Source organism: Triticum urartu, chromosome 2A (assembly GCF_056163025.1).
Source record: "Triticum urartu cultivar PI428250 chromosome 2A, HENAU_Tu73, whole genome shotgun sequence".
Taxonomy (NCBI): domain Eukaryota; kingdom Viridiplantae; phylum Streptophyta; class Magnoliopsida; order Poales; family Poaceae; genus Triticum; species Triticum urartu.
The window spans coordinates 736,665,674-736,737,762 of record NC_141874.1 but is presented as its reverse complement, the minus strand read 5'-3'; the positions used below and the strand labels follow the sequence as shown (position 1 = coordinate 736,737,762).

At 46.0% G+C, this 72,089-nt stretch overlaps 2 pseudogenes; one reads left to right on the top strand and one right to left on the bottom strand.

The window, feature by feature from the left end:
- Nucleotides 1–40,552: 40,552 nt before the first annotated feature.
- On the bottom strand, nt 40,553–42,271 carry LOC125538269 (exocyst complex component EXO70A1-like; annotated as a pseudogene).
- Nucleotides 42,272–53,868: 11,597 nt separating this feature from the next.
- On the top strand, nt 53,869–55,168 carry LOC147987420 (uncharacterized; annotated as a pseudogene).
- Nucleotides 55,169–72,089: the final 16,921 nt, after the last annotated feature.

The window sequence follows — 72,089 nt, the reverse complement described above, 5'->3', positions numbered from 1 at the left end:
ACGGCGGCGAGAGTGGAGAGCTGGATTTGGGGGGAGTGGCCGTGGGGAAGGACGAACCCCGTGGTTAAGTCAGAAGTAGCAGTAGCGCGTTCCAGAAAGCGCACTACTGCTAGGTTAGCTACAACGCGTTCTGGGATACACGCTACTGCTACTCCTTTTCCCCCTTTTTCATTTAGTTTTCTTCACATTTTATTTTTTTTTCCTTTCACCTTATTATATTTCTTTCATTTTCAATTACTTTCTATTTGCTTTCCATTTAATTTTATATCCTTTAGTAGTAGCGAGTTTAGATTAAAACGCGCTACTACAAAGAAAGTAGCGGTAGCGTGGTTCGATATAGGTCGCTACTACTATGTGTAGCCTATCGTCTAAGCCGTGGGAATTTTAGTAGTAACGTGTTTAGAACAAGACGCGCTACTCCTAAAACTTTATCTGCAACGCGGTTTGCACAGGCGCACTACTTCTACTTAGCACCAGCGTGCTTCTTTGACCCGCGCTACTGCTAAAGTTCTGTGTATAAGATTTTCCCTAGTAGTGCATGAAAATATCATGCTAGCTATCTTACGATCATGCAAAGCAATATGACAATGAATGCTCAAGTCATGTATATGATGATGATGGAAGTTGCATGGCAATATATCTCCGAATGGCTATGGAAATGCCATGATAGGTAGGTATGGTGGCTGTTTTGAGGAAGGTATATGGTGGGTTTATGGTACCGGCGAAAGTTGCGCGGTACTAGAGAGGCTAGCAATGGTGGAAGGGTGAGAGTGCGTATAATCCATGGACTCAACATTAGTCATAAAGAACTCACATACTTATTGCAAAAATCTATTAGTCATCGAAACAAAGTCCTATGCGCATGCTTCTAGGGGGATATATTGGTAGGAAAAGACCATCGCTCGTCCCCGACCGCCACTCATAAGGAAGACAATCAATAAATAAATCATGCTCCGACTTCATCACATAACGGTTCACCATATGTGCATGCTACGGGAATCACAAACCTCAACACAAGTATTTCTACAATCCACAACTACCCACTAGCATGACTCTAATATCACCATCTTTATATCGCAAAACTATTGCAAGGAATCAAACATATCATATTCAGCGATCTACAAGTTTTATGTAGGATTTTATGACTAACCATGTGAATGACCAGTTCCTGTTATCTCTCTAAATAGATATAAGTGAAGCAAGAGAGTTTAATTCTTTCTACAAAAGATATGCCCACGCTCTAACAAATATAAGTGAAGCAAAATAGCATTCTACAAATGGAGGTTGTCTAAGTAAAGAGAAACAGGCAATCCAAACTTCAAATGATATAAGTGAAGCACATGAAGCATTCTATAAAGCCATACTCAAAAGATATAAGTGAAGTGCAAAGAGAATTCTATAAATCAACCAAGGACCATCTCATACCATTGTGGTGCATAAAATAAAAATGAAAACTAAATGCAAAAGACGCTCCAAGATTTGCACATATCGCATGAACGAAACGAATCCGAAAACATACCGATACTTGTTGAAGAAAGAGGGGATGCCTTCCGGGGCATCCCCAAGCTTAGACGCTTGAGTATCCTTGAATATTTACTTGGGGTGCCTCGGGCATCCCCAAGCTTGAGCTCTTGCCTCTCTTCCTTCTTCTCACATCAAGACCTTCTCGATCATCGAACACTTCATCCACACAAAACTTCAACAGAAAACTCGGTAAGATCCGTTAGTATAATAAAGCAAATCACTACTCTAAGTACTGTTGCAAACCAATTCATATTTTGTTTTTTCATCGTTTCTACTGTAATATAACTTTTTCATGGCTTAATCCACTGATATAAATTTATAGTTTCATCAAAACAAGCAAAGTATGCATCAAAAACAGAAGCTGTCTAAAACAGAATAGTATGTAATAATCTGAACATTCACCATACTTCTGATAGTTGAACAATTCTGCCAAAATTAGTAAAAAATAAAATTTTTATATAAAGACATTGCAAAATGAATCAGAACCATTTGACATTTCAGTAAAAAATTAAAAATCGCGCACTACAGCCAAAGTTTCTGTCCTCCACCGCACAAACCAACAAGCATTGTAAACATCCTAAAGGCAAACCTTGGCACATTATTTTTATAATAAAATGGAATTGTACAAGGGGATAATTTTTTTTTGAAAAGTTCCTGTAATCAAGATTCACAAAGTTGCTGTGAGCATGAACAAAGTTCAAGGAGCTCTCCCACTTCAACAATGCTTGTCTTTCTCACTTTCACTTTCCTTTTTGAAAAAGTTTTGGGTTCCCCTCTTTATTTTTGTTGTTTTTAAACTATATGAAAGCACTCAACGGAAATAAATGACTCTCTAAAACTTCCAGGTTGTTTCCCTGGCAGCGCTTTCTTTAAGCCATTAAGCTAGGCATATAGTGCTTAAGTAATGGATCCACCCGGATCCCAAGGTATATCAAAGCCAATTTTAATTAACAATGATTTGTAATTTAGTAGTGATCACAAAGCAACATATATGATGTAATGACGAAGTCTAAATCTCTTCCTATGCATCGGCATGTCATAAAAGAACAATTCATGCATACATAGTAAAGGCCAATGCATAGTATAAACAGTTTCTTGAAATTTTATCATATTGGAAACATAGAGAGGTGGAGATATAGTTCCTCTCTCATAATAATTGAAAGTAGGAGCAGCAAGCACATGCATATTATATCTATTAAAATCATCATGTGTAGTATTAAAAGGCAACCCATCAATATAATCCTTAATAAGTGCAAACTTCTCCGATATAGTATAGTCGGGAGAATTCAAAAAGATAATAGGACTATCATGCGTGGGTGCAATAGCAACAATTTCATTCATAACATAAGGGACCATAGCATGTTCACCTCCATAAGCATAATCCATATTGGCATCTTGGCCACAAGCATAGCAAGCATCATCAAAAAGGGATATTTCAAAAGAATCAACGGGATCATAGTAGTCATCATAGCAATCATCCTTCGATAAGCACGAAGGGACATTAAACAATGTATGAGTTGAAGAGTTACTCTTATTAGAAGGTGGGCATGAGTAGCTAATCCGCTCTTCCTCCTTTTGTTCTTGGCTCTCCTCATCATCTTTTTCATCCAAATGAGCTCACTGTTTCAGTAATGTCTTCTTCCATAGACTCCTGCAAAATATTAGTCTCTTCTTGGACAGCGGAGACTTTCTCAATAAGCGCATTAATATAGGAATTATATTCATAATTATCATAGCAATATTTCAATATAGCCAAATTTTCAGGCCTATAAACATCATCATCAAAAGCTTCATACTTTTCAAACAAAGATTCAATTTCACAAGCACCCTTAAAAGCAACAAATTCTTCTATTTGTTCCACATCATAGTAATCATATATACCATTAGCATAAGAAGCTAAGGTTTCATTATCATTAAATTTGCATGAAAAGGGAAGGTGTGGAGCCTTCATCCTAGAGCAACAAGTATAATCATAATTCAAGCATACTTGCCAAGCATACCACTTCAATATATAAATTTGATCCCATAATAGTTTCCCTTTTTGTGTCAACGATAATCCCTAAAGTATTCACGTTGATCCAACATTACTCCCATTACCCATGTTCAATAATTCATCCAACTAACCAGTTAACTTGTCGATTAATCCCTACTCATAGGGTTCCCGAGTAGCCGATTACCCGATAAATCGTCCGATTAATTGATTAAATGGCCGATTAACTTGCCGATTAGCCTATTAATCCCCTACTCACCAGCCGACCGAGCAGCTACCAGTTAACGATTTCCTCAACAATGCCCATTACTAAATTGAATGAGGTTTTCTCAGGATTATCAAAGTGGTACATGATATTTTTCACATATTGAGCATCAAGGGTTTTAGGAGGTTCCCCATCTCCATGAGTAGCAAGTACACCTAATTTTTTTTGGTATTTCGTGTTCCATATCCATAACTAAAGATAGAGAACAACTAAGAACAACAAATAAAAATTACTTAGTGATAAAGCAAACAAGCACACACGATAATATTCACCCCACGCTATTGCTCCCCGGCAACGGCGCCAGAAAAAGGTCTTGATAACCCACAAGTATAGGGGATCAATTGTAGCCTCTTTTGATAAATAAGAGGGTCGAACCCAATGAGGAGCTAAAGGTAGAACAAATATTCCCTCAAGTTCTATCGACCACCGATACAACTCTATGCACACTTGACGTTCGCTGTACCGGAAACAAGTATGAAACTAGAAGTACTTTGTAGGTGTTTTTGGATAGGTTTGCAAGATAATAAAGAGCGAGAGAATAAAAACTAGGGGCTGTTTAGATGAAGACACAACTAAACTAGTTTTAGTAGAGAGCATTTTGTTATGAGAAAGTTATTTGTCCCTAGGCAATCGATAACTAGACCGGTAATCATTATTGCAATTTTATTTGAGGGAGAGGCATAAGCTAACATACTTTCTCTACTTGGATCATATGCTCTTATGATTGGAGCTCTAGCAAGGATCCGCAACTACTAAAGATCATTAAGGTAAAACCGAACCATAGCATTAAAGTATCAAATCCTCTTTATCCCATACGCAAACAACCTACTTACTCGGGTTTGTGCTTCTGTCACTCACGCCACCCACAATAAGCAAATCATGAACATATTGCAAACCCTACAGCGGGAACCCCTCATGCTTGCGCGACACAGAGAGCACCATAGGACAGCACCAATAATAAAACATGCAACTCAAACCAATCTTGATCATCAAATAACCCATAGGACAAAATGGATCTACTCAAACATCATAGGATAGCCATACATCATTGGGAAATAATATATAGCGTTGAGCACCATGTTTAAGTAGAGATTACAGTGGGTAAGAGAGAGGTTACACTGCTGCATAGAGGGGGGAAGAGTTGGTGATGATGGCGGTGAAGTTGTTGGTGAATATTGCGGTGATGATGATGGCCACGATAGCGGTCCAGCGCCACCGGAAGAGAAGGGGAGAGGGGGGCCATTCGTCTTCTTCTTCCTTGACCTCCTCCCTAGATGGGAGAAGGATTTCCCCTCTGGTCCTTGGGCTCCATGGCATGGGAGGGGCGAGAGCCCCTCCGAGATTGGATCGGTCTCCCTGTTTCTACGTTCTCCTCTGCTGCCCTTTCACCGTTTCTTTTATATCCGGAGATCCGTAACTCCGATTGGACTGAAACCTTCGCCGTGATTTTTTTACCAAAAATTAGCTTTCTTACGACCGAAGGAGGGCATCAACCACCTTACGGGTGGCCCACGAGGGTCAGGGGCGCGCCCTGGGGGGGTAGGGCGCGCCCCCCTACCTCGTGCCCACCTCAGACACCGTTTCACGTTGATCTTTCTTCCAGATTTTCCAAATATTCCAAAAAAAATCTCCGTCCTTTTTATCCCGTTTGGACTCCGTTTGATATGGATATTCTGTGAAACCAAAAACATGCAACAGACAGGAACTGGCACTGGGAACTGGATCAATATGTTAGTCCCAAAAATATTATAAAAAGTTGCCAAAAAGTATATGGAAGTTGTAGAATATTAGCATGGACAATCAAAAATTATAGATACGATGGAGACGTGTCACCTACCACTTGTTTTTGTTTTGCGCCCTGGTATTTCTGCTGGCATATTGGCTGTTGGTTCTTGTTTGTAGCTTAAGTTCCTCTCTGAAGGATTTGCCTGATTGCTCATGCAAATTGCTTCCTTCTTGGCATGAATTGCCTCACTCTGTCTGACATTTGCCTGGCATTTGGTGAAGGAAATATGCCCTAGAGGCAATAATAAAGTTATTATTTATTTCCTTATATCATGATAAATGTTTATTATTCATGCTAGAATTGTATTAACCGGAAACATAATACATGTGTGAATACATAGACAAACTTAGTGTCACTAGTATGCCTCTACTTGACTAGCTCGTTAATCAAAGATGGTTATGTTTCCTAACCATGAAAAAGTGTTGTTATTTGATTAACGAGGTCACATCATTAGTTGAATGATCTGATTGACATGACCCATTTCATTAGCTTAGCACCCGATCGTTTAGTATGTTGCTATTGCTTTCTTCATGACTTATACATGTTCCTATGACTATGAGATTATGCAACTCCCGTTTACCGAAGGAACACTTTGTGTGCTACCAAACGTCACAAAGTAACTGGGTGATTATAAAGGAGCTCTACAGGTGTCTCCAAAGGTAGATGTTGGGTTGGCGTATTTCGAGATTAGGATTTGTCACTCTGATTGTCGGAGAGGTATCTCTGGGCCCTCTTGGTAATGCACATCACATAAGCCTTGCAAGCATTACAACTAATGAGTTAGTTGCGAGATGATGTATTACGGAACGAGAAAAGAGACTTGCCGGTAACGAGATTGAACTAGGTATTGGATACCGACGATCGAATCTCGGGCAAGTAACATACCGATGACAAAGGGAACAACGTATGTTGTTATGCGGTCTGACCGATAAAGATCTTCATGGAATATGTAGGAGCCAATATGGGCATCCAGGTCCCGCTATTGGTTATTGACCGGAGATGTGTCTCAGTCATGTCTACATTGTTCTTGAACCGTAGGGTCCGCACGCTTAATGTTACGATGACAGTTATTATGAGTTTATGCATTTTGATGTACCGAAGTTAGTTCGGAGTCCCGGATGTGATCACGGACATGACGAGGAGTCTCGAAATGGTCGAGACATAAAGATTGATATATTGGAAGCCTATATTTGGATATCGGAAGTGTTCCGGGTGAAATCGGGATTTTACTGGAGTACCGGGAGGTTACCGGAACCCCCCGGGAACCATATGGGCCTTAATGGGCTTTAGTGGAAAGGAGAAAGGGGCAGCCCAAGGTGGTCGCGCGCGTCCCCCCTCCCCTAGTCCTATTAGGACTAGGAGAGGTGGCCGGCCCCCCTCTCTCTCGTTCCCCCCCACAAGGAATCCTATTCCAACTAGGATTGGGGGGGTGGGGGAATCCTACTCCCAGAGGGAGTAGGACTCCCTTGGCGTGCCCTCCTTGGCCGGACGGCCCCCTCCCCCTTGGCTCCTTTATATACGGAGGCAGGGGCACCTCTAGACACACAAGTTGATCTTTGAGATCGTTCCTTAGCCGTGTGCGGTGCCCCCTGCCACCATATTCCACCTCGATCATATCGTTGTAGTGCTTAGGCGAAGCCCTGCGTCGGTAGAACATCAAGATCGTCACCACGCCGTCGTGCTGACAGAACTCCTCCCCGAAGCTTTGCTGGATTGGAGCCCGGGGATCGTCATCGAGTTGTACGTGTGCTAAGAACTCGGAGGTGCCGGAGTAATGGTGCTTGGATCGGTCGGAATGGGAAGAAGACGTACGACTACTTCCTCTACGTTGTGTCAACGCTTCCGTTGCGATCTACAAGGGTACGTAGATCAGACTCTCCCCCTCGTTGCTATGCATCACCATGATCTTGCGTGTGCGTAGGAAAATTTTGAAATTACTACGTTCCCCAACAGTGGCATCCGAGCCTAGGTTTTATGGTTTGATGTTATATGCACGAGTAGAACACAAGTGAGTTGTGGGCGATACAAGTCATACTGCCTACCAGCATGTCATACTTTGGTTTGGCGGTATTGTTGGACGAGACGACCCGGGCCAACCTTACGCGTACGCTTACGCGAGACCGGTTCCCCCGACGTGCTTTGCACACAGGTGGCTTGCGGGCGACTGTCTCTCCAACTTTAGTTGAACCGAGTGTGGCTACGCCCGGTCCTTGCGAAGGTTAAAACGGAGTCTATTTGACAAACTATCGTTGTGGTTTTGATGCGTAGGTGAGATTGGTTCTTGCTTAAGCCCGTAGCAGCCACGTAAAACTTGCAACAACAAAGTAGAGGACGTCTAACTTGTTTTTGCAGGGCATTTTGTGATGTGATATGGTCAAGACATGATGCTAAATTTTATTGTATGAGATGATCATGCTTTGTAACCGAGTTATCGGCAACTGGCAGGAGCCATATGGTTGTCGCTTTATTGTATGCAATGCAATCGTGATGTAATGCTTTACTTTATCACTAAGCGGTAGCGATAGTCGTGGAAGCATAAGATTGGTGAGACGACAATGATGCTACGATGGAGATGAAGGTGTCGCGCCGGTGACGATGGTGATAATGACGGTGCTTCGGAGATGGAGATCACAAGCATAAGATGATGATGGCCATATCATATCACTTATATTGATTGCATGTGATGTTTATCTTTTTATGCATCTTATCTTGCTTTGATTGACGGTAGCATTATAAGATGATCTCGCACTAAATTATCAAGAAGTGTTCTCCCTGAGTATGCACCGTTGCCAAAGTTCGGCGTGCCCAGACACCACGTGATGATCGGGTGTGATAAGCTCTATGTCCATCTACAACGGGTGCAAGCCAGTTTTTGCACACGCAGAATTCTCAGGTTAAACTTGACGAGCCTAGCATATGCAGATATGGCCTCGGAACACGGAGACCGAAAGGTCAAGCATGAATCATATAGTAGATATGATCAACATAACAATGTTCACCTATGAAAACTACTCCATCTCACGTGATGATCGGTTATGGTTTAGTTGATTTGGATCACGTGATCACTTAGAGGATTAGAGGGATGTCTATCTAAGTGGGAGTTCTTAAGTAATTTGATTAATTGAACTTAAACTTATCATGAACTTAGTACCTGATAGTATCTTGCTTGTTTATGTTGATTGTAGATAGATGGCTCGTGCTGTTGTTCCGTTGAATTTTAATGCGTTCCTTGAGAAAGCAAAGTTGAAAGATGATGGTAGCAATTACACGGACTGGGTCCGTAACTTGAGGATTATCCTCATTGCTGCTCAGAAGAATTACGTCCTGGAAGCACCGCAGGGTGCCAGGCCTGCTGCTGGAGCAACACCAGATGTTATGAACGTCTGGCAGAGCAAAGCTGATGACTACTTGATAGTTCAGTGTGCCATGCTTTACGGCTTAGAATCGGGACTTCAATGATGTTTTGAACGTCATGGAGCATATGAGATGTTCCCGGAGTTGAAGTTAATATTTCAAGCAAATGCCCGGATTGAGAGATATGAAGTCTCCAATAAGTTCTATAGCTGCAGGATGGAGGAGAACAGTTCTGTCAGTGAGCATATACTCAAAATGTCTGGGTATAATGATCACTTGATTCAGATGGGAGTTAATCTTCCAGATGATTGCGTCATTGATAGAATTCTCCAATCACTGCCACCAAGCTACAAGAGCTTCGTGATGAACTATAATATGCAAGGGATGAACAAGACTATTCCCGAGCTCTTCGCAATGCTGAAAGCTGCGGAGGTAGAAATCAAAAAGGAGCATCAAGTGTTGATGGTCAGTAAGACCACTAGTTTCAAGAAAAAGGGCAAAGGGAAGAAGAAGGGGAACTTCAAGAAGAACGGCAAGTAAGTTGCTGCTCAGGAGAAGAAACCCAAGTCTGGACCTAAGCCTGAAACTGAGTGCTTCTACTGCAAGCAGACTGGTCACTGGAAGCGGAACTGCCCCAAGTATTTGGCGGATAAGAAGGATGGCAAGGTGAACAAAGGTATATGTGATATACATGTTATTGATGTGTACCTTACTAGAGCTCGCAGTAGCACCTGGGTATTTGATACTGGTTCTGTTGGTAATATTTGCAACTCGAAACAGGGACTACGGATTAAGCGAACACTGGCAAAGGACGAGGTGACGATGCACGTGGGAAACGGTTCCAAAGTCAATGTGATCGCGGTCGGCACGCTACCTCTACATCAACCTTCGGGATTAATATTAGACCTAAATAATTGTTATTTGGTGCCAGCGTTGAGCATGAACATTATATCTGGATCTTGTTTGATGCGAGACGGTTATTCATTTAAATCAGAGAATAATGGTTGTTCTATTTATATGAGTAATATCTTTTATGGTCATGCACCTTTGAAGAGTGGTCTATTTTTGATGAATCTCGATAGTAGTAACACACATATTCATAATGTTGAAGCCAAAAGATGCAGAGTTGATAATAATAGTGCAACTTATTTATGGCACTGCCGTTTAGGTCATATCGGTGTAAAGCGCATGAAGAAACTCCATACTGATGGGCTTTTGGAACCACTTGATTATGAATCACTTGGTACTTGCGAACCATGCCTCATGGGCAATATGACTAAAACACCGTTCTCTGGTACTATGGAGAGAGCAACAGATTTGTTGGAAATCATACATACCGATGTATGTGGTCCGATGAATACTGAGGCTCGTGGCGGATATCATTATTTTCTCACTTTCACAGATGATTTAAGCAGATATGGGTATATCTACTTAATGAAACATAAGTCTGAAACATTTGAAAAGTTCAAAGAATTTCAGAGTGAAGTTGAAAATCATCGTAACAAGAAAATAAAGTTTCTACGATCTGATCGTGGAGGAGAATATTTGAGTTACGAGTTTGGTGTACATTTGAAAAATTGTGGAATAGTTTCGCAACTCACGCCACCCGGAACACCACAGCGCAATGGTGTGTCCGAACGTCGTAATCGTACTTTACTAGATATGGTGCGATCTATGATGTCTCTTACTGATTTATCGCTATCGTTTTGGGGTTATGCTTTAGAGACGGCCGCATTCATGTTAAATAGGGCACCATCAAAATCCGTTGAGACGAAGCCTTATGAACTATGGTTTGGCAAGAAACCAAAGTTGTCATTTTTTAAAGTTTGGGGCTGCGATGCTTATGTGAAAAAACTTCAATCCGATAAGCTCGAACCCAAATCGGAGAAATGTGTCTTCATAGGATACCCAAAGGAGACTGTTGGGTACACCTTCTATCACAGATCCGAAGGCAAGACATTCGTTGCTTAGAATGGATCATTTCTAGAGAAGGAGTTTCTCTCGAAAGAAGTGAGTGGGAGGAAAGTAGAACTTGACGAGGTAACTGTACCTGCAGCCTTATTGGAAAGTAGTACATCACAGAAAACTGTTTCTGTGACACCTATACCAATTAGTGAGGAAGCTAATGATGATGATCATGAAACTTCAGGACAAGATACTACTGAACCTCGTAGATCAACCAGAGTGAGATCCGCACCAGAGTGGTATGGTAATCCAGTTCTGGAAGTCATGCTACTAGATCATGATGAACCTACAAACTATGAAGAAGTGATGGTGAGCCCAGATTCAGCAAAGTGGCTTGAAGCCATGAAATCTGAGATGGGATCCATGTATGAGAACAAAGTATGGACTTTGGTTGACTTGCCCGATGATCGACAAGCAATTGAGAATAAATGGATCTTCAAGAAAAAGACTGACGCTGACGGTAATATTACTGTCTATAAAGCTCGACTTGTCGCAAAAGGTTTTCGACAAGTTTAAGGGGTTGACTATGATGAGACCTTCTCACCCGTAGCGATGCTTAAGTCTGTCAGAATCATGTTAGCAATTGCTGCATTTTATGATTATGAAATTTGGCAGATGGATGTCAATACTGCATTCTTGAATGGATTTCTGGAAGAAGAGTTGTATATGATGCAACCAGAAGGTTTTGTCGATCCAAAGGGAGCTAACAAAGTGTGCAAGCTCCAGCGATCCATTTATGGACTGGTGCAAGCCTCTCGGAGTTGGAATAAACGCTTTGATAGTGTGATCAAAGCATTTGGTTTTATACAGACTTTTGGAGAAGCCTGTATTTACAAGAAAGTGATTGGGAGCTCTGTAGCATTTCTGATATTATATGTGGATGACATATTGCTGATTGGAAATGATATAGAATTTCTGGATAGCATAAAGGGATACTTGAAAAAGAGTTTTTCAATGAAAGACCTCGGTGAAGCTGCTTACATATTAGGCATAAAGATCTATAGAGATAGATCAAAACGCTTAATTGGACTTTCACAAAGCACATACCTTGACAAGATTTTGAAGAAGTTCAAAATGGATCAAGCAAAGAAAGGGTTCTTGCCTGTGTTACAAGGTGTGAAGTTGAGTCAGACTCAATGCCCGACCACTGCAGAAGATAGAGAGAAAATGAAAGATGTTCCCTATGCTTCAGCCATAGGCTCTATCATGTATGCAATGCTGTGTACCAGACCTGATGTGTGCCTTGCTATAAGTTTAGCAGGGAGGTACCAAAGTAATCCAGGAGTGGATCACTGGACAGCGGTCAAGAACATCCTGAAATACCTGAAAAGGACTAAGGATATGTTTCTCGTATATGGAGGTGACAAAGAGCTCACCATAAAAGGTTACGTTGATGCAAGCTTTGACACTGATCCGGACGATTCTAAATCGCAAACCGGATACGTGTTTACATTAAACGGTGGAGCTGTCAGTTGGTGCAGTTCTAAACAAAGCGTCGTAGCGGGATCTACATGTGAAGCGGAGTACATAGCTGCTTGGGAAGCAGCGAACGAAGCAGTCTGGATGAAGGAGTTCATATCCGATCTAGGTGTCATACCTAGTGCATCGGGTCCAATGAAAATCTTTTGTGATAATACTGGTGCAATTGCCTTGGCAAAGGAATCCAGATTTCACAAGAGGACCAAACACATCAAGAGACGCTTCAATTCCATCCGGGATCTAGTCCAGGTGGGAGACATAGAGATTTGCAAGATACATACAGATCTGAATGTTGCAGACCCGTTGACTAAGCCTCTTCCACGAGCAAAACATGATCAGCACCAAGGCTCCATGGGTGTTAGAATCATTACTGTGTAATCTAGATTATTGACTCTAGTGCAAGTGGGAGACTGAAGGAAATATGCCCTAGAGGCAATAATAAAGTTATTATTTATTTCCTTACATCATGATAAATGTTTATTATTCATGCTAGAATTGTATTAACCGGAAACATAATACATGTGTGAATACATAGACAAACTTAGTGTCACTAGTATGCCTCTACTTGACTAGCTCGTTAATCAAAGATGGTTATGTTTCCTAACCATGAACAAAGTGTTGTTATTTGATTAACGAGGTCACATCATTAGTTGAATGATCTGATTGACATGACCCATTTCATTATCTTAGCACCCGATCGTTTAGTATGTTGCTATTGCTTTCTTCATGACTTATAAATGTTCCTATGACTATGAGATTATGCAACTCCCGTTTACCGGAGGAACACTTTGTGTGCTACCAAACGTCACAACGTAACTGGGTGATTATAAAGGAGCTCTACAGGTGTCTCCAAAGGTAGATGTTGGGTTGGCGTATTTCGAGATTAGGATTTGTCACTCCGATTGTCGGAGAGGTATCTCTGGGCCCTCTCGGTAATGCACATCACATAAGCCTTGCAAGCATTACAACTAATGAGTTAGTTGCGAGATGATGTATTACGGAACGAGTAAAGAGACTTGCCGGTAACGAGATTGAACTAGGTATTGGATATCGACGATCGAATCTCGGGCAGGTAACATACCGATGACAAAGGGAACACCGTATGTTGTTATGCGGTCCGACCGATAAAGATCTTCGTAGAATATGTAGGAGCCAATATGGGCATCCGGGTCCCGCTATTGGTTATTGACCGGAGATGTGTCTCAGTCATGTCTACATTGTTCCCGAACCGTAGGGTCCGCACGCTTAATGTTACGATGACAGTTATTATGAGTTTATGCATTTTGATGTACCGAAGTTAGTTCGGAGTCCCGGATGTGATCACGGACATGACGAGGAGTCTCGAAATGGTCGAGACATAAAGATTGATATATTGGAAGCCTATATTTGGTTATCGGAAGTGTTCCGGGTGAAATCGGGATTTTACCGGAGTACCGGGAGGTTACCGGAACCCCCCGGGAACCATATGGGCCTTAATGGGCTTTAGTGGAAAGGAGAAAGGGGCAGCCCAAGGTGGCCGCGCGCCTCCCCCTCCCCTAGTCCTATTAGGACTAGGAGAGGTGGCCGGCCCCCCTCTCTCTCTTCCCCCCCACAAGGAATCCTATTCCAACTAGGATTGGGGGGGAATCCTACTCCCAGAGGGAGTAGGACTCCCTTGGCGCGCCCTCCTTGGCTGGCCGGCCCCCTCCCCCTTGGCTCCTTTATATACGGAGGCAGGGGGCACCTCTAGACACACAAGTTGATCTTTGAGATCGTTCCTTAGCCGTGTGCGGTGCCCACTGCCACCATATTCCACCTCGATCATATCGTTGTAGTGCTTAGGCGAAGCCCTGCGTCGGTAGAACATCAAGATCGTCACCATGCCGTCGTGCTGACGGAACTCCTCCCCGAAGCTTTGGTGGATCGGAGCCCGGGGATCGTCATCGAGCTGTACGTGTGCTAAAAACTCGGAGGTGCCGGAGTAACGGTTCTTGGATCGGTCGGATCGGGAAGAAGACGTACGACTACTTCCTCTACGTTGTGTCAACGCATCCGTTGCGATCTACAAGGGTACGTAGATCAGACTCTCCCCGTCGTTGCTATGCATCACCATGATCTTGTGTGTGCGTAGGAAAATTTTGAAATTACTACGTTCCCCAACATTTGGGATACATGATCGCAGCCTCATCTTGCTCTGGCGCTGTTGGTACTCCACAAACTGCAACCTTGTTGCATCCTGGGCCATTAGAAGCTAATGTCGAGCTTGATATTCCGTTTGAATGCAGCTGGGCTTGTCAATGACACACCTTGCCTCATTTTCTAAAGTAGTTCCCTGTTTTTGCTCCTTTAAATGTCTGGATTTCTTAATAGCTAGCACCCTTTGTTTTGCACCCTGGCCTTGCAAGTTATTATTCACCCGGCTTGCTTGCAGCTCCTCTACTGTTGCGGTCACTATTGTTGGCTGCAGGATGAAGCTGACATTCTTTTTCTTCTTGGGTGGGAGAGGTGGTAGTTGCTTCTGTACAACTACCTCATCTTTGCTTTCCAAGACATGTTCTGCACCTATTTCCCGCATTATTCTCTTGCGAGTGTCTTTCGGGCATAATTCCTCAAAGTTCATTGTGCACACTTCCTTTATCTCTAATCCATCCAAAAGGTCTTGAAAAAGCTTTTTCGCTTCCCATGCACCTGATGGCCCATCACAAACATCATTGGCTTCAAGCAGTGGGATTTCTGGCAAATTATTTTCCTGCTCCATCATCACAATGTCTCTGATATTAAATGAGTAAGACTCATCAGACACTTTAGCTTCAAAAACCTTCTTATTTTTGAAGTAGAAACTGTAGTGTGCTCTCCTCTTCTTCGCTATCCGAGCTGCCAGCTGCTCCATCCTCATACCTAGCGTCCCCACCACCATCGATGTGGCCACTGCTGTTTCCTCCACTATTCTGTTCATCAGGCTTATCACCACCCTTTCCATCCTCCTCCTTATCTTCATCCTTATCACCACCTTTACCCACATCATCATCGTCATCATCGTCATCATCATCATTCTCATCATCTCCCTTCCCATCCTCTTCATTATCTTCATCTTCGTTCTCTTCATCATCTTCCTCTGCATAATTACTTTCCTCTGTGTTACCTCATTGAACCTCATAGTGATCATGTTCCACTCTTCCTTCATTAGGGTTGCGCCCACCATCTTTGCTTTCGACTTCATCACCATCGTCATCGCTAGAGTCTCCATCACTGTCGTTAGCAGTTTTGTCTGCATCATCATCTGATTCCTCAAAATCGCTATCACCTTCATCGCTACCATCAGTATCTGACTGGTACAATGCTTCTTCGCTATCACTGGCCGGTTGTTCCCTTCTTTTCTTAGAATGTTGCCTACTTGTTCCAACTTTACTAGGCTCTGCCATGTCTGTCTCAGTTTCCTTCTCATCAATCCTGCCAAATGCATGAACAAGCTTTCCAACTAAGTGCGAAATTTCTGAGCACATTTCATGGACAATGACTGAGAGCTTCTTTTGTTTCTGCAAAAAAATAGGGAGAATTGAGGGGAAGCTTAGCACATCCAAACATACTATGACAAAGTTGCCTATAAAAGCAGTTCATGATAAGAAATTCAGACCTTTTGCGGATTTAAAATGACAATAAAATTGAAAAATTGAGTTGCCTACTCTCAAGTAAGAAATTGCATGCAAACATGGTTAGAAATTGCCAGGGGATAAAATGAGTTACTTCTTTATCATAGGAGTTGGGTAATCTTGCTGCAACAAATTTTGTGATGTGATCCATGCTTCCGAATAAGCTGTCGTCAACACACCGGGAAAACTCGGTCTTCAACTGATGTGAGCCATCACAAAAAAACAAAGAAAAACGATGAGTACATGATGTGCATGTGCACTAAAAGTTAAACTCGATCACTACCATAAAAGAACATTGACAGTTGTTGAATCATAAAACACATACTCCGTACATAACATAAAAATGTGGGGTGCTTCTTGGAAAATTGTCTAAAGAGTTGCTTGCCAAGATGAAAAGACTTGCCAGACTTAAATACATGAGTTGCCTGTTTTTTGGTTAAATGTTGTGACTTGCACTTTAGACAGAAGACAACTAAAAAGGCATATGTGAACTAATAAAAAAGACTTACCCACAGTTTGACATATTGACCCGGGCCCTTCTTATCCTTCTTCACAACTTTTGCAATTAGAGCAGAATTCCAAACCGAAACTCTTGGTGTAGAACTTGGTATAGGTTCATCCACATCCAGCGAGTCTAGGTACAAGAGCTGCAAATGAAAAAGATGACATTGAAGACATAAAACATATAAGTTTGCAATATAACAAACAAGATGGAGGATAGTGTTGAGAATGAGAGATAATCGTTTGAGTTTAATGCACTTACTACGAGATGGAAAACACAGCAGCATACAACATTCTTCTTGGTACCTGCATCTTTAAATGCTGCCTTTAACTGATCAACAACAAAATGGCAAACATTCGCCTCTGTTATACCATTGACATCCATGACAGTAGGGAAGCTTTTTGGCGAGATGCTTAGACTTGTTGATGCTGCAAGGAAGCGGGAAAAGGCAACTGCTATCCAAGCACGAAGAAAATTGTCATCGTAAGCTCCATTCATATTTACAATCATCTTACACCATGCTGTGAGGGTTGGTGAGTTCTTGGTTGTGATATTGTAGATGTTGTAGATGGCCTTTGTGATGTCAGGACGATTCTCAAAGCAGACCTTCCTGCCCCTGTTTGGCAATCCCCAAATTCGATGCACGCTCGTTGCATCAACAGGAATATTCCCCCTATCTGGTATAACAATTTGGGACATCTCAGGGTCGTAGTGCTTCATAATCCATTGGCTGAGATCTGCATCCATACTAGTTGCCGCAATATCCAACAAACCCCCAAACTCTTTATTAATGATCTCACCCTTCTGGAGAGGAACAAGTGACTGGTTTAGTTTGTACAGCCTTGCAGGCGATCCCCTATTCCTAGAACCCTAAAGAAACAAAACAGGAACACCAAAAAAAGTTCATTAGAAGAATCAACATGATAGATTTATGTACAGATATATTGGTTTGGCAACTCAAAACACAATTAGTTGGCAAGATAAAAGGGCAATTAGCAACTGTGCGCAGGCAAGTTGGTGTCCATCTTCTATGCAAGAGCAGTGTAGATGTTAGGCAAGTTGGTGTTCATCTTCTAGGCAAAAAATAGCAGTGTGAAAATCAGGCAAGACAAATGGCAATTAGCAACTGTGTGCAGGCAAGTTGGTGTTCATCTTCTAGGCAAAAAATAACAGTGTGAAAATCAGGCAAGACAAAGGGCAATTAGCAACTGTGTGTAGGCAAGTTGGTGTTCATCTCCTAGACAAGAGCAGTGTAGATGTTAGGCAAGTTGGTGTTCATCTTCTAGGAAAAAAAATGCAGTGTGAAAATCAGGCAAGACAAAGGGCAATTAGCAACTGTGTGTAGGCAAGTTGGTGTTCGTCTCCTAGCCAAGAGCAGTGTAGATGTTAGAAAGAAAAAAGTGACTGCTAAAAAGTGAGGCAACAGTGCATTACCTCGTTTTTAGCAGTCTTCTGGCACTTTGCTTTCTTGGTACGATGTTCAGGGTCTTTGTCGAGACATACATCTTTGTCAACTCCGGCGACGTTATCAACATCTGTGGATATCTCTTCATTGTTATCAATATCTGATGGCCGCGTCCCACGAGTTATAATACCGTTTGCCCCTCGTCAACGCTTGTAACCAATTATGGGTGCATTACTACGACCCTACAGGAGAGACAATGGAACAAACGAACAATAAAAAACAGGACATGAAAGAACATTTGGAGACTACTAACCAGTATATGCACCACATATAAAAAAAGAATTCAGAAATGTTTTTCTGCCCGCGTACATCTGGTTGGGAATCTCTGATGATAAGATGAGAAGGCTCGTCATCAAGGTTGGCTGTAGGCGGGTCTTGCTCGATGCCCTTACTACTGCTCCCAGACATTATTCGCTGCAAAAATAATAAGGACAAGTATAAAACAGTGTTATGTGACAAACCACGCAGGCAAGTTCGCATGCATCTGCCAAGCAAAAACCATGAAAATATCACGCATGTGGCTACCTAAAGGATGCCAATATTGGCGTTTAAATGAATGAGCTAAGCAAGCTTCCAATTACTACCCTCCCGTGATAAAGTTTGACAAGCCAACTCTTTGTCTTCCAGTGTAACGCTAGCAATCTATATAGGTCGAAAAATGCTTTTAGGCAACATACAATATTCACCATATGAAAGCTCTCTCCAAAAACATCAAAGCATAAGTGAAAAACAAAGGGCAATTAGCAACTGTGTGCAGGCAAGTTGGTGTTCATCTTCTATGCGAGAGTAGTGTGGATGTTAGGCAAGTTGGTGTTCATCTTCTAGGCAAAAATAGCAGTGTGAAAAGCAGGCAAGACAAAGGGCAATTAGCAACTGTGTGCAGGCAAGTTGGTGTTCATCTCCTAGGCAAGAGAAGTGTAGATGTTAGGGAGAAAACAAAAGCTGGTGGGGCAACACTACGATTGCGTGCAAACTGAAAAATGTAAAACAATGAGGCACCTGTGTGCAGGCAAGTTGGTGTTCATCTGCTAGGCAAGAGCAGTGTAGATGTTAGGCAGAAAACAAAAGCTGGTGGGGCAACACTACGACTGCATGCAAACTGAAAAATGTAAAACAATGAGGCACCTATGTGCAGGCAAGTTGGTGTTCATCTCCTAGGCAAGAGTTGGTGTTCATAACCCATCTATTATATCTCTAACTGCCAGAACAAACTAGCATCCCCTGGCAAAAAAACGCTATACATCATGTAGGGATCATGTAATAGTGCTGCAAAAAATCAACTCAACCACGTAACGCAAGTTCCTAGCCCCAGGATCTCACACACTCTTCAAATTTCTCCCGAATCTCACACCACACCAGGGGAAAATTGACCCCCTGGAAACACGCAACCGCCCCCGGAACAGAGTAAATTAGAGAGAGAAAATCGAGCTCCTCCACCCTCCGTCATTTTTAGCGCATCTTCGCATCCACCCTCAGAGAGAGAAAAGCAGCACAACTGCGCAGTTATAATGTCTTTTCAAATCGATGAACTCAATATCAAAATTTTGAACTTTTTCCAAATAGATGAGCTCTTTTTTAAACTTGATGATCTTAGTTGAAAATCGGTGAACTTATTTAATTTCGGTGAACTTTTTTTGAAATCAATGAACTTTGTCTTTCAAATTCGATGAACTTTTTCAAATTTGATGAACTTTTTCTCAAATTGGATGAACTTTTTTTGCATTTGATGAACTTGTATTTCAAATTCAATTAGGTTTTTTTTCAAAAATTGATGAACTTCTTTCACATTTTGTGAACTTGTTTCAAAATCGATGAACTTTTTTTTAATATTGTGAATTTTTTTCTATATTGATGAACCTTTTTCGAATTCCGTGAACTTTTATCCGTACTGGTGAACTTTTTTATTACCAAATCTATGATTTTCTTTTCCAAACTTATGTTTTCTTTTTTTGAAATGATTTATACGTGTCCAGAATTTATGTATTGTAATAGAAGATGTATTAAGTAGATTTGGCTTTGGACTGTAAACAACAAAGAGGTCCTAGTGGAATGGTAGTTGCGTTGTTTCCTTCATCGCTTCTAATTTTGGAACAGGTTGTTGGGCCGACCCACAAGGAGGCGCACGAGCGCCAGGAGCGCTAAGCGGTGCAGGAGGCGTAAAAAAGGAGCCCCCCCCCCCCAGGGCAGCCGATCGTCCCCTGTCGATTCAACTCCAATAGTTGGTGATTGAGTAATTACTAGCTCATATGCTCGTGCGTTGCAACGGGAGACTTCAAGTGACGCGAATCAAGCTCGGAGACATGTGCTTTACTATGAATCAGGGGTGGCGAGGTCGATAAACTGGGTCGCGGGACACATGTCGTTGATAACAATAACAATGGAATGATTGATAGTAGAGTTATTCAAGACGGTAGTTCAGAACATGAAACATGATCCCGAGTCAATATATCTGGTTGAATAACACAAATTTAGATTATTAGTGCATAAAGAAATTTATAAAAGTATAATAGGAAGAAATAACGTTATTCATTGTCACTAATGATGTAACGGCCTAAATAGTTTTTATGCCATGCAACTTGTCATCATTGGTCAAACCTAGTACGCTGCTTGATACACCATTAATTACTGTTTAGGCATCTGGATAGTGGATATTGCTCGAATATTTCTTGTTTTTAGGACACCGATAAGTGCCACACGTGTGGACGTTAGGGAGTCCGTCCACACATTTTGTATGGTGTATAAGAGGAACAGCCCACACACCTACGTGTGGGCAAAACAACTAGCGCCCACACGTCTTTTTTTCCCTCCCGATCCCTCTCACACGCGTGCGTGTGGGCGAAGTTGATAACGCCCACACGCCCGTATGTCAGGCCTCGTACCTCCTGGTCCCGCACGCCACGCGTGACAGTCACCGCGCGCGCGCAGTTGCCATGGTCCAGACCCTCGTCCATGTTCGTTTAACTGCAGTTGCCATGTCGCTGAACTACGGTTGCCATGTCGGACAACTGCAGTTGCCATGGTTGCTCAACTGCAGTTGCCATGTATGGTCTGATCTAATGTAGTTGCCATGATTTCATAACTTTAGGAGTTGCCACATACTAACACTAGGCAGTTGAGAGAGTTGTCATGTGCTCACAAACATGCTAGGGCTGTTGCCATGTAAAAAGGAAGAGTTGCCATCTGCTTACGTGCATGTTAGGGCAGTTGCCATGTACATGCACGTTAGGGCAATTGCCATGTACCATGCAAAAACATATGGCAACTCGGTAAAAGAGAGTTGCCATCTGTTTACGTGCACACTAGGCAGTTGTCGTGTACCCTACAAAACACATGGCAAATTCGGGTAAAAAAAGAGAGTTGCCACCTGCTTATAAAGCACACTAGGGGCAGTTGCCATGTGCACTGCAAAACACATGGCAACTAGCAGCTTGGGTGTGGGAGAGGAGACGGGCGTGTGGACGAGATGGCAAATGCCCACACACTAGCCCTTGTGTGTGCGTGTAATGTGGCGTGTGGGCGAACTGCTGAACGCCCACACACCAGCCCTTCCTGTGTGGTGAAACGGTCATGTGGGCGACCGGCTGAACGCCCACACACCAGGCCAGTCCTACGTGGCACTAGAAACATGCCAAGATTCGTGCGCTCACGAACGGACGCGGATCCACGCGTGTGAGCGAGATGCATACGCCCACACGTGTGGGCGTTAACATTTCCGTGTTTTTATATTAGTGGACACACTAAGAAATTCACAAGGTTACTAACAGGCATGACAAGAGTAATGCAAACTTTTTTGTAAAGAAAAGCATCAACACAAAGTTTTCATATTTCAAAGAAAGCTAAATTTCATCAGCTTGAAAGTAGGCGGCGTTTCTAAATCGAAACCGAACGTGAAAGCTTCCATCGATATTTGGTCTACTCCGAGTTGTAGACGGATCGCTCGCTCCTCCAACTCCTAGACGAATCGTTTTTTCAGAGGAGATATATTAAAATTAGAGGTGTTTTTGTAAGAACTAAAAGGATATTGACTTCAAGTTAAAAACTTTCATGAGAGCGGAGAAAGAGAATGATGGTCATAGCGAGCACGTCCGACCAAGCAGGCGTGCATGCAGCCCGGCATCTCGACCCCCGGTGCATGCATGCTTCCGGCTCACATTACGTCATGTCCCTCTGACCATAGGCGCGGCTGCATAGTTCCTTCTTCAAGAGCGAAATCCGTGTTCCTTCAGCAGCAAGATTCAATCTATTTCCTTCTTCAAAACCGAAATCCTTCTTTCCTTCATTCTTTGGATTCATTTCCATTTGCTTCCTTACTTACCTATCCACTCTTTCCTTTTTCTTCTCTGTCACAGACAAGATATATATGTTATTATTATTATTATTACTATTATTATGCCCCACCCATCCATGTTATCAATTCTAATCTTTGCTGCCATCACAAACGGTGACCAAGTTATCCATCTATTCAACAATAGTGGGTAGCCAGTTATACAAAACATTTGTAATAATGTGACCAGTTGATGAAATTCCAGTTTCCACGCAAAATCCGAAACCTTTGTGAGCGCAAAATGTGATCTCTATGCTAGATATGCGATTGACAAAGAGAGGGAGATGGGGTTCCTCGTATCAGATTAGGTAAAGATAAAGACTTTATACACCCCTAAAAAAGGAATTAATTTATACTCCATTAGGGGAGTTGTTGCAACGGACCATTAGTGGCAAATCGATGGGGTGCACTCACCGGCGACCCATAATTGGAGGTCAGTTACAATATCGATTTATCACATCTACATAATTTTCGCTGTCCAGCTTCTCCTCACACAAATCCTTCCTAGGCAGGCATGCCTGACACTCAGATCGATAATTAGACACCCCGCCTCTGGCCTTCCACAAGTGTTCCCTCGTTCATACCTCCACTCTCCCTCAAATTCTGCATGTTTTATTTTCAAGTAATATTCTTCTTTGTGCTCTCAAATGAATGCAGGTTTCTTTGTGTTCCACGGGGTTCACTGGATTGATCATTCTGCTACGTAAATTGCAACATGAGGCACTGCTTTCACCTTCAATTGTTTCTTCCCTAAGAGTATATTATTCATGAATGCCACCATGTTTGCAATTGCACATTGCGCTAATGGTTAACTTATTTGTTGTGGTCTAATATTCTTTTCTGCTTCCCTGTTGTTGATAAAGCAGATGCACTCAAACTTGTAATTTTGACTCTGCTTCTACAACAATTTTGATATATACACAGTGTGTTTTCATGACTGCTATGAACGTCAGTTGTGCAAACATAATTCCAATGAATGCATGTGCTATTGGAGGGTGAATTCAAGCTCGGTACTGCTTCGTTTGCTGCTTCTACCACATGGTATTCTTCCTAACAGCAGATTCTGTGGAACTCTAATGTCTAATGGACAAGTTATTATCTGTGCACTGTTATGCCTCATGTTAATTATCTTGCGAGGTGGTTTCATATGTTGATATTCTGGAGTAATTGCTCCAGGTGGAACTGACTACTCTAAGTCGCCACTCCCTTCTTGATTTCAACCATGTATGTGATGGGTATATTGATGCGTCCATCAGCCTCTGTCACGAGGTTCCGGCAATTGGCATTTTTATCATAAATTATAGCGGAATCTCTCATCGAAACTATCGTCGCATCATCGGCTTTAGTGTTGATTCCGGCCTGGCAATTCCCAATTCTCATAGTTTTCTCCCCTGTCAATCTCTTCGAGCTTTACAAAGTAAGACCATGGCGGACCACCTGTCAAGCGCGTTCAGCAGTCTCAGAGAGCTGTTTCAAGGTAGCAGCACCAGCACGCCGGCGCAGCTTGCTTCCGTGCCGGAGGAGAGCACGGCGGGGCAATTTTCTTCCGTGCCAGAGGAGAGCACCACCGGCTTCACAGATGCCTTAGGCCCGCCGCCCAACTCCTACCGCGACTCAATCCGGAGCGTCAGCGTCACCTGCCCGGAGTGGCGCATCAGATCAACTCTCTCCGGTTCCGGTCAGACCGGATCAACCTACTCCAGCGACTCCAGCGCCTCGAGGTCCAACAACTCTGGCTACTCCTCCAACTCGGCGTCCGCTTTCGCGGCCGACTCAGGTACCAGTGAGCTCACGAAGATCACGCACAAAATGGTCAGCGACTATCTCCCCCACATTTGTCTCCACTTTGCCGGAAAACGGACGTCCTGACCGCTTCGCGGACAGATAGAGGTCCCCATTGAATTGCAAAAGTACCCAAATCACCGACACCACACTAAGCTTAGTCGTCTCCTGCGTCGGCTCAGGCGACCGCGCCGTGCTCTCCCTACGCCCCGCCGCTCCGGTGGCCGCAGCCACCAGCCCCATGGCAGCTGAGTCGCCCGCGTCCCCCGGCTCTCCTGCCTCCCATGCGTCAGTTACCCCCTCAAGATCGCCAGGTTTCCCCACCCCGCCCCCGCCCCCCTACCAGATCCAGATTCGCAAGCCCCCTTCTGACGTGCGCCGGCCGGCGCCGTCAGGGTCGTCCTTTGTCCCGGAAACCCCGCTACACTCCTTCAACTTGCGGGAAGCCTCCACCGGCCGCATTCAAGATGGCAGCTGCGCTCCAGCTGGGGTTGAGACGACCGCTGCTCTGCGCGGCATTAAGGGGCGTGGCGCCCCATCCTTCGCCGATGCCATGCGCGGGGCTCCGAGCTCTGCTCCCACCGAAAGCCGGCAATTTGTATCTGGGCAGGCTCCTGTCGCTGCGTCCGCTCTTAATGTTCGTTGGGGTGTGCCTGCGGCCGGGACTGGCCGTACGCCGGATCCACGGCTAAACGTGCGTTGGGAGGAGGTCAAACCCCCATACTGGTGGAGGAAATCCACCCCTCCCACCCACCGGCATTCAAGACGGAACCTGCGTCCAGCTGCCAGCAGCCGGGGTGCCGCTGCAGGCCCGCATTCAAGGCAATGGAGGGAGCGGCGTCGCTGCTTCCGGTGCAATACTAAAGGCCACATCGCCATCGACTGCAGGGACCCCATCCAGTGTTGGAAATATGCCCTAGAGGCAATAATAAATTGGTTATTATTATATTTCCTTGTTCATGATAATCGTTTATTATCCATGCTATAATTGTATTGATAGGAAACTCAGATACATGTGTGGATACATAGACAACACCATGTCCCTAGTAAGCCTCTAGTTGACTAGCTCGTTGATCAATAGATGGTTACGGTTTCCTGACCATGGACATTGGATGTCGTTAATAACAGGATCACATCATTAGGAGAATGATGTGATGGACAAGACCCAATCCTAAGCCTAGCACAAAGATCGTGTAGTTCGTATGCTAAAGCTTTTCTAATGTCAAGTATCATTTCCTTAGACCATGAGATTGTGCAACTCCCGGATACCGTAGGAGTGCTTTGGGTGTGCCAAACGTCACAACGTAACTGGGTGGCTATAAAGGTACATTACAGGTATCTCCGAAAGTGTCTGTTGGGTTGGTACGAATCGAGACTGGGATTTGTCACTCCGTGTAAACGGAGAGGTATCTCTGGGCCCACTCGGTAGGACATCATCATATTGTGCATAATGTGATCAAGGAGTTGATCACGGGATGATGTGTTACGGAACGAGTAAAGAGACTTGTCGGTAACGAGAATGAACAAGGTATCGGGATACCGACGATCGAATCTCGGGCAAGTATCGTACCGATGGACAAAGGGAATTGTATACGGGATTGATTAAGTCCTTGACATCGTGGTTCATCCGATGAGATCATCGTGGAACATGTGGGAGCCAACATGGGTATCCAGATCCCGCTGTTGGTTATTGACCGGAGAACGTCTCGTTCATGTCTGCATGTCTCCCAAACCCGTAGGGTCTACACACTTAAGGTTCGATGATGCTAGGGTTATAAAGGAAGTTTGTATGTGGTTAACGAATGTTTTTCGGAGTCCCGGATGAGATCCCGGACGTCACGAGGAGTTCCGGAATGGTCCGGAGGTAAAGATTTATATATGGGAAGTCCTGTTTTGGTCACCGGAAGAGTTTCGGGGTTTATCGGTAATGTACCGGGACCACCGGGAGGGTCCCGGGGGTCCACCAAGTGGGGCCACCTGCCCCGAAGGTTTGCATGGGCCAAGGGTGGTGAGGGACCAGCCCCTAAGTGGGCTGGTGCGCCTCCCACAAGGCCCAAGGGGCAGCAAGGAGGAAAAAAAGGGGAAACCCTAGGCTTAGATGGGCCTAAGGCCCACCCTAGGGGGCGCCTCCCTCTCTCCCCCTCTTGGCCGCCCCCTTGCTCCCCATCTAGGGCTGCCGCCCCCCTAGGGGTGGGAACCCTAGAGGGGGCGCAACCCCTCCCCTTCCCCTATATATATGAGGCCTAGGGCTGCCCATAACACACGCGATTCGATCTCTCGTTGGTGCAGCCCTGCATCTCTCTCTTCCTCCTCTTCTGTGGTGCTTGGCGAAGCCCTGCAGGATTGCCACGCTCCTCCATCACCACCACGCCGTTGTGCTACTGCTGGATGGAGTCTTCCTCAACCTCTCCCTCTCTCCTTGCTGGATCAAGGCTTGGGAGACGTCACCGGGCTGTACGTGTGTTGAACGCGGAGGTGCCGTCCGTTCGGCACTTGGTCATCGGTGATTTGGATCACGACGAGTACGACTCCATCAACCCCGTTCACTTGAACGCTTCCGCTTAGCGATCTACAAGGGTATGTAGATGCACTCTCCTTCCCCTCGTTGCTAGTCTCTCCATAGATAGATCTTGGTGACACGTAGGAAAATTTTGAATTTCTGCTACGTTCCCCAACAGTGGCATCATGAGCCAGGTCTATTACGTAGATTCTATGCACGAGTAGAACACAAAGTAGTTGTGGGCGTTGATTTTGTTCAATTACAAGTCTTATCTTGATTCGGCGACATCGTGGGATGAAGCGGCCCGGACCAACCTTACACGTAATCTTACATGAGACCGGTTCCATCGACAAACATGCAGTAGTTGCATAAGGTGGCTGGCGGGTATCTGTCTCTCCCACTTTAGTCGGATCGGATTCGATGAAAAGGGTCCTTATGAAGGGTAAATAGCAATTGGCATATCACGTTGTGGTCATTGCGTAGGTAAGAAACGTTCTTGCTAGAAACCCATAGCAGCCACGTAAAACATGCAAACAACAATTAGAGGACGTCTAACTTGTTTTTGCAGGGTATGCTATGTGATGTGATATGGCCAAAGGATGTGATGAATGATATATGTGATGTATGAGATTGATCATGTTCTTGTAATAGGAATCACGACTTGCATGTCGATGAATATGACAACCGGCAGGAGCCATAGGAGTTGTCTTTATTTATTTATGACCTGCGTGTCAACATAAATGTCATGTAATTACTTTACTTTATTGCTAACCGTTAGCTGTAGTAGTAGAAGTAATAGTTGGCGAGACAACTTCATGAAGACACGATGATGGAGATCATGATGATGGAGATCATGATGATGGAGATCATGGTGTCATGCCGGTGACGATGATGATCATGGAGCCCCGAAGATGGAGATCAAAAGGAGCAAAGCGATGATGGCCATATCATGTCACTATTTGATTGCTTGTGATGTTTATCATGTTTATACATCTTATTTGCTTAGAACGACGGTAGTAAATAAGATGATCCCTTACAACAATTTCAAGAAGTGTTCTCCCCTAACTGTGCACCGTTGCGACAGTTCGTTGTTTCAAAGCACCACGTGATGATCGGGTGTTTGATTCAGACGTTCACATACAACGGGTGTAAGATAGTTTTACACATGCAAAACACTTAGGGTTAACTTGACGAGCCTAGCATGTACAGACATGGCCTCGGAACACAGAAGACCGAAAGGTCGAGCATGAGTCGTATGGTAGATACGATCAACATGAAGATGTTCACCGATGATGACTAGTCCGTCTCACGTGATGATCGGACACGGCCTAGTTGACTCGGATCATGTAATCACTTAGATGACTAGAGGGATGTCTATCTGAGTGTGAGTTCATAAGATGAACTTAATTATCCTGAACATAGTCAAAAGGATTTTTGCAAATTATGTCGTAGCTCGCGCTTCAGTTCTACTGTTTAGATATGTTCCTAGAGAAAAATTTAGTTGAAAGTTGATAGTAGCAATTATGCGGACTAGGTCCGTAAACTGAGGATTGTCCTCATTGCTTCGTAGAAGGCTTATGTCCTTAATGCACCGCTCAGTGTGCTGAACCTCGAACATCTGACATACACGTTTTGATAACTACGTGATAGTTCAGTTAAACGGTTTAGAGTTGAGGCACCATAGACGTTTTGAAACGTCACGAAACATATCAGATGTTTTGAGGGCTGAAATTGGGATTTCAGGCTCGTGCCCACGTCAAGAGGTATAAGACCTCCGACGGTTTTCTTAGCCTACATACTAAGGGAGAAAAGCTCAATTATTGAGCTTGTGCTCAGATTGTCTGAGTACAACAATCATTTGAATCGAGTGGGAGTTGATCTTCTAGATAAGATAATGATGTTTCTCCGAAGTCATTACCACCAAGCTGCTAGAGCTTCATGATGAACTATAATATATCAAGGACATATATGATGATCCTTGAGATATTCGCGATGTTTGACACCAATGTAGAAATCAAGAAGGAGCATCAATTGTTGATGGTTGATGAAACCACTAGTATCAAGAAGGTCAAGGGCAAGAAGGGATACTTCATGAAACGGCAATTCAGCTGCTACTCTAGTGAAGAAACCCAAGGTTGAACCCAAACCCGAGACTAAGTGCTTCTGTAATAAGGGGAACAGCCACTGGAGCGGAATTACCCTAGATACTTGGTAGATTAGAAGGCTGGCAAGGTCGACAGAAGTATATTGGATATACATTGTGTTGATGTGTACTTTACTAGTACTCCTAGTAGCACCAGGGTACTAGATACCGGTTCGGTTGCTAAGTGTTAGTAACTCGAAATAAAAGCTACGGAATAAACGGAGACTAGCTAAAGGTGAGCTGACGATATGTGTTGGAAGTGTTTCCAATGTTGATATGATCAAGCATCGCACGCTCCCTCTACCATCGAGATTGGTGTTTGCGTTGAGCATAGACATGATTGGATTATGTCTATCGCAATACGGTTATTCATTTAAGGAGAATAATGGTTACTCTGTTTATTTGAATAATACCTTCAATGGTCCTACACCTAAAATGAATGATTTATTGAATCTCGATCGTAGTGATACACATGTTCATGCCAAAAGATAGTAATGATAGTACCACCTACTTGTGGCACTGCCACGTAAGTCATATCGGTATAAAATGCATGAAGAAGCTCCATGTTGATGGTTCTTTGGGCTCACTCGTTTTCAAAAAGTTTGAGACATGCGAACCATGTCTATTGGTGTATATGCATGAAGAAACTCCATGAAAATGGACCGTTTGAACTCACTTGATTTTGAATCACTTGAGACATGCAAATCATACCACGTGGGCAAGATGACTGAAAGCCTCGTTTTTCAGTAAAATGGAACTAGAAAGCAACTTGTTGGAAGTAATACATTTTGATGTGTGCAGTCCAATGAGTGCTGAGGCATGTAGTGGATATCGTTATGTTCTTACTTCACAGATGAGTTGAGTAGATGTTGAGTATATTTACTTGATGAATCACGAGTCTGAATTATTGAAAGGTTCAAGTAATTTCAGTGTGAAGTTGAAAGATCGTCGTGACAAGAGAATAAAATATATATGATATGATCATAGAGATGAATATCTGAATTACGAGTTTGGCACAGAATTAAGACATTGTGGAAATTGTTTCACAACTAATACAGCCTGGAACACCATAGTGTGATGGTGTGTCCGAACATCATAACTGCACCCTATTGGATATGATGCATACCATGATGTCTCTTATCGAATTACCACAATAATTTATGGGTTAGGCATTGGAGACAACCACATTCACTTTAAATAGGGCACCACGTAATTCCGATGAGATGACACCGTATGAACTATGGTTTAGAGAAACCTAAGCTGTCATTTCTCAATGCTTTGGGGCTGTGATGCTTATGTGAAAAAGTTTCAGGCTGATAAGCTCGAACCCAAAGCGGGTAAATGCATCTTCATAGGACACCCAAAACAGTTGGGTATACCTCCTGTCTCAGATTCGAAAGCAATAAGGGATTGTTTCTAGAATCGGGTCCTTTCTCGAGGAAAAGTTTCTCTCGAAAGAATTGAGTGGGAGGATGGTGGAGACTTGATGATCGGATCAAGTCACTCCCAAACCTCGTCGGATGACAAGGATGCGTACTACTTCAGAGTGGTACATAATCCTGTCTTGGAAGTCATCTTGCTAGACAACAATGAACCTACGAGCTATGGAGAAGCGATGGTGGGCCCGGATTCCGATAAATGGCTCGAGGCCATAAAATCCGAGAGAGGATCCATGTATGGAAACAAAGTGTAGACTTTGACAGAACAGCTCGATGGTCGTGAGGATGTTGAGTATAGATGGATTTTAAACGGAAGACGGACAATGATGGTAAATGTCACCATTAAGAAAGCTCGACTTGTCGTTAAGAAGTTTCCCGACAAGTTCAAGGAGTTGACTACGATGAGACTTTCTCACTCGTAGCGATGCTAAGAGTCTGTTGGAATTATATTAGCAGTCACTGCATTGTTTATGAAATCTTGCAGATAGGATGTCAAAACATTGTTTCCTCGATGATTTTTGAGGAAAGGTTGTATGTGATACAACCGGAAGGTTTTGTCAATCCTGAAATATGCTAATAAGTATGCAAAGCTCCAGCAATCCTTCTAAGGACTGGAGTAAGCATCTCGGAGTTGGAATGTATGCTTTGATGAGATGATCAAAGATTTTGGTGTATACAAAGTTTATGAGAAACTTGTATTTCCAAGGAAGTGAGTGGGAGCACTATAGAATTTCTGATGAGTATATGTTGTTGACATATTATGGATCAGAAATGATGTAGAATTTCTGGAAAGCATATAGGGTTATTTGAAAGTGTTTTTCAATGGAAAGCCTGGATTAAGCTACTTGAACATTGAGCATCGAGATCTATAAGGATAGATCAAAACGCTTAATGGTACTTTCAAATGAGCACATTCCTTGCCATGATCTTGAAGGTGTTCAAGATGGATCAGTCAAAGAAGGAGTTCTTGCCTGAGTTGTAAGGTATGAAGTTAAAGCTCGACCACGGCAGAATAGAGAGAAAGGACGAAGGTCGTCCCCTATGCTTAAGACATAGGCTCTACAGTATGCTATGCTGTGTACCGCACCTGAAGTGTGCCTTGCCATGAGTCAGTCAAGGGGTACAAGAGTGATCCAAGAAAGGATCACAGGACAGCGGTCAAAGTTATCCTTAGTAACTAGTGGACTAAGGAATTTTCTCGATTATGGAGGTGGTAAAAGAGTTCGTCGTAAAGGGTTACGTCGATGCAAGCTTAACACCTATCCGGATAGCTCTGAGTAGAGATACCGGATACGTATAATGGAGCAACAATTTAGAATAGCTCCTAGTAGAACAGTTATTTGGAATAGCTCCAAATAGAACGTGGTAGCTGCATCTAGGAGATGACATAGAGATTTGTAAAGCACACACGGATCTCAAAGGCTCAGACCCGTTGACTAAAACCTCTCTCACAAGCAACATGATCAAACCCAGAACACATTGAGTGTTAATCACATAGTGATGTGAACTAGATTATTGACTCTAGTAAACTCTTTGGATGTTGGTCACATGGCGATGTGACCTGTGAATGTTAATCACATGGCGATGTGAACTAGATTATTGACTCTAGTGCAAGTGGGAGACTGTTGGAAATATTCCCTAGAGGCAATAATAAATTGGTTATTATTATATTTCCTTGTTCATGATAATCGTTTATTATCCATGCTATAATTGTATTGATAGGAAACTCAGATACATGTGTGGATACATAGACAACACCATGTCCCTAGTAAGCCTCTAGTTGACTAGCTCGTTGATCAATAGATGGTTACGGTTTCCTGACCATGGACATTGGATGTCGTTGATAACGGGATCACATCATTAGGAGAATGATGTGATGGACAAGACCCAATCCTAAGCCTAGCACAAAGATCGTGTAGTTCGTATGCTAAAGCTTTTCTAATGTCAAGTATCATTTCCTTAAACCATGAGATTGTGCAACTCCCGGATACCGTAGGAGTGCTTTGGGTGTGCCAAACGTCACAATGTAACTGGGTGGCTATAAAGGTACATTACAGGTATCTCCGAAAGTGTCTGTTGGGTTGGTACGAATCGAGACTGGGATTTGTCACTCTGTGTAAACGGAGAGGTATCTCTGGGCCCACTCGGTAGGACATCATCATATTGTGCACAATGTGATCAAGGAGTTGATCACGGGATGATGTGTTACGGAAGGATTAAAGAGACTTGTCGGTAACGAGATTGAACAAGGTATCGGGATACCGACGATCGAATCTCGGGCAAGTATCATACCGATGGACAAAGGGAATTGTATACGGGATTGATTAAGTCCTTGACATCATGGTTCATCCGATGAGATCATCGTGGAACATGTGGGAGCCAACATGGGTATCCAGATCCCGCTGTTGGTTATTGACCGGAGAACGTCTCGGTCATGTCTGCATGTCTCCCGAACCCGTAGGGTCTACACACTTAAGGTTCGATGACGCTAGGGTTATAAAGGAAGTTTGTATGTGGTTAACGAATGTTGTTCGGAGTCCCGGATGAGATCCCGGACGTCACGAGGAGTTCCGGAATGGTCCGGAGGTAAAGATTTATATATGGGAAGTCCTGTTTTGGTCACCGGAAGAGTTTCGGGGTTTATCGGTAATGTACCGGGACCACCGGGAGGGTCCCGGGGGTCCACCAAGTGGGGCCACCTGCCCCGGAGGTTTGCATGGGCCAAGGGTGGTGAGGGACCAGCCCCTAAGTGGGCTGGTGCGCCTCCCACAAGGCCCAAGGGGCAGCAAGGAGGAAAAAAAGGGGAAACCCTAGGCTTAGATGGGCCTAAGGCCCACCCTAGGGGGCGCCTCCCTCTCTCCATCTAGGGCTGCCGCCCCCTAGGGGTGGGAACCCTAGAGGGGGTGCAGCCCCTCCCCTTCCCCTATATATATGAGGCCTAGGGCTGCCCATAACACACGCGATTCGATCTCTCGTTGGTGCAGCCCTGCATCTCTCTCTTCCTCCTCTTCTGTGGTGCTTGGCAAAGCCCTGCAGGATTGCCACGCTCCTCCATCACCACCACGCCGTTGTGCTGCTGCTGGATGGAGTCTTCCTCAACCTCTCCCTCTCTCCTTGTTGGATCAAGGCTTGGGAGACGTCACCGGGCTGTACGTGTGTTGAACGCGGAGGTGTCGTCCGTTCAGCACTTGGTCATCGGTGATTTGGATCACGACGAGTACGACTCCATCAACCCCGTTCACTTTAACGCTTCCGCTTAGCGATCTACAAGGGTATGTAGATGCACTCTCCTTCCCCTCGTTGCTAGTCTCTCCATAGATAGATCTTGGTGACACGTAGGAAAATTTTGAATTTCTGCTACGTTCCCCAACATCCAGTGCAACCTCTGCTCCCGCAAAGGGCACAAAGCGAGGAATTGTGAGCTGCGCTTTGCCCCTCCCGCTCCGCCCCGTCCGGCTGCTGCGGCTCCACCTCCACCTGCAGCGGCACCTACACCCCCTACCGCGCCTCCTCCGCCAACTGCGGTCCAGGCGTCGGCTCAGCTTCCCCCGGTGTCGTTGGCAAGCATGCCTCGCATGGGGGATCTGGAGACACGGCCGGCCGAAGGCGTGGTGATCATGGCCACCACCCCAGCCCTCGAGCAGCAGGTCGGCTTCCTGATGAGCAATGCGGCCTTGGTGTGGCTCGGTGGTCGTCGCCCGCGTGTTTGCCGCTGCTATCGCGGATGCCATCCATAGCCACACCTGAATCAGCAAGGAGTTCTTCGACGTCATCCCTCACTACCCAGAAGACTTCTTCGTCACCTTCCGTCACCAGTACCACCGCGACGCCGTCACCGCAGCTCCAGGCAAGTTCGTCGTCGTCGAGCTGGACATCCGGGTCTCCAGCTGGTCGCCCCGCGCGCACACCGACGCCATCGAGCTGCGCCACCACGTCCACCTCTGCCTGGAGAACGTGCCCCTCAACGCCTGGAACGAGGAGGTCGTTGCGAAGCTGCTCGAGAGTGCAGCGGTGCCTCACTACTTTGACGCTGCCACAACTCAGAAGGCGGACGCGTCCTCCCTCAACCTTTGGGCCTAGACGGCGAATCCTTCTTCCATCCCAAAGGTCATGTGGCTCACCATCATCGGCAGCTGCGCGTCCGGTGACAACATCGTCGTCTCCAGCACGGGCCCCCTCCCTGGCTTCAGCGTCGTCGCTGGCAGCTCCTCGGCGACGCAGCATGGACGGAAGGGGCTCACCTACAGGGTCATCATCCACCTCGACATTCATGAAGACTTCACTCAAGGCGCGTCAACATCACGTTTTCAGCACAAATTTGACTGGCAATATGGTGTGGTGGATGGCGAGGCTGCTGTCCGCGATCGGGGTCAGCCCGTGGTCGAGGCCGGACGCAATGACGACAACGATAGGCGACGCCGCGACGATGATGACGAGAGGCGTCGCCGCGACAGAGGTGGCGGCGACGACAGGCGCGGCCGCGATCCCGAGCGACAAAGATCCTGGGGCGACCACTTTTTCCGCAGTCGCTCGCGTGCGGGCGGTGAGCGCGGGGAGCGCCGTGATGACCGTCGCCAGGAGGACCGGCGTGATCGCCGGCGCGAGGGGCAAGCCATGGTGGCAGATGGGGGTGTCATGCCCACGGGTGACCATGCTGAGCGCACTCCTCTCGCCCAGCTACGTCGATACCGGACTGGCGCCTTGGTGTGGCGCCGTATCCCGCAGCCGCTGGGAGATATGGCACCGTCTGATCGCGCTGCACCATCTAGGGGTCGCAGTCTGCTCTGTTCGCTGTCTCCGGGCTTGGATAGGAGGCGCTCACGAGACAGCCTGACGCCGCCGGGCTCGCCTAGCTCGGTCCTTCCGGCGGCTTCCAACTCCAAGGATAGGCACGCGGTTTCGGTGGGCGCTCTTAGCACGCACCTGCAAGAGGCGCTGCTCATCTGCTCCCCAGCTCGGCTGGTTCCGCCCTTGCGGTTGCTTTCGCTCCCTCCTGGTCTCTAGAGCTCCCCAGCATCACCACTGATCTCCGGGCGAACACCGATTTTCTCCCCACATGCCGAGAACGAGGGTCAATCTCAACCTGATGGTTTGCAGCACCTTTTTCAGCCACTGCAGGGAGGCCTCCTGGAGGCACCTGCTCCTTCGCCGCGCAGGTTGCTGGCAAATCGTCGCAAAACCCTGGTTGGCGTCTCCATCGGCTACACCTTACGTCGCTCAAGTGCGCGTCTTCGGGCCGCTGGGAGGGCACGCGCGGCTCCGGTGGAAGCTGCTGCCCAGAAGATTGTTTGCCGTGGCCTGGGCATAGTTCAAGATGGGGAAGACATCACGGAAGCCGCAATCTCCGCCCTCGAGCTCAAGTTCAAGGACCAGTTATCCGATGAGGTGATAGGTGCCCTGCGTCAGATTTTCCAGCTTGATGATGCTTCTGCCGTGGCGGCCGAGGAAGCCCTTCTTGCCCGTGGAGGATCTGCAGCGCTGGACATTGATGAGGAGCAGCTGGTGACCAATGCCTGAAGGCCCATCTTGTAGTTATGCACCTGGGCTTCCCCTGGTTGCCATGCTAGTTCCATCCTACAATGAGGGCTTCCCTACGTGGAGCATGTATCGTAGTTTATCTTGTATTTCTACGTGTTGTGCCCCCGATGGGCGTCTGCACTTACTTCCTGTGTTTGTGCTACTCTGCCATTCCAACCTTGATGTTCATCTGGTTCTATCATGTTAGCACAGCCAATCAATTTTCTATCGTGGAATGTCCGTGGTGAACTGCCCTGACCGACGCTCTACAGTTCATGAAACAATTGCAGCTACATCATGTCATATTGTATGCCTTCAGGAGACTAAGCTTGACATGGTTGATCAGTTCCTTGCGGCCTTCCTGGGGGTTCATCGCTGGTGCAGCTTTGCCCAGAGACCGGCAACAGGCACCAGAGGTGGAATACTCATGTTGTGGGACGACAATGTTGTAGGGGTCTCCAATATTGTCGCCTCTGAATTTTGCCTCTCCGCTGATATAAAAATACACGCCAACGACATCTCCTTCAAGCTGACATCCGTGTATGGGCCAACCTCCTCCTCCAGGAAGAATGATTTCTTCGCCGAGTTGATCGCCCTAAAGCCGCCACCAGGCACTAAGTGGTTGGCGCTTGGTGATTTCAACCAAATTTGTAAGGCCCGGGATAAGAACAAGCATAATGTGAACTCTAGCCGTATCAACCGTTTTCGAACATCGCTTAACTCGTGTGACCTTAGGGAGATCCACATGCAGAATAGGCGCTTCACATGGTGTAATGAGCGTCAAAACCCGACGCTTTGCAAGTTAGACTCCTTCTTCTGTAACGATGAGTGGGATCTTTGTTTTGGCACCCATGTACTACACGCCCTGTCCTCGTCGCTTTCTGACCATTGCCCGTTGCTCCTTGCTGATGACCGTGGCCCGCGGCGACCATGCATTTTCAGATTCGAAAACTTTTGGACATCCATCCCCGGGTTCCAGGAGGTGGTCAAGAGAGCTTGGCAGATTGATGTGGGACACTCTGACCCCTACCAGGTCTTGTTCAATAAGCTACAGAGGACGGGTTCCCGTTTGTCGGTCTGGAGCAGATCCCTTTTCTCCAAAGCCAAAATCCACCTACATGCTGCCCTCTTGATTATTCTCAAATTGGATGTAGTGCAAGAATCCAGGCTGCTCTCCGTCGGGGAGCAAGACCTCCGTGCCAGACTCAAGAGGAGGGTGATCAGTTTGTCGGTGCTCGAGCGCTCTCGGAAAAAGCAATGTGCACGTATCACCAGCCTGAAGGAGGGCAATGCCAATACGAAATTTTTTCACCTGCGGGTGAATGCTAGGAGGCATAAAAATCACATTCTGCGACTCAAGCACAACAACGGGTGGGCAACCGAGCATGAGCGCAAGGAGGATATTATCTTTGATCACTTCTCCAATGCCCTTGGGCGGGGCGCCCGGAGAGAAAAAGACCTCAACTGGGACAACCTAAACTTTCCGGAGCTGGAGCTACAGGAGCTTGGTGCCCCATTCACTTAGGATGAGGTCAAATCAGCCATTAATGAAATGCCGAGCGACAAGGCTCCCGGACCAGATGGTTTCGCTGGAGCTTTTTTCAAAAGTTGTTGGGAGATCATCAAGGGGGATGTGATGCACGTAATTCACTCCTTTGGGAATTTGCAAACCTCCAACTTGCAGTGGCTAAATTCAGCAAATGTGGTTCTTCTCCCAAAGAAGGAGGGGGCGGAGGGCATCGCCGACTACAGACCGATTAGTTTAATTCATGCCATCGCGAAGATTATTGCCAAGATGCTTGCAATGAGGCTCAGCCCGCACATGAATAGACTCGTTTCCAACGCCCAGAGCGCTTTCATAAAAAAGAGGAGTATTCATGATAACTTCATGTATGTGCGGAATATGGCTCGCCGTCTCAACCGAGGCAAAACACCATCCTTGTTGTTCAAGCTAGATATCCGGAAAGCCTTTGATTCCGTGCGCTGGGACTATATTCTTGATCTTCTACAACGACGGGGTTTTCCAAGCATTTTCCGGGATTGGATCGCTGCACTCCTTCGTACCTCCTCTTCCAGAGTCTTGCTGAACGGGGTGCGGTGACAACCGATAAAGCACGGCCAGGGCCTACGGCAGGGTGACCCGGTATCCCCGCTACTATTTGTCCTCGCCATTGACCCGCTTCAGCAATTGCTAGATCTGGCCACGACTAAAGGGCTACTGCACAAGATTAGGGGTCGTGGCTCCTCCTTTCGTACCTCCCTTTACGCCGATGATGCGGCTGTTTTTGTTAAGCCAATAAAAGACGATGTAACCAACCTTGCCACCATTCTGCATTGCTTTGGAGAGGTCACCGGTCTCTGCACTAATCTTAACAAAAGCTCAGTCGTCCCTATCCGCTGTCAGAACTATGATCTTGACAACATCCTCCAGGGGCTCCCGGCGGCGCGGGCTTCCTTCCCCCTAAAGTACTTGGGCCTTCCTCTGTCAATTCGGAGGCTCAAGCGTGTGGACTTCCAATATCTCGAAGATAAAGTGGCAACCAAGCTTATTCCTTGGGAGGGAAGATATATTGCTACTCCGGGTCGTGGGGTCTTGGTCATGTCGGTCATGACCTCCTTGGTGGTCTACACTGCCACGGCCCTCGTCATCCCTCCCGGCATTTTAAGCAACATCACCAGGCTGGAGCGTGCCTTCTTCTGGTCGGGGTCTAGCAAAACGACCGGGGCCAAATGTAAAGTCAACTGGGAAAGCGTCTGTAGGCCTAAGGAGTGTGGCGGCCTTGGTGTGCTCAATCTTGCGAATTTTTGCCAAGCACTCAGACTCCGCTGGTTATGGCTCGAGTGGACGGACCCTTCTCGCTTGTGGGTTGGGCTTGGAAATCCATGCGACAAGGACGACAAAGTTTTTTTCTACGCCTCCACTACTATCACGATTGGGGATGGGGCGCGCGCCCCTTTTTGGGAGTCCCCATGGCTCAATGGGAGGAAACCAAAAGATATTGCCCCGCTTATTTTTTACGCCTCCAAGAGGAAAACCTGGAAGGTCAGGGAGGCATTATCACAGAATGCCTGGATCACCAAGATCAATATGACGACAATATTCACACTCGAGCACATTCGGTAATTCCTGGATCTTTGGATCCTCCTTCGCGGAGTGCAGCTACAAGTGGGCGTGGAGGATACCATTTTGTGGAAACACACGGCCTGCGGGAGCTACTCGGCGTCTTCGGCTTATAACGTGCACTACTTGACAATCACCCGTTCTGCCATGTACAAGGTGGTCTGGACAGCCTGGGCCCCCCCGAAATTAAAATTTCTTGCATGGCTTGCCATCCAAGACAGGTTATGGACATCCGTTCGCTTGGCCAAGCGAGGGTGGCCAAACAGTGGCCCGTGCACCTTCTGTAGGCGTGAGCAGGAGACCATTGAGCACATTTTCTTTCAATGTAGATACACCTTGAGAGTTTGGGAGATGGTCAGAGCTTAGCTTCAACTCATTGATTTGGATACTTCAGGTTGGGCGGCTTACAGGAGCATCCATGAGTGGTGGTGTGAATCGGCTTCCGCCCACAGTGCTCACAAAAAAGTGATGCCGTCTATCTTCATGCTCGTTTCGAAAGCAATTTGGGATGAGAGGAACGCACGGGTTCTTCGAGGCCGCTCCGCTCCAACGTTTACCACCCTCCAAGCAATCAAGCACGAGGCGATGCTATGGGTCCTGGCAGGGGCAAAACATTTGGGTCCTCTGATGCCGGGAGAGTAACGGCTTGTATTTTCTTTTCGGCCTTTGGCCGGTGCCTGAAAACCTTGTTAAACCTCCTTCTTATTTAATGAATGGGGCAAATCTTTTGCCTCCATTTCAAAAAAAAAAAGTACCCAAACACGCGAAGCAATTCCGCCCACAATGTTATTTTATGGCAACTTTAGTTACAACAGAATGACAACTTTAGTTGTGAAGCATGGCAATTTTCTATCTGGATGGCAAATTTCAGTTATTTTGATATATTTTTTTGGATGGCAATTTTAGTGTAAAAACATGTGGGCGGTGTTACTACAAGCCACACGTGCAGCAGTTATCGGCATCCCAAAAGTAAACAAATATGTCCAGTCACACATATACTGGAGTTTTGAGGGTCTTCCGTGAAGATGCCCTTACTTAGCTACCCCTTGCTACAGTACCCTACCTTTATCAAATTTGGATGTTTATTAATGCACAAGGCTCTTACTCTGTTAGCTACCCTGTGCTACAGTACGCTATCTTTGCCAAATTTGGATGTTTATTAATGCACCAGACTCTTACTCTGTTAGCTCTTTATATCATACCAAGAAATCTCCGGTAGTGTATCCATGATGCTAGACAGCTAGACTGCTCTAAACTATAGTGTGAATGATAATAATAATAATCAAATATATGTGCACTAAGCCTCTTACATCTGTATGAAAAATATAAATGAGTGTCCATTCATAAATATCACAGTTACCAATACATAGCAAATCTAACTGTTTTTGATCAATTTCCCCCATACAGTAGCTCATCGGTAAGGGCTACCTGTAGGTTTGACCGACCTTTGCATCGGCAATCTGAAGTTCTATTGAAGATAGGCACATACAGTATGTCATATAATCAGAACTTAACATTGTAATTATGTTTGAATTTGATGTAGCATCAAAGTGAATCAAGTATTATGACATGAACTCACGAATCAAATCAAAACACACAACCAGATAGTGGACAATCGATAGTATCTGGCGCTTAAGAAAGAAAACAAACACGAAATAGAACTTTGGAAGGGGGAAAAAATCAAATTACAACTACGAAGTTTGGAATCTAGTCTCTTACGTGTTGGATGACTCTGTTCGATTCCGAGCTAGGTGTCTGAAGCAGTTTTCATCCTTCAAATATCTCTCCTAACATCTCCTCCAGCACTTCAGGGTTGCTTGCTTCGTCACCAATGTATTTCTCTAGCTCCGGATGCTCCTTCAAGTAGTTACGGTAAGCTGTAATAACTCTCTCCGCAATAGATTTCCTCAGCGCATCTCTGAGCTGAGGGTCTGGAACCTTCCACAACTTCTGAGCCTGGTATGTCTTATGAAGCGCTGACTTGAATTCAGCCAGTGAGTTGCGTGAAGAGGTATTCACCCAACGATGAAGCAATCCAGAAATCTTAGATTGCGATATGCTGGACAGAACATGTCCCCAAGAAACATCCAAATAGCTATCTATGTACTTGTCACGTTCAGGGTGGCATAGAAGAGCTCCCATTTGAAGTCCCCGGCAGTTTATTCCTGACCGCAGCTCAAGATTTAACAATCCCGGGGGCTGAGACATCTGCGCTATAAAATAGGAATTATTGAGCAGGAACAGGTACATGAGGCTTGGATCCAAGCACAGCTGCGATTTTCTCTGAAGCAGATCCTTCAGATAATGGATCGTGTCATCTATCAGGAGGCTTAAAGCGAAGCATCTCCCTGCAGATTTCGACATCGACGCCGATGCTTGCCTCATGGACATGACGCAATCCATCATCAACCGGGTGTTCCTGTGCAGTCCGCCTCCTCCCCGCAGAATCTCGACGGCCCACGAATCATCGTCCTCCATGGGTGCCTTCACCTCCTCTATCATGCTAGATATAGTCACCCATAGGCCATAGCGTATCTCCTTGTTTGTCCAACGAGTCACTTATCTCTTCCAAAATACTATTGGCTTCTGAACAGAACACAGGATACATAGGCACGTCCCAGTATGTAGCTTTGATGCAAATCAACATGTGTAGCATGGCGTCTAATTTCTCCAAATTGCAAAAAATATGCACCATGGTGTCCACAAAGACGAGCATTGCTGAGATGCTCGCCTTAGCAAACCGCGCCATCGCTGGCGTCTTGTTGACGACGTCCCCCAGCTCTCTCATACCGTAGCCAATTACAGTGAGAGCTCGAATCCACCTCTCAACCAAGTCATGCTGCAATGACGACGACTTATCCTGAAGCTGCTGACATAAGCCATGCTCCTTGCGGAACTGAAGAACCCAGTCCACGTCATGCTCAAAGAGCCAATTCTCCAGAGCACGGTCAGCAGAAGATGGCATGTCGAATTCTTGGACCATCCGCTGCGTGTAACCGTCGCTTACCATTTGGCGAGCGAGCATGGAGAGCTCGCAGGTCGCCAAGTCCACTACGCAAGCGGACGCCGATCCGGAGGAGCAGCCGGAGATGCTGGACAGGTATGAACTCGAGGCACCGGAGTTGCTGGAGAAAGTGGATGCGTTATGACCGGACTGGATCCGCGCTCCGGATACAGCGACGGTCCGGATCCGGTCGCGGTAGGAAGCGGGCGGCAGAACGGGGGCCGTGAAGCCGTCGGTAGCCTCCTCCAGCAGCCGGATGGCTGCTACTCTGTGGATGGATGGCCTGATCTAGGTGAGTGAGATTGGCAGGGAAGAGGGTGAGAGGGGCAGGACCAGGGTCAACCGTGAGGACTCTCCCCCTTGACGGCTGCCTCGGATCGCCACGCTGAGACATACCTGCCCACTTGGAATCTTCCTCCACCCCACCAACTCGAGCTCTTCGCCGACAACGGTCGGATGACCAAACCAGTGGCTAGAGCCATGGCTCGCCGGCGGCCGGATTTGAGAGAGGATGGTAGCTCCATGTGGATTTGGAGAAAACCGTGGAGTTCTTTGCTGCCATTGCCTGTTTTTGCAATTTTTAGTGATTTTTTAATGAAGCCTGGTATAGAAGATGAAATATAATATGAAGGCATATATTATATAATGAATCTAATGAAGTAATTTTTGTTTTGTAAATTTTGATATATTTCCATATAAAGTTTGTCAACTTAATGAAGTTTAACTTAGGGTAATCTTAATTTTCAATTACTTTCAGACCGAGAGAGTACATGAATAAGTTTTTTTTAGACATGTGAATATTTTCTTAAAAGGACATGAAAATCTTTTCAAACGCACTTAACCATTTTTCCGGACAACCTTAATTTTATTTTTGAAAGTACGTGAATATTTTTATTTTGTTGTTGTTTACTTTTTCTGTTTCTATTTTATGTAAGTACACTCAATTTATTTTCAATATATTTTACCTTTTCAATTTCTTTATTATAAAATTTCACTTTTCCTGTTCATCACTTATTTAAGATAGACTGCTTTCTTGCTTCTCTTTATTTTAAACTAGCAAACATGACTGTGTGCTGCAACGGAAAAAAAGTCCATGTCATAACACAAGCAACACTAGTGTCGCTGGTTATCCTCTTTCCCGTTGATGACGACGGTAACCCGTGGTGTCCACGGAAATAATTAATCTTGTGTTCGTGCATGGCTCGTAGCTCATGTTTACCTCACTGTTGTCGGGCACAGTAGAGTGACGGTCCCAAAGTAGGCCTTCTGCTCCTGCCAAGTGCCGCCCTAGACGATAAGTTTTGTGAGACTGTTCTTCTATATTCGTTGGTGTCCCAAAGAAGAAGGCTTGGTTGATGTTGTCAGGTTTGTTTTCGCAGGAGCTCCTCAGGTCATTGACGATGATAGTGTGCACATGTGGATTGGGGAGATTGAGCGTGTGGAGTAGATAGTATGCAACTATGTTCTCTAGGGCGTCAACAATGGTAGTGTGCGTGTGTTGGTTGGAAGATAGAGGTCGTATTGGCTTAATTACCTATCGGGGAGATTGTATTGGCTTACTTACCTATCAGAGAGGACACTCCTGTCGGTCTATGAGAGCCCTTTGGTGGCGAACAAAGCCGTGAACTGCTCGAGGTGGATTCACTGGAGGTTGGCGATGCGAGCTTGTCGGTGACGCTGCTTACCGTCGAGCTTAGCCTGTACAGACGCCTTAGCTCCATCGGCGATTCCGTTGGCCTACGCGCGGTCGTGTCTGCTTTAGTTGCATGTGTGTACATAAGAGGATAATGTACTAAAAATATATCTAATGTGTATTCTAAAATTCTCATCATGTACTAAAAATTATTCATACCATAGTAAAGTATATCATCGTGTATTTTTCAAATGGCCATCGTGTTTATTCTAATGTTCGTCGTCTATTTAAATATTTTCACTATGCATTATTTAAAAAAAATCATCACATATATAAAAAATGTTCTTCCCGTATTAAAGAAAGTACGCTGTGTATTAAAAAGTGGTCTGGTAACGCAAAAAATGATTATTGCACAATGAAAGTTGTATTTCACATATCTAAAAAAAATACTGTGTTTTAAAAAAATCATCAAATATTTGAAAAGGTGTTTGATTGCATTTCAAAATTTCCATCATGTAGTTTGAAAATGCTCATTATGCATTTTGAAAATGCCCGCCGTGTTTTGAAAAATGTTCACATGTATTTTAAGAAGTGTTCATTGTGTTTAAATAATTCCTTAGTGTATTAAAAATATTCATCACATACTAAAGAAATGGTCATGATATGTATTTAAAATTTCATGATATATATCTGTGTGTGTGTGTCTGTGTCGGTGTCAAAACCGGCGGATTTCGGATAGGGGGTCCCGAACTGTGCGTCTAGGCGGATGGTAACAGGAGGCAGGGGACACAATGTTTTACCCAGGTTCGGGCCCTCTTGATGGAGGTAAAACCCTACGTCCTGCTTGATTAATATTGATGATATGGGTAGTACAAGAGTAGATCTACCACGAGATCAAGGAGGCTAAACCCTAGAAACTAGCCTATGGTATGATTGTTGTTCGTACGGACTAAAACCCACCAGTTTATATAGACACCGGAGAGGGCTAGGGTTACACAGAGTCGGTTACAATGGTAGGAAATCTACATATCCGTATCGCCAAGCTTGCCTTCCACGCCAAGGAAAGTCCCTTCCGGACACGGGACGAAATCTTCAATCTTGTATCTTCATAGTCCAGGAGTCCGGGCGAAGGTATAGTCCGGCTATCCGGACACCCCCTAATCCAGGACTCCCTCAGTAGCCCCCCCCCCACCAGGCTTCAATGACGACGAGTCCGGCACGCAGATTGTCTTCGGCATTGCAAGGCGGGTTCTCCAAATTTCGTGTACCTGTTGAATAATGTCTGGTTTCTTTTAGCGCTCCTTGGCTTCTACGCCCAATAATGGCCGTCTTCCACATGTCAAACGAATATGAAAAGTCAGGGTGTTTTTTATATTTACACCCCTAGTCGCGTGAACGAGCCGCCTATTTAAGAGGACGAGGATTTAGATCCAAACCACACCTTCTCCCCTCCACGAGTATTCACCAGAGCGTATCCGATAGAGTTCCATTCTATCATGGCCGGCCGCCGCAGCTCCTCCTCTCGCCCCTCCAGCCCTCAGCCTGGAGATTGGAAGAGGTGCTCCATCCCGCACAGCGAGCTAGCGACGCTCCAGACCAAGGGATTTCTCCCCCCGGCCTATATGGTCCCGGTTCGAACCGGACTTTCCACCTATAATGGCAGAGAGCGCCCCAATCCCTCCAAAGGAGAGCGGGTATGCCTTGTCCCTTACATAATAAGAGGGCTCGGATTTCCAATTCATCCGTTTCTCCGGGGGCTCCTGGAGTTCTATGGCCTCCAGCTGCACGACCTCACGCCTGCCTCCATATTGCATATCGCGGGCTTCGTAGCCCTTTGCGAGCTGTTTTTGGGCTGCGAGGCTCATTTCGCGCTGTGGAAAAGGTTATTCAGCCTTGTGCTCCGTTCTAAGAAGGGGTCAATATATCAAGTGGGCGGAGCCGAAGTGTGGCGCATCGCCGGGACCGGATATCTATCCGGAACCCCAAAGAAGGCATCCGAAGACTAGCCTTCGGAATGGTTTTATATAGAGGACGTCCCGCTGCCGGATTCTGTCCGGATCGGCCTCCCTGAGTTCGACAGTGCTCCCCTGAAGAAGCGCCTCAGCTGGCGTCCACGGAGCCCTCAGAAGGAAAGCGACAAGGACGTTCTTTACCTGATGGGCCGGATAAGATTGTTAGCTCATTCCGGACTTACCATGATCGGGGTCATGGCCGCATGCATCATGCGAGGGGTGCAGCCGCTTCAGTATAGAGGCCGCCCCATGTGGGACTTCAACGGGGAGGACGACGCCACCCGCCACGGCCGTAAGGGGCCGGATTCGGCTGCCGCTCTAATAAAGATCTTGTCCACTTTGTACAAGGGAGAAGAGGAGGAATTTCTCCGCGTCAACCCACATGGTGGATTTTCTATGTACAATCCCCCAAGTTGGGTAAATGGACACTTTTACTTGCCCATCCGTTTTATATTCCCATTGTTAAATATTCAGTCTAACGACTTCAACGCAGGAACTGCGCCAGGCTGTTAAAGAAATAAACAGCCCTCCTCCACAACCCGAGGACCCGGGACGGTTCCTCGACCCGGCCTCTCAAGAGGATCCAGACTTATTTGTGGAGCTGATTGATGGGGTGTTTCATCAATTGAGCAAGGACAACGCCTTGGTGGCCATTACGGCTGATTACCCAGGGCTACTCCCAGCCTCACAGGTAACTGAGACCGAAGTCCCAGCACTTTGAAAAGGGATCTATCCTCGCGTGTTTTCGATTGCCGTATGGCAACCGTGTTTTGCAGGGGAGGTCCTTGAGATGGGAGGCTGAGCCTGCGGCGACTAGCCAATGAGGGGCGGCAAGGCCCCGCGAGCTGAAAAGAAGTGCAGTCCGGACTGAGACGCCGGCGCAAAGGTATAGCGTGCCATCTTATTCCCAGGTGTTATTCCTTCAAGGCATACTAACGCTCGTGCTCTCTTTAGGACGAAGAGACCTCGCCGGACTATATCCGGAGAGGTTGCCAATCGCGCCTCCACCAGCCAGGCTCCAAAGCCTGGTCCGAAAGCGGAGGAGAACACGAGGCGCGCACCGGACGCTCCTCCGACAGAGGATGCGGACAGGCTGTCTGCCACCAATTCCGAGGTGGAGAGTTCCATGAACCACAGGCATCGCCGGACAGTTCTTCGTGACGCTTGTTTCTCCCAAGAGGCATTGGATGCCTTCAATTCGGGAGATGCGTACCTCCGTGCCGCTCAAAATGGTCTAGCCAGAGCCACGGAGCAATATGTAAAAGACATACGGGTAAGAAATTTTTTGGTAATTATATATATACCAGTAGCCCCCGAGACTTGAAACAGTTAGAATAACTGATTTAAGGATCATTTGTTATGGAGGTTCTTACAGAAAAGAATACCCTAATGTCCCAGGAGCTATAAGAGTGCAAAGCCCAACTTGAGGCCGCACTGGCCACGGCAGGGGAGCCCAAGGAGACCCCCTCTGGTAATATACGCTTCGAAAGATAAGTATTTTGCGAGTGCGGCGTGGGTGCAAATCTGACAAATGAAATTGCAGATGGCGCCGGATTAAATCCGGAAGAGTAACAACTCCGACGCCAGCTGAAGGCTGGTGAGAGCGTGCTGACCAAGGTGACGCGGGAGAAGAACGATCTCCAAGATGCCAACACCAAGCTGGGCGTTGAACTGAAGGATGTTCGTGCCCAGCTGTTGGACTCCGTCAAGGAGAATCAGCGGCTTCGGTGCGGCATATATAGTAAGTGCTTAAACAAACTTTGAAAAAAGAGTTTGGCGAGGAAGTCGACTAACAGAGTAATGTCTGTAGATATGCTAACAGGTCGTCTTGCAGTGGAAATGCCCGGTTCTACGGGTGACCTTCCCGAGCTCTCACAACTGCACGAGCGAGTTCGGCAGGTGATGCAAAGCGTCGCCCAGGCCTTGTGGCCATCCGTCTCCATGCCTGAAGGCCTTGGAGAGCTTGTAGAGAAGCTGAAGGGAGCGCGGGGGCGCTTCCGATTATGGAAGATGTCGGCCTGCCGTCAAGGCGCCAGGGAGGCATGGGCCATGGTGAAGACGCGGTACACGAAGGCTGACCCAAACCACATGGCCGAGGTCGGACCCGTGGGGCCCGATGGGAAGGAGATCCCTGTGAGCTTAGTATACGGCCAAGTAGAATTGGCCGCAAAGTATTCCCAACAGGACTGTAAACTAGACAGCCTGTTAGATGGTATTGAAGAGGAATACAATCAGTCAGATTGACTATGTAATTATAATTGACATGTGGAATGCCTTCTAGCCGGATTGTAGATCGTTTGTCATGGCCGACCTTTTCGCTTCAACCTCGGGACCTAACGGTCCGGAGTGTGTCCGAATACCCTCGCGGTTATATAAGAACCGGGGTATGCATGGAGACCAGGCGTAGGGGTCATTAGTGCTTGAACAGACAAGTGCCCAACTAGTTATGTTATATTACATGGTTAGTAAGAAACATCTTCCAGGGAGAATAGTTCCGTTAAGGGGTTCCTTTCCCTGGGAGGCATGCCCTAAAGTGCATGTCCATTCTGCGAAAAGGGACGCAGGAAAAACATCTGGGGGCGTATAGATAAATAAGTGAAAAAAAGATCATCTTTAGTTCACCGACCGAATATTCCCTTAAGAATGCTAGCTTTCGGCTTCACCCAGTCTGAGGTACACATTCAGCTGACCCGGCAGTAACAATTGCAGATGTGCTCCCTTTACCACCTAGCCGAACAATGGGAAACGTAGGGGTAAGCACAGGAGCCAGGCAACCCAGCTTGGCCAAAACTTAAGTCATATCGATGCATATAATGGTGAATAAAAGGTAAATGCGGAAGTCTGACACATGTGTTGGGCATGAAGCCCGTATAAATAAGCTTCTGTTTAAGGAAGCCCCCACGTTTAATGAGCGCGGATAGCGCATCACTGTATGAGCCTTTAAAGGCTATAAGAGAGAGAGAGAGAGAGAGGATAAGGAGAGAAATGTAAGACAGAAAGTATATAAAAATGGACAGAGGAAGGAGACGAACACAGAGTCCGGCACTAGGCGTAGAATCTTCAGAGACGGGCTGCGTTCCATGGGTTCGGCTCGAGTCGGTTATCCGATACATCTCGCAGGCGGTACGCTCCACCAGTCAGGACTTGGTCAATTATGAAGGGACCTTCCCACTTGGGCTTGAGTTTGTCCTTTTTCTTGTCCGGCAGGCGTAGAATTAATTCCCAACGTTGCAATTTTTGGCTGGTACTTCTCTGCTTTGGTATCTTCGAGCCTGTTGTTGATAGAATGCGGAACGGGCTTTTTCCACGTCATGCTCTTCCTCGAGGTGAGTCATGAATTATGTCGCGGGGCAAAACTGCCTCTGCGCCGTACACCATGAAGAATGGTGTGTATCCGGTGGTGCGATTCGGCGTGGTCCGCAGCCCCCAGAGTATGGAGTCGAGCTCCTCTACCCAGTGCGTATTAGATTCCTTAAGGGACCGCACTAATCTGGGTTGGTGCCGCTCATGATAAGACAATTTGCACGTTCGACCTGGCCATTAGTTTGTGGGTGATAGACGGAAGCATAATCGAGCTTGATGCCCATGTTTTTGAACCAGAGTTTTACCTCGTCGGCCGTAAAGTTCGTGCCGTTATCAGTGATGATGCTGTGGGGGACGCCGTAACAGTGTACAACCCCGGATATAAAGTCTATCACCGGTCCGGATTCGGCCGTCTTAACAGGCTTGGCTTCTATCCATTTGGTGAACTTATCCACCATGACCAGTAAGTATTTTTTTCTTGTGGGTTCCGCCTTTAAGGGGTCCAACCATGTCAAGCCCCCAGACCGCAAAGGGCCAAGTGATGGTGATAGTTTGGAGGGTGGTGGGTGGCATATGGCTTTGGTTTGCAAAAAGCTGGCAACCGACGCATCGTTGGACTAAGTCCTGGGCGTCTGCCCGGGCCGTCGGCCAATAAAAGCCTGTATGGAAGGCCTTTCTTACAAGGGACCGAGCTACAGCGTGATGACCATCGAGTCCGGCATGAATTTCAGCCAGGAGGTTCCGCCCTTCCTCGTCGGAGATGCACCTTTGAAGGACTCCAGTAGCGTTTTTCTTATAAAGCTCTCCCTCATGGAATTTATAGGCTTTAGATCGCCGCACTATGCAGCGTGCCTCATTTTGGTCCTCGGGGAGTTCCTGCCTAGTAAGGTAGGCGATGAATGGTTCTGTCCACGGGGCGATGACGGCCATTATTACATGGGCTGAAGGTGTTATTTCATTGGCAGAGCCTCCAATTATGTCAGAGTGTTCGGTGTCGGGCAGTGCGGTTGGGTCCGGGCTGTTATTGCCGGGTTCCCCTTCCCATACTACGGATGGCTTGAACAACCTTTCCAAGAAGATGTTGGGGGGGGGGCTACATCGCGTTTTGCGCCGATGCGTGCCAGGACATCTGCCGCCTGATTATTTTCCCGGGCTATATGGTGAAATTCGAGCCCTTCGAACCGAGCTGACATTTTTAGGACGGTGTTGCGATAAGCTGCCATTTTTGGATCCTTGGCATCGAAGTATCCATTTATTTGGGATATTGCGAGGTTCGAGTCCCCGCGCACCTCTAGGAGTTGAATGTCCATGGATACTGCCATCCGGAGACCATGTAAAAGGGCCTCATATTCGCCTGTATTGTTGGAGTCTGTGTACATTATCTAGAGTAGATATTGAACTGTGTCTCCTGTGGGGGACGTCAAAACGACGCCAGCCCTAGACCAGCCAACATTTTGGAGCCGTCGAAGTGCATGACCCAGTTTGAATATGTGCCATACTCTTTAGGGAGTTCGGCCTCCGTCCATTCTGCGACGAAGTCGGCCAAAACTTGCGACTTGATAGCTCGCCGTGGCTTGTAAGTTATGTCGAACGGGAGGAGCTCAATGGCCCATCTTGCAATCCGGCCCGTCGCATTGCGGTTGTTTATAATATCGTTAAGTGGCACTTCCGAGGCTACTGGTATTGAACACTCTTGAAAGTAGTGTCGCAGCTTCCGGCATGCCATAAATACCGCGTACGCAATCTTTTGATAATGCGGGTACCGTGACTTGCACGGAGTAAGGACAGTGGACACATAGTAGACCGGGTTTTGAAGGGGAAATTTGTGTCCGTCCGTTTTTTGTTCGACGACGAGCACTGCGCTTACGACCTGATGGGTTGCTGCAATGTATAATAGCATTGGTTCGCCAATGTTTGGCGCGGCCAGGACTGGGTTTGTTGCCAAGATGGCTTTTATTTCATCGAGTCCGGCCGTGGCTGCATCCGTCCACTCGCAGTGTTCGGTGCGCCGAAGGAGGCGGTAAAGGGGTAGGGCCTTTTCTCCCAAGCGGGAGATAAAGCGGCTTAGAGCTGCCACGCATCCGGTTAATTTTTGTATTTTTTTGAGGTCCTTCGGGATATCCAATTGTGACAGAGCTCGGATCTTGGCTGGATTTCCTTCAGTTCCTCTACCGGATACAATGAAGCCCAAGATCTTTCCGGCTGGAACGCCGAAAACGCATTTTTCCGGGTTGAGCTTGATGTCGTATGTTCGGAGGTTACTGAATGTTAGCCTCAAGTCGTCTACTAGAGATTTGACATGTCTTGTTTTAACGACCACATCATCTACGTATGCCTCCATTGTTTTGCCGATCTGGTTTGCCAGACATGTCTGAATCATGCGCTGATATGTTGCGCCGGCGTTTTTGAGCCCGAAGGGCATTGTGTTGAAGAAGAATGGGTCGTATGGTGTGATGAATGCCGTTGTAGCTTGGTCTGACTCTGCCATCTTTATTTGATGGTAGCCGGAGTATGCGTCGAGGAAACACAACGAATCGTGTCCTGCGGTAGCATTGATAATTTGATCGATGTGGGGGAGAGGGAAGGGATCCTTTGGGTAAGCCTTGTTAAGGTCTTTAAAATCAACGCGCAGGCGTCAGGATTTGTCCTTCTTTGGTACCATCACCAGGTTTTCTAGCCAGTCCGGGTGTTTTATATCTTTGATGAATCCGGCCTCCAGTAGCTTGGCTAGTTCCTCTCCCATGGCCTCTCTTAGGTTCGGAAAAACGCCGAAGAGCCTGTTTGACTGGCTTGAATCCTTTTAGGATATTTAAGTTGTGTTCGGCCAGCCTGCGTGGGATTCCTGGCATGTCTGAAGGGTGCCAGGCGAAAATGTCCCAGTTCTCTTGTAGGAACTCTCGCAGTGCGGCGTCTACATCAGGGTTTAACTGTGCTCCGATGGAAGCTGTTTTATTGGGGTTCGTTGGATGGACCTGGAATTTGACTATTTCATCCGCCGGTTTAAAGGAGGTGGACTTGAATCTTTTGTCGAGTATCACATCGTCCCTATTCACCATGGAGCGCAGCGCAGTTAGTTCCTCAGCTGCTAGGGCTTCGGATAAAGCCTCGAGGGCCAGTGCGGTTGTCTTGTTTTCGGCGCGGAGTGCTATGTTCGGATCACTAGCGAGAGTGATTATTCCGTTAGGCTCGGGCATCTTGAGCTTCATGTACCCGTAATGGGGTATTGCTTGGAAGATTGTAAACGCTTCCCGCCCTAGCAGAGCGTGATATCCGCTACTGAACGGGGCCACATGGAACGTGACCTCTTCGGACCTGTAATTATCCGGCGTGCCGAACACCACATCTAGTTTGATTTTTCCTGTACAGTGCGCTTCCCGACTGGGGATTATTCCTCTGAAGGTTGTGCTGCTTCGCTCAATGCGGTTCCAGTCTATTTCCATTTTTGAAGGGTTTCCTCATAAATGAGGTTCAATCCGCTGCCGCCATCCATGAGTACCTTGGTAAGACGAAAGCCGTCCACTATTGGATTGAGGACCAATGCGGCTGGTGCTCGGGCTGTTCAGAATTTAGGTCCATCACTTGCGTTAAAAGTAATAGCCGTGTCACTCCATGGGTTTATTGTTTCTACTTGGTAGACTTCGGCAAGGCTGCGGACTGTTCTTTTTCGCATATTATTTGATGCGAAAGTCTCGAAGACTATTGATACTGTACTGGTGTCTCTGGGGTGGCTTTCTGTGGCTTCTGGAATTATAAGATCTTAGCCAATTTTTGCCACCTGCCGGAGTATCCAACATGCTCTAAGGCTATGAGTTGGTGTGGCACCCTCTGCACTGTGAATTTTACAGGGTCCATTAAGCCATCCTTCCAGCACGGTTCCGTGTCCTATAGAGGGCTTTTGCTTTTTGGTATTGAGCCCGGGTGTCTGGCGATGATGCACCCTTTTATTTCGGACTGGGTTTGTATTCAAGGCCGGATTGTCCCAAAATTTTATTTCGGTTTTCCATCGCACAGTACTTTCATACTATGGACGCCAAGTCAGCGAAGCGTGTAATATCACGGCGACTTATGGCGTTGAGGATTCCCTTGTCCGTGGAATTATTGCAGAAGAATGAAATTGCGTCTTCCTCGCGGCAGTCCTTTATCCTGTTCATAACCAGGAGGAATCTGGCCCAGTAATGATGTACTGTTTCTTCGGGCTCTTTCCTGAGTTGAGATAGATCACTTATGTACGGGTGGGTGGAATCAAATCTGAAACCTCACCCAATCTGAGACCCAGGGGCCAAGGAGTTTCCGAACTCGGAAGTTTGGATTCTTGGATGTTGTCCAATGAATCTAGCCCGTCGCCCGACTTTAAGTTCAGGTCTTGAGTGATGTCCTCCCCTTCGCGGGTATCCGGCTTGGAGGGATCGGGAATCCGGACATAGCTAGTCCTTAAGATTGAGTAGTTGTCGTCGTCCTTCATGAGTGTCCGCCTCATCCGCATCATCGTGTCGAATATGGAGTCAGTTAACCTGTTCTCTTCTTTCTGCAATGAGCCGCCTATCTTGTTGAAAACCCCATGGGCCTCTGAAGACAATACACCCGTGGTAAGCATCTCGTATGATGCACTGGAGATGCAGACATACATGTGTAGTATCGCATGTAGCTTCTTCGCCTTGTCAACATGAATGACGGTGTAGTCCGTCCGCTCATGACGGTTAGGGTTGCGGTGTCCCGCGATTGTGGGGCGATCCCCACTGGTCTGTCCCACGTGCCGCCGCCGTCTAGGTTTCCCTCTCTGGTCATCAACCTCTTCCCGATCTAGATCCCCTCCTGTGATCTCGCGAGGCGCTGGGGTCAGCCACCTCGATCCATCGCTTTCCCTTGTTCTTTCTCCCGCTTCAAGGCCTTCCACAGGGAGTCTTCAGGTGGATTCTTGGGCACCAAGTCGTTTTCCTTCCTTGATTGGATTCGTTCTGTCGGAGGCAGAATGGAGGGAGTAGAGGGAATGCTAAAGAAGATGAATTTGTCAGAGGCAGAGAAGAAGGGCGTGAAAATCGATTGGCGGAGAACAAAGCAGGCGGAGGGGGGAAGGCAAAAGCGATGGGGAAACTGATCTTAGACAAACCTGGGTATGCAGCGGCATGGAGGTGGCCTTGGGAAGGGCTTGGTGCCCAATGAGCAGGTTGGAGGTGAAGGAGATGGGGGACAATAGATTCTTGTTCATATTCCATCAGGAAGCGGGGAAGAGGAAAGCAGTGGAGAATGGACCATGGACATTTGGGAAAGAACTGCTGATCATGGAGGATTTTGACCCGACTAAAACTCTGGATGATTACAAGTTTAAGAAGGTGCCGATTTGGGTGCGGATCTTCAATGTACCACTTGGGCTCATGTGCAAAGACCTTGCTGAAGACATTGGTGAACTAATAGGAGATGTGGTGGAAGTGGACACGGGGGAGCATGGCATGGCGTTGGGGCAATGCCTCCGGGTTAAGGTGCGCATTGAAGTAGCAGAGCCACTTATGAGGGGCCTATTTCTAGATGATGAGGAGGATAAATATGGTGATGCCATTGAGATAGATAAAGAGAAAAGGAAAGAGGAAGAGGCAAAGAATTGGATTTACTTCCAGTATGAATTTTTACCGGACTTTTGTTATACGTGTGGAAGACTGGGTCACACTGATCGCAAGTGCAAAATTAAGTTAAAAAGAGCGGAAATGATAGAGTACGGAAGGTGGCTGTGATATTTGCTAGAGAATATATCAGGCTTTGAAGACAGGAGAAGAGGGGGGCCACCGTACGGAGGCAGCTCGGCAAGGGGGAGGATAGGTTGGAGGAACAACGGAGGAAGGTCGGGGAGTGATGCACCATCGTGGAAGAAGTCATCGGACACTTCGGAAAAGGGGTGCCAAAAAGATTCTAAGGCAGATGGGGAGGAGGTCATGAGCCCGCTAAAATTGATCTCTAATGCAAGAGGGGCGGAGAGGAGGGATGGTACTAGTACGGGTAAAAAGAAACTTGACCTTCAGGACGATGGCGAACATGACATAACAGGAGATGGGAGCACCATAGGTGGAGGAGTTCGGAAGGGAGAGGAAGACGAGGGTTTGGAGCATAAGAAAAAGATGGATCTGAAGGAAGGAAGGGAGGAGGAGCTGATAGAGAAAGAAGATGATGAAACGGGGCACGACAAGAAGGGAGAGAAGGCAGGGATGGAAGATGTGGGGAAGGCTAAAGGGAAGAATGGGAAGGGGTTTAAAAGGCAGCAGAGAAAGAATGTTGGTGACAAGACATCATTGCGGGTGATTGTGGGAGGGAAGAGGAGTGATGGACCGTCTGACGAAGACATGGAACAGGGCGAGTCACCAAAAGAGAGAAGAACACAGGAGAAGAGTGTAGACCAGAATAAGATCGCGGGGCTGTCGGAACAGCTCTGCGGGAAGCAATGAGGATAATCGCTTGAAATTGTCGGGGGTTGGGGAACAGCCCGACAATTAATGGTCTTTTGGATCTCCAGAAGAAGGAGGACCCCGTTGTTCTATTTTTGTCTGAGACGAAGATGGAGCGGAGTAGACTAGAATGACTTTGGTGGAAGATGGGGATGACCAATATGTTTGTCAAAAACTGTGAGGGCCAGAGTGGGGGACTAGAAATGTTCTGGAAGAGTGAAGTACAGCTGAGAATAATGCCGTTTGTCTCAAAATACCACATTGACACAGAGATCACGGGGGATGATGGATATGTTTGGAGGTTTACTGGCGTCTATGGCGAACTAAAAAGTGATGAAAAGGAGAAAACTTGGAAGCTACTGAGAAATCTGAAACACCAGAACAACAAGCCGTGGTTTGCTACCTCTTGAGCACCGTGTTGGTTTTTCCCGAAGAGGAAGGGATGATGCAGCAAAGTAGCATAAGTATTTCCCTCAGTTTTTGAGAACCAAGGTATCAATCCAGTAGGAGGCTACGCGTGAGTCCCTCGCACCTGCACAAAACAAATAAATCCTCGCAACCAACGCAAATAGGGGTTGTCAGTCCCTATAAGGCCACTTACGAGAGTGAGATCTGATAGATATGATAAGATATTTTTTTTGGTATTTTTATGATAAAGATGCAAAGTAAAATAAAGGCAAAATAAATAGCAAAGGAAATAACTAACTAGTAGGAGATTAATATGATAAAGATAGACCCCGGGGCCATAGGTTTCACTAGTGGCTTCTCTCGAGAGCATAAGTATTCTACGGTGGGTGAACAAATTACTGTTGAGCAATTGACAGAATTGAGCATAGTTATGAGAATATCTAGGTATGATCATGTATATAGGCATCACGTCCGAGACAAGTAGACCGACTCCTGCCTGCATCTACTACTATTACTCCACTCGTCGACCGCTATCCAGCATGCATCTAGAGTATTAAGTTAAAAACAGAGTAACGCCTTAAGCAAGATGACATGATGTAGAGGGATAGACTCATGCAATATGAAGAAAACCCCATCTTGTTATCCTCGATGGCAACAAATACAATACGTGCCTTGCTGCCCTTACTATCACTGGGAAAGGACGCCGCAAGATTGAACCCAAAGCTAAGCACTTCTCCCATTGCAAGAAAGATCAATCTAGTAGGCCAAACCAAACTGATAATTCGAAGAGACATGCAAAGATAACCAATCATACATAAAAGAATTCAGAGAAGATTCAAATATTATTCATAGATAGACTTGATCATAAACCCACAATTCATCGGTCTCAACAAACACACCGTAAAAAGAAGACTATGTCGAATAGTTCTCCACAAGAGAGGGGGAGAATATTGTATTGAGATCCAAAAAGAGAGAAGAAGCCATCTAGCTAGTAACTATGGACCCGTAGGTCCAAAGTAAACTACTCACACTTCATCAGAGGGGCTATGGTGTTGTTGTAGAAGCCCTCCGTGATCGATGCCCCCTCCGGCGGAGCTCTGAAACAGGCCCCAAGATGGGATCTCGTGGATACAGAAAGTTTAGGCGGTGGAATTAGGTTTTTGGCTCCGTATCTGATCGTTTGGGGGTACTAAGGTATATATAGGAGGAAGGAGTACGTCGGTGGAGCAACAGGGGGCCCACGAGGGTGGAGGGCGCGCCTGGTGGGGGTGGGCGCGCCCCCTACCTCGTGGCCTCCTGTTTCCTTTCTTGACGTAGGGTCCAAGTCTCTCTGGTCTTGTTCGTTGAGAAAATCACGTTCCCGAAGGTTTCATTCAGTTTGGACTCCATTTTATATTCCTTTTCTTCGAAACCCTAAAACAGGCAAAAACAGCAATTCTGGGCTGGGCCTCCAGTTAATAGGTTAGTCCCAAAAATAATATAAAAGTGGATAATAAAGCCCAATAATGTCCAAAACAGTAGATAATATAGCATGGAGCAATCAAAAATTATAGATACGTTGGAGACGTATCAAGCATCCCCAAGCTTAATTCCTGCTCGTCCTCGAGTAGGTAAATGATAGAAACAGAATTTTTGATGCAGAGTGCTACTTGGCATAATTTTAATGTAATTCTTCTTAATTGTGGTATGAATATTCAGATCCGAAAGATTCAAGAAAAAAGTTCATATTGACATAAAAAATAATAATACTTCAAGCATACTAACAAATCAATTGTGTCTTCTCAAAATAACATGGCTAAAGAAAGTTATCCCTACAAAATTATATAGTCTGGCTATGCTCTATCTTCACCACACCAAATATTTAAATCATGCACAACCCCGATGACAAGCCAGGCAATTGTTTCATACTTTTAACATTCTCAAAACTTTTTCAATCTTCACGCAATACATGAGCGTGAGCCATGGATATAACACTATAGGTGGAATAGAGTGGTGGTTGTGGAGAACACAAAAAGGGGGAAGATAGTCTCACATCAACTAGGCCTATCAACGGGCTATGGAGATGCCCATCAATAGATATCAATGTGAGTGAGTAGGGATTGCCATGCAACGGATGCACTAGAGCTATAAGTATATGAAAGCTCAAAAAGAAACTAAGTGGGTGTGCATCCAACTTGCGTGCTCATGAAGACCTAGGGCAATTTGACGAAGCCCGTCATTGGAATATACAAGCCAAGTTCTATAATGAAAGATTCCCACTAGTATATGAAAGTGATAACATGAGAGACTCTCTACTATGAAGATCATGGTGCTACTTTGAAGCACAAGTGTGGTAAAAGGATAGTGACATTGTCCCTTCTCTCTTTTTCTCTCATATTTTTTTATTTGGGCCTTTTCCCTTCTTTTTATGGCCTCTTTTCTTTCTATTTTTATTTGGGCTTCTTTGTCCTCTTTTATGTTTCGTCCGGAGTCTCATCCCGACTTGTGGGGGAATCATAGTCTCCATCATCCTTTCCTCACTGGGACAATGCTCTAATAATGATGATCATCACACTTTTATTTTTCTTACAACTCAACAATTACAACTCGATACTTAGAACAAAATATGACTCTATGTGAATGCCTCCGGCGGTGTACCTGGATATGCAATGATGCATGAGTGACATGTATGAAAGAATTATGAATGGTGGCTTTGCCACAAATACGATGTCAACTACATGATCATGCTAAGCAATATGACAATGATGGAGTGTGTCATAATAAATGGAACGGTGGAAAGTTGCATGGCAATATATCTCGGAATGGCTATGGAAATGCCATAATAGGTAGGTATGGTGGCTGTTGTGAGGAAGGTATATGGTGGGTGTATGATACCAGCGAAAGGTGCGCAGTATTAGAGAGGCTAGCAAAAGTGGAAGGGTGAGAGTGCGTATAATCCATGGACTCAACATTAGTCATAAAGAACTCATATACTTATTGCAAAAATCTACAAGTTATCAAAGCAAAGTATTATGCGCATGCTCCTAGGGGGGTAGATTGGTAGGAAAATACCATCGCTCGTCCCCGACCGCCACTCATAAGGAAGACAATCAATAAATAAATCATGCTCCGACTTCATCACATAACGGTTCACCATACGTGCATACTGCGGGAATCACAAGCTTCAACACAAGTATTTCTCAAATTCGCAACTACTCAACTAGCACAACTTTAATATCACCATCTCTATATCTCAAAACAATTATCAAGTATCAAACTTATCATAGTATTCAACACACTCATAAGAAAGTTATATTATTAATCTTGTATACCAAGCATATTAGGATTTTAAGCAAATTACCATGCTATTAAGACTCTCAAAATAATCTAAGTGAAGCATGAGAGATCAATAGTTTCTATAAAACAAATCCACCACCGTGCTCTAAAAGATATAAGTGAAGTATTAGAGCAAAATTATATAACTCAAAAGATATAAGCGAAGCACATAGAGTATTCTAACAAATTCCAAATCATGTATGGCTCTCTCAAAAGGTGTCTATAGCAAGGATGATTGTGGTAAACTAACAAGCAAACACTCAAATAATGCAAGACGCTCCAAGCAAAACACATATCATGTGGCGAATAAAAATATAGCTCCAAGTAAAGTTACCGATAGAAGTAGACGAAAGAGGGGATGCCTTCCGAGGCATCCCCAAGCTTTGGCTTTTAGGTGTCCTTATATTATCTTGGGGGTGCCATGGGCATCCCCAAGATTAGGTTCTTGCCACTCCTTGTTCCATAATCCATCAAATCTTTACCCAAAACTTGAAAACTTCACAACACAAAACTTAAAGTAGAAAATCTCGTGAGCTCCCGTAGCGAAAGAAAATAAAAGACCACTTCAAGGTACTGTAATGAACTCATTATTTATTTATATTGGTGTTATACCTACTGTATTACAACTTCTCCATGCACTGGTAGAAAAAGGGCCTACAGTCCCGGTTCATAAGGGCCTTTAGTCCCGGTTCCTGAACCGGGACTAAAGTGTCGGTACTAATACCTCCCCCCTTTAGTCCCGGTTCAATCCAGAACCTGGACTAAAGCCCCTCCACGTGGGCAGTGCGCAGAGCCCAGTCAGGAGACCCTTTGGTCCCGGTTGGTGGCACCAACCGGGACCAATAGGCATCCACGCGTCAGCATTTCTGTGGCTGGGGTTTTAGTTTTTTTTTGAAAGGGGGGAGGGTTGGGGGTTTTGGGGGGTTAATTTAGGTGTTTCATATATTGTGTTAGCTAGCTATAATTAATATAGAGAAGTGTCCTCTCTTATGTCCGTCCTTGGTCGACGCTACGTACTATACATACGTATATAGAGGACTAGACACGCTGGCTAGCTAGTAAAGCAAACGAAGGAAACAGAAGATCGTCATGAACATATATGCATACAGAGAGAAGTGATATCGACCACCTCTCCTTCTCTGAGAGATTGGTCGAACAACAAGTTCTCGTATATCTATCTGACACTACCGGCTACATATATACAGTAATTATCTCTTACAAATATAATCATACGGACTCAGGGTCAACATAGAATTCTCCGTCTTCAGGGATCACGTGGTCAAGAAAGAATGCCGCCAATTCCTCTTGAATTCCTCGCATGCGAGCTGGTGCTAGGAGTTCATCCCGCTTCCGAAACATCTAATTTAAAGAAGGGGGTCAATACATATATATATATATGAATGAATGAAACTCAACACAAATGATTGTAATAAAATAAAATTGTGAATGTTGTTATTTACGTACTTCATATTGTTCGTTAGAGTACCCGCCCCGCTCACACGTCGTGTGGCGGATGGACTCGCAGATGTAGTATCCACAGAAATCATTCCCTTGTTCCTGCCACAACCACTTTACAAGAAATAGAGGTCAATCAAACTGGTAAGAAAGAATGCTAAATGGTATTGATGAAACTAGCGCTTGAATCACTAGGAGATGCGCGGAACATGCTACTATAGTACTTACTTTCGGGTGTCTAAATTCCAGCTCCTTCGGCAGTCCCGAAACTTTTTTGGTGAATTTTCTCCAAACCCTGCCGGACAAAGAAAACAATTACTTGATATCAGGAAATGAACAAAGTTGCTGATATGGTGGATAATGATCGATTTAACTTACTTCTTGAGGATTTCAGTCATGTCTGCATAGTCCTAGGGATCTTTTCGTCTTGAGTCTAAGACGGTTACTAGTCCCTGCTCAAGCTTAATCTCTAGGAGAATATAGTGGAAACTGCACACGCATGCATAACTCATGAATTGCATTACTATAACCTTGACTAATATATAAGGGAAACCGAATACGCACAAGACAGTAACACTCACTTGAAGTTGTAAGGAAAGAGTATTATATCTTTGTTTTGATTTATTACGAACGATTGTAGCATGTTGGCCTCGGTAGCTGCGGCTTGAAGTTTAACCTCAGTTGCATCTATGAGATATGTGTTAATGAACCCAATATCACCGACTTGTCTTTTCTTCAATTCGACGATCTTCAATCTGCATAATATAGTGAGGATGATTATAAATACATGCAATGAAAGAGCTAAGCTATATAGAGAAACTTAATAACAGAAGTAGTACTACTTACAGACAGTAGCAGGAGATCGTTGTTTTATCGAGGGCCAATTGATTGAAAAACTGATAGAACTCCTCAAATGGAACAGGCAATAGATCAATTCCAACGAGGTCATGCTCCTTTTTAACTCTCACATACAAAGTACTCCTCCCCCCAGAGTCTCTGCAGATTTTCAAGTACCAATCATGCAATCTTCGCATCATCGTTGATAGAGATCTTTCATCTTTGACGAGAGGCTTCCCATACTCATATCTTTGCATCTGCATGTCCATGGGTTCATAATGTACTTCGTCGGGCAGGTAATCTGCAAGATTATTATAACCGGGCACCATCCTCGGATCATTAGCGACGTTGTGGCTAGGCACCTTGAGCGGGGGGCATGATTGCTTCGCTTGTTTGCTGAGCTGGGCAATTTGTTTCCCAGCTCGTCGTTCTTTCAGCCTTTGATCACTAACAGTACTTCCCGACCGCTCCGCTTCGGCAAATTCCTTTCCAATAATGCGGTCATAGTTTCCTTTCGGCGGATCAGACTTCGGTGGTTTTGTCAGGGCAGCCAGAGTGCGCTTCACTTTCACCCGATCTACCTTCTCCTCTGGAGGTGGATGTTTCTTTGCTTTCACCCCTTCAAACAATTTCCTCACTTCTTCTCGCGCGATCTCGGCGTTCTCCTCTTGGGTCCTCTCGTATGTTAACTTCTCTGGAGTCTTGAGAGAAGGACCGAATCTGTATGTCCTCCCGCCTCTGGTTGTACTGCTAGACGCCGACCGAGCAGACGAAGCGGTTGTCTTCTTTACTTGCTTAAGAGGCGGAGGAGAAGGACTACGACCCGCCGGAGCAGCTGGAGCGGCGGCAGGTCTCTTCCGCCCTTGTTGATGAGGCGGAGAAGGAGGAGGCTGGCTGCTCGGGCGCGTCGGCGCAGGCGGAGAAGGAGGCGGAGTGCCGCCACGCGCCAGAGAAGGAGCCGGCCGAGGGCCCTGATCGTCACTCACCGGAGGAGGAGGCGGTGGAGGAGGCGGAGTGCCCTGACTCGCCGGAGGAGGAGGAGGAGGCGGAGGCGTCCAGTTCGGAAGGTTGATGAGGTCCTTCCGCCATAGGCATGGAGTCTTCAGAGCAGACCCCAGCCGAGTCTCCCCTTCACCGGTAGGGTGGTCAAGCTGGAGGTCCTCAAATCCCTCCGTTATCTCATCCACCATCACCCTAGCATATCCTTCTGGAATCGGCCGGCAGTGAAAAGTTGCGCTGGGTTCAGTAGGATAAACAGAGCCAACAGCCGCCTTGACCTTCAAATTCATCCATTGCGTCATAAGGTGGCAATTTTGAGACTCCGTTATAGCATCCACAGGATAGCTGGCAGGAGCCGTCAAGGCATGCTCCGGCTGAAGCAGCTCGGTGGAAGCCACGCTGCTTCTGCGCTGAGATGGCGGGGTAGCTTCGGGGGAGGCTTCGGCAGTACGTTTGCTGCGATTTGCTTCTCGTTCCTCTATCGCTTGTACCCTTGCGTGCAGCGCCTGCAGTTCGGTCTGCTGCACTTTTTTCCTCCTCTCATGGGATTTGTAACCGCCTGCGTCCGGAAACCCAACCTTCCACGGAACGGAGCCTGGCGTGCCTCGTGTCCGTCCAGGGTGCTCAGGATTCCCGAGGGCCATTGTGAGCTCGTCGTGCTCTCTGTCTGGAAAGAACGTCCCTTCCTGCGCTGCTTTGATATACTGCTTAAGCTTACTGACTGGTATGTCCATTTGTTCGTTCGTCCAAATGCACTTCCCTGTTTCAGGGTCCAAGGTTCCGCCAGCCCCGAAGAACCAAGTCCGGCAACGGTCTGGCCAGTTATTTGTCTCTGGTTCGATCCCTTTATGAACCAGATCATTCTCAACCTTGGACCACTTAGGCCGGGCTATGAGGTAGCCACCTGACCCCGTGCGATGGTGAAGCTTCTTCTTCGCAGCATTTTGCTTGTTTGTCGCCGACATCTTCTGACTCTTTTCCGATGTCTTGTGGGCCACAAATGCGGGCCAGTGATCTCTGATCTTCTCATATCTTCCCTTGAATTCTGGTGTCTCATTATTTTCGACAAACTTATTATTCAGCTCTTTCTTCCACCTCCTGAATAGTTCTGCCATCCTCTTCAGAGCAAAAGACTTGATTAATTTCTCTTTAACTGGGTTCTCTGGATTATCCTCAGGCGGTAGGGTGAAATTTGACTTCAGCTCAGTCCAAAGATCATTTTTCTGCATATCATTGACATAAGACACCTCAGGGTCTTCTGTAGCCGGCTTAAACCATTGCTGGATGCTTATCGGGATCTTGTCCCTAACCAGAACCCCGCACTGAGCAACAAATGCGCTCTTTGTCCGGAGGGGTTCAATAGGTTGGCCGTCGGGCGCGATTGCTGTGATCTCAAGCTTTTCATCCGAGCTCAACTTTTTCTTCGGGCCTCGTCTCTTTACCGAAGTTGTGCTCGATCCGGAGGGCTAGAAAAAAGAACAAAGACTTAATTAATATGTGTACATACCAAAACAATGAATGCATCAATCAGCTAGTCAGCATAGGCTTAACTAATATATATATACCTGGCCGGACTCGGTTCGGTCACCGGAGCCGTCATCACGGTCTCCTTCTTGCACCGGCATTGGGTCACCGGAGCCGTCCTCATGTTCTTCTTCTTGCACCGGCATTAGGTCACCGTAGCCAGCTTGTTCACCCTCTCCTTCCAGACCATCGGTGTCGTTGAGATAGTACGAGACAGCATCATTTCCTTGTGCGATTATCTCCCTCAACAACGCTTCTTTTGTTGCTTCGTCTAGGGCGGTGTCCATAGTTTCTACAAATATTTACAACATGGCAATTATTATTCAAACATGACAGATGGATATATTAGTGCCAAACGTAGAACTAGCTACCTAATCATAGTAAGCTATCGGGAGGGGGTATATATCGACAACGACGACACTACATCTATATATGTCCCTCGACGACCCTCGTTCCCGATAAAAAAAGAGGAAGAAGAAGAAAAAAAGAGGAGAAGAAAGAATAGAGGAGAAGAACCCTCGAACCCTCGAACCCTAGAAGACCCTCTTCTTCCTCTCATGTTCGAGAGGATCGCCGAGGGGTCGGGAGGTTGCCTAGTGTCAAAGGATTCAACAAAACCATGTCTTCATCATTAGGCGAAAGTAACATGTGCATGATGGTACGAAGCTCTTCAAAGTTGTTCTGGAACGGAGTCCCAGATAGGATAATTCGCTTTTTGGTACAAAGTTCAGCAAGAGCCTTCCGAATATCGCTATTTGGAAGGCCTTTGCTGAATTGGTACCAAAAGGCGGATTATTCAATCCGGGACTCCATTCCAGAACAACTTTGCAGAACTTCGTACCAACATGCCCTGGTTACTTCCGGCTAATGATGAAGGCATGGATTTCTTCAATACTTTGACACTAGGAAACCTCTCTCGACCCCTCGAACCCTCGACGACCCTGGAACCCTCGACCCCTAGACGTTCCACTTCTTCCTCTCATGTTCGAGAGGATCGCCGAGGGGTCGGGAGGTTGCCTAGTGTCAAAGGAAACCCTAAATAGCTAGCAAGTATCGTGGGTGTGAGATACATGTGGCCTTCGGTGTCGGACACTACATCCACGTCCCACAAGTGACGTGGGCGTCGAAGCCCGCGCCACTTGTGGGATGTGGATGTAGTGTCCGACACCAACGGTACATGTATCTCACACCGACGATACTTTCTATTTAGGGTTTCTCCTCTATCGCTCGGCGACCCTCTCGACGACCCTCGTTCCCGATAAAATAAAGAGGAAGAAGAAGAAGAAAAAAGAAGAGAAGAAAGAATAGAGGAGAAGACTTCCTCTTCTTCCTCTCCTCTTCTTCCCCTTCTTCCTCGCCTCTCTCATGAATGTCCGGCGTTCTCGACCCCCCCCCACGTGTCGAAGAAAAAAAAGAAGAAAAAAAAGAGGAGAAGAAGAAAGGAATAGAGGAGGAGAAGAGAGAAAATAGAATATATATATTCTATTTTTCTCTTCTTCTCCTCCTCTATTCCTTTCTTCTTCTCCTCTTCTTTTTCTTCTTTTTTCTTCTTCTTATTTATTTCTCCTCGTCTTCCTCTCCCCTCTCAGCGACCCTAGACCCCCTCTCGACCCTCGACCCCTAGGCGACCGTCGACCCCTCTCTTTTTTTTCTTCCTCTTCTATTTTATCCTCTTCTTCCTCTACCGCTCGGCGACCCTCGACGACCCTCGTTCCCGATAAAAAAAGAGGAAGAAGAAGAAAAAAAAGAGGAGAAGAAAGAATAGAGGAGATCTTCTCCTCTATTCTTTCTTCTCCTCTTTTTTCTCTTCTTATTCCTCTTCTTTTTTTATCCTCTTCCTCCTCTCATGTTCGACGACCCTCGACCCCTCGGCGACCCTAGACCCCCTCTCGACCCCCTCTTCTTCTCCCTCTTCTTCCCCTTCTTCCCCGCCTAAAATGACCTAAAATGAAAATAACCTAAAATTCACTAAAGTTATCGATAACCCTCTCGACACACCCACGAATAAGAAAATATATCATGTTCTTCCTCTCCTCTTCTTTGCATATTCACATAGCCACATACACATACATAGCCACATACATATAGAACTTTTCTGAACATATATATATAGCCACATTCATATAGAACTTTTCTGAACATATATAGATGATTTTCTAGCTAAAGAAGTAACTTTTGCATATATGAACAGAGAGCAGCGGGGGCAATGGGCCGGTGGCATCGTCGGCGACGGGGATGGGAAAGGGGGGAGCTCACTGGGGGCGGGCGGCAACGGGGAGAGGAGGGCGGCGACGGGGAGAGGAGGGCGGCGACGGGGAGAGGAGGCCGGCGACGGGGAGAGGAGGCCGGCGACGGGGAGAGGAGGCCGGCGACGGGGAAGGCGCCGTGCATGGGGCGATGGGGAGACGGGGACGGCCGCGGGCTTGGGGCGGCACACGGCGACGGGGACGATCGAGGAGGCGGGGCTCGGGGCAGGGCGGACGGCAGCGAGCTCGGGGCGGGGTGGCACACGGCGACGGGGACGGCCGCGGTCTCGGGGCGGCACACGGCGGCGACGGGGACGATCGAGGAGGTGGGGATCGGGGAAGGGCGGACGACGGCGACGAGGAGGACGATCGAAGAGGCGGGGCTTGGGGTGCGGCGACGGCGATGGGGCAGGGCGCAGCGACGGCGACGAGGAGGACGAGCAGCCTGGCGGCGATGGGGAATGGAGCAGTTGGCGAAAATTTCGCAAGGGTTGTATATATAGCCAGAGCAATGGTCCCGGTTCGTGGCACGAACCGTGACCAATGCCCCCCTTTGGTCCCGGTTGGTGCCACGAACCGGGACCAAAGGCCAATTTTCGGCAGCCCAAAGGGCGGGAAGCGGCGGCCTTTGGTCCCGGTTGGTGGCACCAACCGGGACTAAAGGGGGGCAATGGTCACGGTTGGTGCCACGAACCGTGACCAATGCCACCTTTAGTCCCCTTTGGTGCCACCAACCGGGACCAATGCCCATGTGCGCCCCGCGTCCAAAAGTTTAGTCCCACATCGCTAGTTGAGAGCGCCCGACACCAGTTTATAAGGTCTGCTGCCTCCTCCCTCTCGAACTCCTCCGAACTGAAGGCCTATGTGCCTAATTTGACACTGCTTTGCCTGTGGGCCTATTGGGCCTTCTGCGGGCCTGAATCCTGGCCCATGTAGGGTTTCTAGTCGTATTCAGGCCGTGGAGGCCCAGTAGGTGGCATTTTTTTTTGTTTTTTCTTTTTTATTTCTACATTTTTTTGGTTTTTTATTTTTTATTTCTACTTACAACTAAATACTTACAGTTTTTTAGTGATTTCTTTTTGCTTTTAGGTCACAAAAATTATAAACTTTCTATTAGTGCCATTAGTTTTAAATTTTAAATAGTTTAAATTTGAATTTTTAAAAATTTGTGTGAATCACTAGTTTACCATAGCAAGCACGTGATCACCGGTGCGCATGGCGGGCTTCTTCTGGTGATCTGCCTCGCCTTTGAAATGCTTTCCTTTCTTTCGACATTGATGGTTGGTCGGAAGAAATCGACGATGGCCCAGGTACACATTCTTCCTGCATTTGTCCAGGTATATACTTTCAGTGTCATCTAAACAGTGCGTGCATGCGTGGTATCCTTTGTTTGTCTGTCCTGAAAGGTTACTGAGAGCGGGCCAATCGTTGATGGTCACGAACAGCAACGCCTTAAGGTTAAATTCCTCCTGTCTGTGCTCATCCCACGTACGTACACCGTTTCCATTCCACAGCTGTAAAAGTTCTTCAACTAATGGCCTTAGGTACACATCAATTTCGTTGCCGGGTTGCTTAGGGCCTTGGATGAGAACTGGCATCATAATGAACTTCCGCTTCATGCACATCCAAGGAGGAATGTTATACATACATAGAGTCACGGGCCAGGTGCTGTGATTACTGCTCTGCTCCCCGAAAGGATTAATGCCATCTGCGCTTAAAGCAAACCATACATTCCTTGGGTCCTTTGCAAACTCATCCCAGTACTTTCTCTCGATTTTTCTCCACTGCGACCCGTCAGCGGGTGCTCTCAACTTCCCATCTTTCTTTCGGTTCTCACTGTGCCATCGCATCAACTTGGCATGCTCTTCGTTTTTGAACAGACGTTTCAACCGTGGTATTATAGGAGCATACCACATCACCTTCGCAGGAACCCTCTTCCTGAGGGGCTCACCGTCAACATCACCAGGGTCATCTCGTCTGATCTTATACCGCAACGCACCGCATACCGGGCATGCATTCAGATCCTTGTATGCACCGCGGTAGAGGATGTAGTCATTAGGGCATGCATGTATCTTATCCACCTCCAATCCTAGAGGGCATACGACCTTCTTTGCTGCGTATGTACTGTCGGGCAATTCGTTATCCTTTGGAAGCTTCTTCTTCAATATTTTCAGTAGCTTCTCAAATCCTTTGTCAGCCATAGCATTCTCTGCCTTCCACTGCAGCAATTTCAGTACGTTACCGAGCTTTGTGTTGCCATCTTTGCAATTGGGGTATAACCCTTTTTTGTGATTCTCTAACATGCGATCGAACTTCAGCTTCTCCTTTTGACTAATGCATTGCGTCCTTGCATCGACAATGACCCGGCGGAGATCATCATCATCGGGCACATCGTCTGGTTCCTCTTGATCTTCAGCAGCTTCACCCGTGGCAGCATCATTGGGCACATCATCGTCTGGTTCCTCTTGATCTTCACCAGCTCCCCCCGTTGCAGCATCACCGTATTCAGGGGGCACATAGTTGTCATCGTACTCTTCTTCTTCGCCGTCTTCCATCATAACCCCTATTTCTCCGTGCCTCGTCCAAACATTATAGTGTGGCATGAAACCCTTGTAAAGCAGGTGGGAGTGAAGGATTTTCCGGTTAGAGTAAGACCTCGTATTCCCACATTCAGTGCATGGACAACACATAAAACCATTCTGCTTGTTTGCCTCAGCCGCATCGAGAAACTCATGCACGCCCTTAATGTACTCGCGGGTGTGTCTGTCACCGTACATCCATTGCCGGTTCATCTGCGTGCATTATATATAATTAAGTGTCCAAATTAATAGAAGTTCATCATCACATTAAAACCAAAGTGCATACATAGTTCTCATCTAACAACATATAGCTCTCCAAAGCATCTAATTAATTAAACCATACATTGAAAGTATGTAAAACATTTCAATGCGAAAACAAATGCGATTATAATCGCAACCAAGGTAACAATTGATCCAACGGCATAATGATACCAAGCCTCGGTATGAATGGCATATTTTCTAATCTTTCTAATCTTCAAGCACATTGCATCCATCTTGATCTTGTGATCATCGACGACATCCGCAACATGCAACTCCAATATCATCTTCTCCTCCTCAATTTTTTTTATTTTTTCCTTCAACAAATTGTTTTCTTCTTCAACTAAATTTAACCTCTCGACAAGGTCGGTTGGCATTTCCGATTCACATACATCCTAGATAAATAAAATCTATGTCACGTTGGTCGGCATAATTTTCATAAACAATAAATGAACCAATAGTTATAAAGATAATATACATACCAAATCCGAATCATAGACAGGACGAGGGCCGACGGAGGCGGATACCAAAACCATCGCACTATATAAGATGCAATAAAAATGTAAGAAAATGATACAAGTATCTATCTAAACATACAAGTAAGAATATTTTTCCTTTCAGAAAGAAGATAAGAACAAGAGGCTCACCACGGTGGTGTCGGTGATGAGATCAGCGCGGGTGATCGACGGCGGTGAAGACGGGGACGGGGCGTGACGGACCGCTAAATCTAGACAAATCTCGAGGAAAATGGAGCTTGGAGGTCGAGCTTCGAGAGGAGAAAGCTTAAGTAGTGTGGCTCGGGCATTCCATCGAACACCTCATGTGCATAGGAGGTGAGCTAGAGCACCACAAAGCCCTCTCCCCTCGGCCAGAAAAAACAGAGCACTGTGCTCTGCTCGCGGGCGAGGGGTATATATAGGCAATTCATTGGTCCCGGTTCGTGGCATGAACCGGGACTAAAGGGGAGCCTTTGGTCCCGGTTCAAGCCACCAACCGGGACCAATGGTGGTGGGCCAGGAGGGAGGCCCATTGGTCCCGGTTCGTCCCACCAACCGGGACCAAAAGGTCCAGATGAACCGGGACCAATGGCCCACGTGGCCCGGCCGGCCCCCTGGGCTCACGAACCGGGACCAATGCCCCCATTGGTCCCGGTTCTGGACTGAACCGGGACTAATGGGCCGACCCGGCCTGGACCAAAGCCCTGTTTTCTACTAGTGATGGTTTATAAACTATTTTACTAGCCATAGATTCATCAAAATAAGCAATCAACACACGAAAAACAGAATCTGTCAAAAACAGAACAGTCTGTAGTAATATGTACCTAGCGCAAGATCTGGAACCCCAAAAATTCTAAAATAAATTTCTGGACGTGAGGAATTTATCTATTAATCATCTTCAAAAAGAATTAACTAAATATCACTTTCCAAATAAAAATGACAGCAGTTCTCGTGAGTGCTAAAGTTTCTGTTTTTTACAGCAAGTTCAACAAGACTTTCCCCAAGTCTTCCCAACGGTTCTACTTGGCACAAACACTAATTAAACACAAAAAACACAACCAAAACAGAGGCTAGATAAATTATTTATTAAATAACAGCAAGGAAAAATATCATCTTTCTCCCAACAAGCACTTTCTTTAAAGCCTTATAGCTAGGCATTGGTAATTTTAATGATGCTTACAAGAAAGACAAGAATTGAAGCACAAAAGGAGCATCATAAAGCATGTGACAAACACATCTAAGTCTAACATACTTCCTATGCATAGGCATCTTAAAGGCAAACAAATTATCATAGCAAGCAAAAACTAGCATATGCAAGGAAGCGGAAAGAAACAATAGCAATCTCAACATATCGCAAGGTAATTTAGTAACATGAAAATTTCTAAAACCATATTTTCCTCTCTCATAGTAATTACATGTAGGATCATAGGCAAATTCAACAATATAGGTATCACAAAACATATTGTTAACAGGATCCACATGTATGCAAAATTGACACTCTTCCAAAATAGTGGGATTAACATTAACTAAAGTCATGACCTTTCCAAACCCACTTTTAATATTATTGCAAACATTATAATCAATCTCATATTCATCATGGGGTTTAAATAAATTTTCAAGATCAAAAGAAGAATCACCCCAATCATGATCATTGCAACAAGTAGAGGACATAGTAAAACTAGCATCCCCAAGCTTAGGGTTTTGCATATTATTAGCACAATTGACATTCATAGAATTTATACTATCATCATTTCAATCATGCTTTCTATTCAAAGATCTATCGTGAATCGCTTCATAAAGTAATTCATCACACTTTTTAGATTCACGAATTTCAAGCAAAACCTCATAAAGATAATCTAGTGCACAAAACTCACTAGCAATTGGTTCATCATAATTGGATCTCTTAAAAAGATTAGCAAGTGGATGAGGATCCATAGATCTTAGGTTCTCTGTTAGTAATAAATAAACAACTATTCCAACCATACGAGCAAACAAGAAACGGGCAAAAAGAGGCAAACGGGAAAGAGAAGAAGGATAGAGAGAGAGGGCGAATAAAATGGCAAGGGTGAAGTGGGGGAGAGGAAAACGAGAGGCAAATGGAAAATATTGTAATGCGGGAGATAAGGGTATGTGATGGGTACTTGGTATGTTGACTTTTGCGTAGACCTCCCCGGCAACGGCGCCAGAAATCCTTCTTGCTACCTCTTGAGCACTGCGTTGGTTTTCCCCGAAGAGGATGGGATGATGCAGCAAAGTAGCGTAAGTATTTCCCTCAGTTTTTGAGAACCAAGGTATCAATCCAGTAGGAGGCTATGCGCGAGTCACTCGCACCTGCACAAAACAAATAAATCCTCGCAACCAACGCAAATAGGGGTTGCCAGTCCCTATAAGGCCACTTACGAGAGTGAGATCTAATAGATATGATAAGATAAATTTTTTTGGTATTTTTATGATAAAGATGCAAAGTAAAATAAAGGCAAAATAAATAGCAAAGGAAATAACTAACTAGTAGGAGATTAATATGATAAAGATAGACCCCCGGGGCCATAGGTTTCACTAGTGGCTTCTCTCGAGAACATAAGTATTCTACGGTGGGTGAACAAATTACTGTTGAGCAATTAACAGAATTAGGCATAGGTATGAGAATATCTAGGTATGATGATGTATATAGGCATCACGTCCGAGACAAGTAGAGCGACTATTGCCTGCATCTACTACTATTACTCCACTCATCGACCGCTATCCAACATGCATCTAGAGTATTAAGTTAAAAACAGAGTAACTCCTTAAGCAAGATGACATG